Raw genomic sequence first — 63,749 nt, 5'->3', positions numbered from 1 at the left:
GGCCACAAGGGCACATTGCTGGCTCATGGTCAACTTGTCATCCAGCAGCACTTCCAGGTCCTTCTCTGCAGAGCTGCTTTCCAGCAGGTCAGCCCCAGCCTGTACTGGTGCATGTTGTTATTCCTTCCTAAATCATGAGTCTACTTATGAATTCTTTCAACCCAAGTTATAATGCATTCAAATTCTGCATTCAAATTCTAATAATTGCCTTTCCTTATTAGTTTCACATCTCACAACTTGCCCGGATTTTTTTTTTACCTTTTACCTATTTCAGGGAGGGATCGAAGTGGAACCTGCATGAGAAAAACATGCAACACTAGCAGGTGCTACTAGTGAAGATATAATGAGAAAGACAGGCAGGCATACACCCTTGGGGCAAGTCTGCCTTAACCCTACTAACCTCTCATATTAACAATATAATTTCCTTGTAAGAAAATTATTATTCATGTGCTTCTATTTTCAAGAAAATTTTTTTCTCTTCTCTGCTCAAGAACAATACTTCTAACCTGGATTTTGTTGCAAAGTCAGAGTACTATTTTTTTCTTTATATATTATAGCAAATTTACAAAAACCTTACCTTCAGACAAGTTTGTTGCCTCTCATTCTGTCCAAATACAAAATCTCGCTCTGACTTTTAGGATCATTAGATTACATATCATCTTTCACCATGTTTTCAAAAAATATGATTTTTTTTCAGTTCTTCAACTTTTCCCATGATTTTTTTCTGAGCTGAATATATGAGACCTTATCAGGAGATAAAGGCTTCATATGCAAGGTGATTGTCTGTCTTCTCATGTTTTAAGGAAATAACAAATCCTTTTGCATTATGAATCTAGATCCTGTAGCTCAACTGATTTGCTCACAGTGCAAACATGTATAGGACAAACAGAGCGCAGCAGCTCTTCATAAGGCCAGTACCTTGGTCCCAAGCAATTGAACAGGCAAAGACCTTTTTGCTCCAATCTTCTTCCATCTCATCCCTAGAAATCACATCTGTTTCATATACCTGTGTGTAGTATAAGTTGCATTTCCACTTGATCTATAAGCTGCTGGTAGTAGATATTTTCTTCTGCGAGAAGAATTGCAAAGAGCTTCCCGGGAGCCTGCAGAGCAAACCACTGCCCTTGGGTCTGGGCAGCCTTCAGCATCCCTTGTCTGGAGCTTATTTCTCTTCCAAGGATCTACCTGTGCTGCCTGTAGACACATTAACCGCTCCTAGGGAATTCAGCACAAAACTATGCTCAAAAGTTTCTCCTAGCTATTTCAGTCCTAAAACATCCCATAGGCCATTGCTGACCATGGGAGGGGTAAAGGCTGTTTTTATCTCCTTCCTATTTGTGATGTAAAGGTTAAAGGACCTACAGTTCACTAGCAATCCCTAGTAAGAAACTTTTCTCTTTTTTTTTAATCAAACCAACAAAACCTCTTTGTATTCTTTATAAACCCTGCACTCCAATGCTACCTCAGCCTGACCCTGCCTCTGCTTAATGTGCTTGAGGTAAAAATCATCTCACAGTCCATTTGGTAAATTACTGTAAATTTTCTGCAGGCAGTATCTAACAGTGTACACAGAGCAATTAGTAACTCTCTCTTTCCAGAAGGGTTACATATAAAAAACTCAGACCATAACTGTTTGTGACACCCTCATAAATGTGTGTAGGACACTGATTCAATTAAGGCTGTAATTTAATCCTGGGAATGCTGCTGCCTTGGAAGCTGTTTCCTTGGTGTTTTACAATGCCATAGACCCTTCCCCTGGGTCCCAGGGACTCATTTGGGAATTATGCCATGCTGTAAAATATGAATGACATTTGTATTGCCTAATAATAATTATGATCTTATGATAATGCTGTTAAAAGGGTACATGGATTTACCTGGCATGTTCAGAATACAGAAAAGAGAGTTTTTAGGCTCTATGTCTTGTAGAGTCCCAACATTTTGGTATGAAGACTCTTCATTCTGAGTTTCTAGAATACATTCTGTTTGTACCTGCTGCATTTAGATAACCCAATTTCTTACCCAATAACTGCTGAAAATTGTCAGGAGTAGACTACACTTAAAGACTCTCTGAAGTCAGAGGACAAACCAGTTAAGCTCTGTTTCTTCAGCAGTGGTGTGTTACCGTGTGTTGGGTTTACAACTCCACAAAGAGCAACCTCATGCACTTGAAGTGTTTGATGTGTTTCAGATGATAGAACATAAAAAGGAACAGTAGAGCAGTCAATTCTCCACCAAAAAGGTGCCACCTTTGGTGACCTTCTTCACTGACTTTGCTTCAGAATACAGCAAAAGCCTCAAAGCCTCGTCAGCAGCATTTAAAGATGCTGTATGGAGAAAATAGTCAATAATGTTTGCCACTTCTTCTGAGAGATTAAGTGTCCTTGGGTCCCTGAGGGGGAAAGCAGGGCACTTATTGCATCAGGCCGTCAGGAGAGTGAAGCTAAACTGTAAGGCAGGGATTTCTAAAAGCACTTGATGCTGGCCCTATCTCATCCCACAGAGCACTGAGCCAAAGACATTTTTCTGAAGCAGGATTATACCTGTAACCCACACCCCTGCTGTTTGTCCTTGCTCACGTGGCACCTCAGGAACTCACATACATACAAATTATACAAACTCTTCATCTTTCCCGCTGTAGGAAAATACTGAACAGGGTCACCCAGCAGAACATCGCCGAAGTTGGTCCCTTGTCCCAGCTCTCATCTCACAGGCACAGCGGGGAATGTGATTCAGAGGAGCCGGAGGGAGGGTGATCACAACCAGTCCGGCAGCTTTATGGGTACTTTTCTCATAAACCGGGGAAGACCACCCAGAGAAAGGCTACAGCCCCACTACATGCCCCAGTACCAGCCCACCTTGCCATATCTCCTGCTTAGCATGAGGCAGCTTCCCGTCATGGGAATAGCTACAGAACAGTCTGCAGTCTATAACATATTCCTTTCTAAAGATGTCACATTTTTGTTTCCAGAGCAAGTGTCCTCATTGTTTTTCTTTATTTGTTCTTCTAATGCCACTCTTCACTCAGAATTTCTGCATGGATTTTGAGAGAATTTGTAAATTCAGTTGCAAATTTCCTATGCAGTGTGATTCCATTGGAAATAGCTGTTGAATGGGTGAACAGCTCTCCACAACAGCAAGCTAATTTTGTTATATATTTCAGAAAAACATGAATTATAAAGTTTTTGTAGTGAGTAATATTTTCATTTCACTTGTCTGAACATTTCATTTCAGGTTTTGTTTCAAAATTAATTTTACTTCATGTTATAATATCTTAAATGCAAACTTCTACTATTGAAACTATAGCTGAATATTTTCCATGTTTTGAAAATTATTATGGTCATTTTATTTCATAAGAGATTTAGAAAATATTTTTATTTTTTGTTGTTCAGAATAACTTCCCCCCAAATTTGTGAATTCCTCATGAAAGAGACTTCCAACTCTTCTACAATGTCTGAATTGATGTTGGCAGTCCTTGTTATTCATGAGGAAGGAAGAACAGAGTGAAAAAGTAACACATCTTTCAGCTGAAACAGGCAGCTAGCAAATCACAGAAAAGGAGGAAAACAAGCACAAGATATTTCTCTTACCATTATAAGTCCACAGACCTTTTTAATTTATTTTATTTTTAGGGGTAGGAAAAGAAAAAAGGCAACCTGGGAGATATAAAGTTCATACAAAGATCAAAACTGCTTTCAAAAATGATTTAGTTTTTTCTGTTAAGCCAATATGAATTACAAACAAGGACTGACGTATCTATCTGTCAAGACTCACTAACACGTTGTGAGAAACAATCTTCCTTCATCTGTTGAGTGAAAAAGAGGTTGTGATTGGAAATCAAATAGAAATGAAGAGCATGAAATGATGTGTGTTGAACTGTGGGTGCTAACCAAGGTCCCACCACTGCAGGCATTAGTGTGAGTGACAGCTGCTGAACATGGCAGCTGCAACCATGTGCTCTTGCAGCTGGGAGCTCTCACCAGCAGGGAAATTGTGGGAGAAGTTTGTACTTCCATTCTCATTAGGCTTCAAAATTTACCTGCTATCAGGTTATCTGAAAGTCAAAAGCAAATATTACTGTATCAGCTTACACTCTGCTCTGGTTTTGTAGGATTTCAGCAGGAACAATTATATCTATATGTATATCAAATAAAAGCTTAGCTTTTGGACTAATCATTCTAGAGAAAAATGAAAAGTTGTTCTTGGAGTTAAGCCTAAACATCCGAGTCCCATATCAGCCTTTAATAATGATTCACAAGAATAAAGATCAATGATCAGCTTTTTTTTTCTTATTTAAAATGTCAGATAAAAGTGAGGTTTCTATGTTTAGTTCTTCTTTTGTGATGTGACGATGAATTATAAATACTTTTGATTGTGATTTTGCTACTTGAAAGTAAATATACCAGAAATCACTCAGTACATATGTGATAGGAATGGGTGATTTTTCTATTTAATATACCTATACTACAAAGATAAGTTAGGAAAAGGAGTAAATCAACACATTACATGTGTCTTTTTAAGGGTGACACCTTAATTCTATCTGCCTGGGGACAAGTTATAATCTGTGGAGCTGTCATTTATACCTTTTCTTAAGGGTGAAGCTGAATAAAGCTTCCTCTGGCATCCAAACTTTCAGCTTAAGATGTTCTAGTAGTGGGTTGCACTTCCGTGCTGCTCCAATGTGATGAGACCTCAGATGAGGTACAAAAGTTGACTCGTACATTGCAAACTGCCAGCGTCAATTTTATTTTTTACATCCTACTTACACATATAGCAACCTACGGTTCAGTGTCACATCCCTGTAGTTAGAATTGGTTGGTGTTGCAAAAATTCTCCCACAGCAAAACATACTGGTGTCTGGGGAACTGACTGTATAGTTAGTTTTCTGGAGTATTGTGGATGAAGCTGTTTTTGTGGTGAAACTTTGCTGGTCTATGGGTGTTCCACATGTAGTAGTTTGTAGGTTGCCATTTTTGCACTGCCACAGAGAGAAGACATTAGGGTGTTTCACTGGCGGTCTTAAGAAAAGGTGGAAACGGGGAAAGTGCAGAAGTTCATGCTTTACATCCATCTATGTAAATAAGGTAGGATATAGTCCATTTAACATCCCTTCTTTGACATTGCTCATAAAGAGATGAAAGAACTGTAGACCAGCTCGGTGCCAAAAGCCATACCCAAGATAAGACCAATGTATTGCATTTGAAGGTGAATTCACTGAAGATATGTGTAAATGTTTTAGATCATTTTAGTGATGTGACTGATCTGCAAATCTTAATGTTGGTCTTAATAGATTAAAGCTGTCAAGGTGACTTCTGAGTCAGTCATTTCACGTTCTGATGTGATTATTGTTGTTATGACCATGCTGTATCTTTATTGGGTTAAATCTTTCTGCTCTACTTTAGAAGTAGTAGAGGTTAACTTACACAGTAGTGAAGTATATTTTAAGGCTATTTTATTGTAGCCCATTTGACAATCTGTTGTTGGATTTAATCTCTAGTGAATTAGTTTTAGTGAAGGTGATGCTGTCTTACTATTTTTTTTTCTTTTTTGCAGAGCTGTAAATTAGCTTTGGAATTATGCATGGTAGCTGCAGAGTTGTATGTGGTAACTCCTTTGGGAATGATGTGTTTCTCACATAACCTTAGGCAGTTGCTGTTGCTGCTGCTGTTCCTTTTTTTTTTCCTTTTTTTTTTTTATGTCACAGCATCTCCCAACATAAATGTAGCAGCTACCCTGCTGAAAATGGGAAGAACTTCCAAATCTTTTAAATCATTATTAATTTAAGTAACTTCAGCTGAAACTTGAAACTTATACTTTACAAGACACCATAAGGAAATCAAAGCTCTTTTATGTTTCAAATCCATCAGGACAAATTCTGAAAGGCGGAAATGGAAGAAATCAACAAAACAGACATTTTCTCATTTTCCTTATATATACAACTCTATATCTGTCTCCCATGTTTCTTACGAAAGCTCAGAATTTTTTCCTGAAACTTAAAACCCAGAACTTAATGGTTTTCCATAAATAGGGTGGGTTTTCCCATCATATGAAACTGAATTAAAAGTGAGTTCTCACTGTGCAGAGGAGAGGAATCAACATCTTGGTTTCAACTACAAACTATTTGGATTGCCTGAATTTGAACTGTAGGGTAGGAAATCTCTCCAAGTCAGTTTCTGTATTTGGATATTACTGCTGCAGATCCCAGATATAAATTGAAAAATAGAAATCCAGCATTTGGAGAGGGATGCTAAATTGCAGTTTATTAAAGTTTCAGAAAAGTTCTGGGAAAAGTTTTATTGCGTGCAGGGCATGGCCAGACTGTATAGTCCAGAGGTGTAGAGAGCTGTGGAGAGCCCCTGGGCTGTGTGAAGATATGGGACTGCTCTGTGCCTTGTTTATCATTGGAGAGAAGGTGTCTCCTGCGCCCTGGCAGTCAGGGCAGTGTCCATCCACGGAGGAGTTCTTACTCCAATCCCAGACCTGACGTGCTCTCCCTTGGGTCAGATACCAAACCTGCAAAGCAGCCTTTTGCTTAGAAGACCTGAAAAGTGGCTCAGATTCCTCCTCTGGACTGTAAGATGTTGGGCACCTAAATCCACATTGATGCCTTTGATTCCTGCTGTCTTGCTGAGCTGGCCATCCAAATTCCATAACTTCTGCTGCTTTTGACATTAAAGCTCCCCTAGCACCTCAAATCCCATCTCTCAAGAGTTGCTGCTTCTTAGCAGGACAAATAGTGTTGTAGGTGGCTTAGTATCCTCTCGCTTGCACCATAAACCTCCCTCGCCCTGCCTTGTCCAGGATCACTGTTTGGCAAGTGCTTCCAGTGTGGGCTGCACATAAAAGGAGCTGTGAAGGATCAGCACGCAGCTGCTGCTCTTCCTGGGAGAATTTAAAGCCAACACAGCAGGACAAACAGGCTCTGAGCCTATTTGGACATCAGGACTCAGATGGCTCCCGGGTAACTTCCGACACTTTGCAGAACGCACTGCTTCCCGTTGACGCTATTTTTTATCTGGCTAGAAAGGCAGCAGTGGAAATTTCGTCATAGTGAGAGCGTCATGGGTAGGAGGGAGCCTGATGCTGCCCACTGTCACTGCTCCTGGCGTACAGGTGAACCCACAGGAGTGATGGAAGTGTCTGAGCATGTATTGGCAGCAAAGGATGAACATCAGACCACAGACTGCTCTGCTTGCATTTCTTCCCACTTCTATCACACACCTCCCTCCTCTACAGCAGCTGCTGAGCAGTATGGGGATATTTTCAGTCTGGGATGTGTCCATTGGGCACGTTATCCAAGACAACTCTCTCCCTCCCCCACAGTCCTGCCTTGAACCCTGTGGAAAAGACACACTAGAAACCCTTCTCCTGGTACAACCCTACCTTCTGTGTGGTGCCCCTTGGACATGGTGATGGGGCAACAAGCCCCTTCTGGCCAAGTAGCTCTTCCATTCTCTTTCCTTTGCAAAATGCTAGGAAATGAGAACAGGAAGATAAAATCTGGAGGAAGAAAAAAGTCTTTTAACTCTACAGTTCTAAAAGCCTGTTTGCGTCAACCCTGCAGGGACTCTGCATGATATCTTGCAGAGGAATCTACACTGACAAACAATGAGTTGGCAATTTTATACAATTTTTTTTTTAAGGCAGGGAACTATTTTACCTAACAGCTTGTGTGGTTTAACTTTGGAGCTTGGAAGGAAACCTTTGTGGATGCCACGGGGTGGGAATGGACATGATGTGGCAAAGACGTGACTTTCTGAGTAGTAACAGCATGCCAAGGCAATGAGAAGAGAGTATGGTTTTCATATATTCATCCTGCATTTTTAGACATTCAGACTATTCTGTAAGGCAGACACAGGCCATGTTTCCTCAGATCCCTGAGAAATAAAGACATCTTGAAATAGGTGAAGGCGTAGCCTTTTGAATGCTGCAACAGTAGGATAAAGTGGGATAAATATTATGAAAAAAAGATACTACTGTGTACTCCTCTCACCAAAACTTCCATATTACAGCCTGGTGGAGGACACCACAGTCCAGTTTGGACTGCAAAAACCCAAGGGGAGTGAGGGGCTGCACAGACCCGAATGGAGAAGAAAGGTGATCCATGAGCACTGAGGTGAGATAGGCAGAGAAGAAGCAAGGGCAGCCCAGAGCTGATGGGGACCTGAGACAGATGAGGTCATGGTTGTACATTTGGGATAGGAAGAAAAGGCTGGAGCATGGGAACTGTTCACTTCAAGGCTGCAGAGAGAGCATCCTCCCATTTTCAGTGTTAGCTTTGGGGACCATCCAGCTATCCTTGGCTCTGAGTGTGTCATTGCCTAATAAGTGTCCTTAGGGAGCCCCTGAGCTGCCAAGTCTGCCTTTGGGGAGACTGAATGGTTTGACGCTCTAGCACCACATACAGAATTTTCATTTCAATTGCTTGGTGATGTGTTTAGGCTGCAGCAAATTTCTATCTGGGAAGTAAAAGAGTAAAAGAGTACTAGGAGACAGCTAATGGAGCTGGTTGGATAAACGATAGATACAACATAAATGTTTTATGAGGACATAATAGTCAGTTTTATAAAGCGATACATTGGCATAACAACACCACACAACGTGCCTTCTTGTGTGGTAGAAATCCCAAGAAGTATGAAGCAGAGCATCTGCCATACTGAAAGCTAAAATCACTTCTCTTTGGTAGGTAAGTGCAAATCACACTTTATAATCTTTTAAGCATGCACTTGATGCAAACTTGGAAAGATGTTTGCCTTTGGGTGAGAACAGTAGAACAGCTTTTCCCATTATAACCAGATAACTAAGGCAGTGCAATAATAATGAAAAGTAGAAAAGTAATTGTAAGAAACATAAGTAATGCTACTCTTCATGCAGAGAAATTACTTAGGCAAATAGTGGCTGTATGGTATATTCTTTCTGCTAAGCAACATCCCACTGAGCATCTGCTGCACATCGTAGGAGCACTGCATCTGGAAGAGGAGTAATTTGACCATATTAAAGTCCTGTAAAATGCAACATGAGGTACTATCCTTTCTACTTATATTGATTAATAACATTAAATTCTGTGGAAGAATAGAAGAGGATTTCTGGGATGCCAGCATATGGGAAGAAGAATAGGATGTCAATAAGGGAGCTTCATATCATGTCTTAAACTGAATACTTCTGCTTAAGTCATTTCCCACTGGATTTTTAAAGATTAACTCCACAGAAACATAGCATTTTTCTTAGACAGATGGCCTGAATGCTTAGACTTCAAGAAAATATTCTTCCAACAGCAAAGACTATGTGAAAGCAGTATTGGCTCTGGAAAGCTGTGGTCCTTTAATATAACCCCTCTCCTTATCTAGTCCATCAGCTTCCAGTATCTATCTTTTAAGAGTGATTTTTCATGTTATACTGCTATTGTTTGTGTCATTACAAGCAGTTATTTCAATTCCTCTGTCTTCAGTTTAGGAAGAAAGTAAAGGAGACATCTAGGAGGGGAAAGGGACAGAAAGGAGCAGAGGGAGACAAGGCTAGAATGGAAAAGTAGGGAGCAGAAGGGAAGAGAATTCAAAATGAGCAGAGGGAATATGAAAGTGGGGAAAATCAGAGACAAGCACTCAAATACAATGTCAGATAACAGAGTAAGGTGAATTTTTTGCATCTGGAATTTTTGCCACAAGCTGTCCCAATAACTACTCCCTTTCTGCCTCTTCAAAAATTCTTGCTCTCTGAGGAAAAAATACCACAGCACATGGTCTGTGGTATTTCAGATCGTACTTCAATGCTTCCTTTTCAAGGCTTGCACAGAGGAAGAAGTTACACATGCTCAAGATAATCAATAGACAGAAAGCAAAATATTTTCAAATTTCAGACTTGATATAGGTGAACATTATATGTTGATTCTTATTTTATTCTTGTTTATTGAACAGAACTTTAGTAAAAAGCAGAAGAGAAGAAAAATGAAAGATTTTACTGAAGTTTTGCAACTTTTTTTGAATCCAGCATGCTATGCGTAGCATTCTTGTTGAGCTCAAAAATCTGTTTTTCTGTAATGAAAGAAAGGCATGAGGAAAGAAAAGATGGGAGCACCGTGACTGGCATATGTGTGCCTGACATTTTTGTATGTGTGCAGCATTAAAATAAATGTTAAAGAAACCTCTACATAATGAAGATGCAATCACCCAGCACACACTGCTGGGGAAGCTAAGTTTTCATGAAGACTTCGAGGATAGCTCTGTAGGAAGACCATCTGGAGAAAGAAATATGTGGATAAATATAATGAACTCCACCTAGGAATGATAAAACTGCGCTCTCCTGGAAGAGATTTTTGGCTACTGAGGCTCCTTGAAACAGTGAGTGAGCCAGACAAACAGGTCGAGTACCTCCCTCATCAGTGGTGGGAAACTTGTCCCAGCACTTGGGCAACCTCCTCCACTGAGTCATGCTGCCCAGCTTTCCAGCTCCAGCCTCCCCATGTCACCTCCATCCTGCCGAGACTGAGCCTAGCCAGGCCTTTTTCACCCGTGTGCTCATCTCAGTGAGACATTTGTTTCTAATGTGTTTTTATCCTCTGGAACATGGTGATTTTCTATCAATGCCTGGCCACTGAAATGAACTTCCAGATCCAAAGCACTGATTGCAGAAATATCCTTCCAAAGAGAGAATCTGGTACATCACATTCCTCAGGAAATACAAATTGGGACTGTTTAATGAATAAGACCATCCACACTACACGGTAAAAGCATTTTTAATCATGCTCTGGGGAGTTTTGCACCTATTATGGATGCAGTGATCAAAGTAGGCCTAATTTCAACTTAAATACATAAATATTTGTTAATAACATTAATAATAATTCCGTTCCTGAGAAAAAAGATCATTTATAACCAGTTCCTGTGTTGTACCAAAAGCATATGAAAACACATCATGCACTTAATCAAAACTTCTTGCCTTATATTTATATTTTTTCTGTGTGTTTTTCTCCTAAAGGATGCCCCTTCCTTCCTGACCTTTAGATTTCCAGTCCTAAAAGGCTCCTGATGCCCAGGGGGGTGCCTGGCACAGTCAATACAGACCAGCAGCATGGACGAAGATGAATATCTGATTCAAGGACATTGTCATTTGCAAATCTCTTTGGCTTTACATTCCGTACAGGTTTAGTCATGGTAATTATATATGAATATTGACTAGTTACATTCATATGCAAACAGGACAGCCCAGTGTTGTAAAGGCAAGTGAACAGAAGTAAAAGAAAATTATGCTTAAACACAGTTTCAATGTTAGGTTCAGAGGCCTCTGTCACTGTCTGTTGTTCAACTGTCAGGATACTCATCTACTTTTCTAAACATAAGACTGGCATTACTATTGAATGATACCTTCATCATCAGGTGGTATTTCTTGAAATGAATACGATTTGGGGCATAAGCTGTTTTCAGTGTCAACCTGTTCCCTGAGATCCTCCTGAGGTTTCATTCAGCTTCAGATCTCCTCCTCCTTAAGCTGTGTAATTTAGGGTGAGACGAATCTCCCCAGGCTCTATTTACTGCATTGATTAGATTTCCAATTGTAATGGAAACCTAGAAGCCTACTATGCTGGCAAACACCTAAGTTTAGGTGTTTTAGTGTCCAGTTGAATCCTTCCCCTTCTGTCCTAAAGATAAATCAGTTAGTATCATGGTTGTGTTACGACTGAATATAGTGAAAATTACATTTTTGATCAGCCACTTTTTAACATTATGTCTCATATCTTTTTAGTGGTAACACATTACAACACTTTAGAGAGATAATGGCATTAAAGAGAAAAATCATTGCAAACAGAGTTTGAATCCACCTGCTGAATGAAAAGTACAGGTGAGAGTGTCGTACATTTGCTATGTCCTATTCTAATAGAAGACAAGTCAGATGTATGCAATAGGCAGACAATTATCTGGCTGAAATAATTCATGTATGCATCTTTCTAGGAACATATAACAAACAAACAAGTAAAATCGTCTTCAATTTTACTTATGCATTTCAATTTCCTACCTTGAGAAAAAAATATACCCATGGTTTCACCAAAAACATTTGCATCTGCAGGTTGGCTATTTATTAAACTCATGCCAACCTTAGATGGGTGTGCTGTTCTAGACAAAATAAGTTTCAACTGCAAAAAACTACAAAACAAAATCACAATCAAATTTCAGCTGCTACAGCATTTAAATCTGTCCTCAGTATTGGTATCATAACATTGTGGTAGCTTATCTGCTATGTTGGATGACAGCAAGGTGTGGAGCTTATCATAACCAACTGTGCTATCTGAAAGTGAAGTATTTAGACAAGGCTAATAGCCTTAGTTCCTTTGTAGTCAATGGAGAGAGAAAGATATCTCCACCGGGTCATTTGTTTCTTCCTGAAGCAGATTTGTAGGAAAATTGGGAGGTCGTGTTCTCTGGGTTTGCTTTTCTGTCTTTATTCACTATCGAGGGAGCCTAGATGATTAGTTTACACAAGATGTCCAACTTTCAGACAGCTGGACTGCATGAGTTGAGTGCCACTCAAAGTGCCCATGGCAAACCAGGTTATTACAGGAGGAGTTTGGGTCCTACAGCAGCTGTGTTCAAAGGGTTTAGCAATGTGGAGCTGCAATTTCACCAGCAGCACCTGAAGGTAGAACATCTTGTCATGGCCAGTGCTCAGCTTCCCTGGCTGGAGTGAGTGCAAGTCAGAATGAGCTGCCAAGCTCCTTGAAAGAATCATCTTCCAAGCCACGTGTTTGGCTTAACCGAAGGGTTAAACCAAATTTGACAGTCTGTAGCTCATTTAACATTAAGACTCTGTCCTCTTAATATTTACCTTGCAGGGATATCTGATTAAAGGCTAATCAGCAAAAAAAGACAAAGACGAGAAACAGGAAAAGCAACAAATTGAACATATAGATACACAGACCTGAAGAAACTGAGTAATAGACCATCAAGTGCAACCACCCATGTGAACTTTGGAAAGGTTCAGCCATAACTTTATAATGGCTTTAAGAAAAGTATTGGTAAGAAGAAGAAAAACAAGATTATCATGTGTCTCATGGGAAAGAGCAAATTTATTTTGAGATATTTCAGGGGGATTGTCGCACTATCTAAAGCTTATTACAGGAAGTTTAGACAGGACTGTGGGAATGTGTGAAGCTTATTATGCAGTGTTTAGGGGAAGAACCACGGGGAGAGATCAAGATGGACTGAGAAGGAATAAGCATGGGAATATAGAGGGATAAGGGGATAGAAAAGGCCAGTTACGTGTAAGCAGGTGCTAGTCAGTGTGCTTGCCTGTGCCCTGTGCCCTGCACTGTGGTCTGTCCTACTTTATTGCTAACTGTTTGCTGCACCAGTGCGCTCTCCATCCTCTGTGTTTGCCCACCAAAACAAATGGGTACTGCAGCCTTGGCTGCATGATACAGACAGGAACCTGCAGCTCCAGGATGCAGGATTTGCCCTCCTTTGAATGGTTCAGATTTCAGTTAGCATCGCCAGCCCTTTTCTCTGACAAGATAGCCGGCATCGTGTGTATTTCTCACTAGAGCAGAATGCTAGTAAGTCACTAGGTTTTCAGGCTCTCTCTGTTGCCAGTGTGAGTTTGCCTTTTTCACCATGAAGCTGGTAGATGCAGTGTTCCCAGTTCTGAGGAACAAGACTAATTGGCTGCAGCATGGACATTGCACTTCTGGGTGATGAAATTACACCTATTTCAGCCTCCTTCTCAGCCAGATATCTGGCTGCTTCCAGTAGATTCCCTTCCTACTCCAGGCTCCTCATTTCCATATAAACGTACCAATATCGCACTGGGGGAATTTCATCCTTTCGAGGAAATTATTGGACATGCATGCCATTGAAAATTGAGATACTTTGGAAAAGAACTAGAAGAAATGACTCCTAATGTACACTAGGTTTAAATCACTGGCAAAAAGATTAGTGGTCCCAGATGAGTCCCCTCTCATGCAATTCCAGTTTGTCCATGGAGCATTTGAAAGCAGTAACAACTGTTTACATGAAAGACTCGGAGGTGCGAAATTCAGGTTTTTAATTTCCATTTTGAAAGTTAGGCAACACTTCCACACAAAGGGAGATTTTTATTAATCAGAGCTTCAGATAAGCTGTTTTGATTCCCTCCATGGTCAAAAGGGTTCCATTCAAGTAGTATCAAAGAAATGTAATCTACGGCAATAATAAAACACCAAAAGAAATTATTATCAGTTTTTGAATATGCAAGGAATAAAGTCTTTGCTTAATTTTCCATTTGGTTCCATACAAATTGCCACAGATATTTGAAAGCTGCCAGAAAGATTTATCAGAGTCAAGTAAAGTTCATGTAGTCTTTCTTGGATTTATTCATTTTTTTCTTCCAGTATATTTCCCTCATTCACCATTCTGACTCTTGACTACAGTTAATATTAATAATTTCATCTTGTAATGGGTTCTGTAACTATTTTCTTCTGTATTCATTTGTTCCTCAGCCATAGCAGAGGTTCTGTCAGCCTTCCTATCTCCTCAGAAAAAAGGGCTTTTTCTTCTATATAAGCCATTTTTTGCTTGTGACTTCAAGCTATAGAGTGACAGCCCTGTAGTTGCTTTTCAAAACATCATTTACCAGGTGACTTTTCAGGCCTTCATCCATCCAGGAATCTCTAAATAATAATGGAATTTTTCCGTAAAATTACAGATCAAGCGCCTTGTTCCCGTTCCCATTTATCATCATCCAAAGTGTTTGTCTTCTAGTTTCAATAGCATCTTGAAGAAAGAGATGTGGAGGATAAAAATATCTAAGAGAGAACATAGAGTGAACTACTTTATCTTGTCATGTATTTTGTATAAATAATGGTTCTTGACTTGATAGTCTTATTGTGATAATAGGCAATTGAATTAAAAAAAAATGAAGTGTCATTTTAAATAACATCATGTAAATTCCCAGAGCTTGCATTTGTAAAAGGACAAAAAGAGAACACTAAAACACGTCTCCCAAAGAACAGAATTGCAACTACAGCTATTATTTTTTTAACTTGTCAATAATTTTCATATTATCTATATCTTTCATGACTAAACCGAGCAAATAAAACAATGATATTCCTCTCTTGTTTCTATTACATTTATTTTAAAAGATTTATTGGATTGGGGTCCATAAGCAATATTTGAGTTAGAATTATACAGTAGTACCATAGAATAATTCAGGTTGGAAGTGCCACTTGGGGTCATTTAGTGCCACTCCCTGCTCTGAGCAGAGCTGACTTCAAAGCTGTATGAGGCTGCTCAAAGCCTGAGATTTGAATCTCCAAAGATAGGGATCTCATAGTCCCCCAGGGCAGCCCCAGTCCTATGCTTCACCATCCCTACTGGGAGCATATTTTTTTTTAAATGTGTAATTGGAATTTCCCTTGCTACAACTTGAGACCATTACCTCTTGGCTTTCTGCTGTGCATCCTGAGAAGAGTCTGACTCTTTCCTTTGCAACCTCCCTGTTGGTAGTTGATGACAGCAATTAAATACTCTCCCTCCCCAAGCCAAACTTACTTCTCAAGGCTAAATAAACCAAGGTCCGTCAGTGACGAACTTGTTCAAGCGATCCCTGTGCTGCCTAGGGCGGGGTGTTATTGTAGGTAAAGAGTTAAAATGAGAAACACTTCTATTATAATAGTGCTGTTGATTTTATCATCCTAAATATAGTGTTTTGCTCTGTTAGCTATATAGCAGGCTGATGATTTGCAAATAGTTTCAAAAAATATAATACTGGATCCCAAAATGGTTTGAGAAATAAAAAGTTACTATCATAACCAAAACAGTGCAGTCTCTCTCTCTTTCATATATTATGAGTAATTCTTATTTGTTTTCTATTTTTAAGCTTTTAACTTGTATAAATTATACCCAGGAGAATGGATGCCATTTCTACAATGCCTCAGTGGCTGTAGTTTGAGGATTTTTTCCTTTCCAGTTGAAGAAGGACAGCCAGTTTCCAGGATAGCTCTTTCCAAATGTACCTCTCCTATAATATGCTTTGCTACTAATGAAGAACAATATCTCTCATCTATTTGCCATCATATAAAAACATTAGCAGCCATTCAAAAACGTGAATAGGTAGGGAACAATTAAAAAGCTTTATCCCCACATAAAACTCCTGCTGCAGAATTGTCATTTAATTTTGAATAGTAACCATGTAGAGATGAGCAAGACCATGTTTATGGTATCAATAATACATTTTATTAGATCAGCTAGTACATTTTCAATCTGCAATATTGTTTTTAAACCTAGCTTATGGAAGTTGGTATTTCACACGAACTAACTTGCAGTGTCCAGCAACACCGTGACTTTAAACAGGACAAATTGCTATGCATTCGAATCAAAATATATTGTTTTCCTAAGCTCATCACATAGTAGGGCAAAATGGTTCACCATATTTTTATACATTGTTAAGGTGGGAAGGCACTTTTGGAGATCACACGGTCCAACTTCCCTGCTGAAAACTAGAGCAGGTTGCCCAGGATTGTATCCAGTCAGGCCTTGAATATCTCCAAAGATGGAGACTCCACAGCCTCTCTGGGCAACCTGCTCCAAGGCTTGACCACCCTCATTGTAAAAAAGTGGGGGTTTTGACATTCACATGGAATGTCCTGTATTTCTGTTTCAGCCCATTGCCTCTTATTCTGTCACAGAGCACCACTGAGAAGACTCTGGCTCTGCCTTCTTTACACCCTCCCATCAAATATCTGTTCACATTGATCAGATCCTCTCTGAGCCTTCTCTTCTCGGGGCTGAACAGTCCCAATTCTCTTGGCCTCTCCTCCTATGAGAGATACTCCAGTCTCTTAAACATCTTTGTCGCCTTTCGCTGAATTCACTCTAGTATGTCCACATTCGTCTAATACTGGGAAGCCCAGAGCTGGACCCAGCACTCCAGACGTGGCTGCACCCGTGTTGAGGGGAAGGATGACTTCCTTTCACCTGCTGGCAATGCCTGCCTAATGCAGCCCAGGAGACCACTGGCTGCCTTTGCCACAAGGGCACATTGCTGACTCGTGGTCAACTGGTTGTCCACCCGCACCCACAGGGCATTTGCTGCCAAACTGCTCTGCATCCCGTTGACCCCCAGCCTGTCCTGGTGCCTGGGCTTATTCCTCCCCAGGGACAGGACCCTTCACTTCCCTTTGTTGACCTTCATGAGTTTCCACTCTGCCCATCTCTCCAGCCTGTCCAGGTCCCCCTGAATGGCAGCTCAGCCCTCTGGGGTATCAGCCTCACCTCACAGTTTTTTTTATTTCTACCTCTGTTCTTTCTGTTCAGCCTCCATCTCTCTCCACAAGCTCCTATTCCTGACTGATTACAGGCTTCTATAGTAAGCCAGAAATTTAACTGCTCAGGCTATTAAACACAAGGGGACTTGAAAATATCTCCTGAGATATTTTTAATCATCCTCTGCTCAATCGGTCCATGGCACCTCAGATGCTTTGTCCCTCTCACTAAGCTCTTACCTCTGCACCTCCCAGTAATGACAAGTGTATTTCATAGGCAGTTACATTTCTGCTTGCACTCAGAACCATTGGAGAGAAGTTCCTTTCCCTATTTAATGAACCAAGTGAGAGCTACCATGCACTCACAAATGAAATTACTCAATTTTTCAGTTTAAAGCAGTACTACAAAATTACACTCTCTGAGGTACTTGTAGCTACTAATTTTCAGGTCTAACTAATGAGGCGAGCTTGGATTTCATTGGGCAGAGAATAAGGTCACAGTGCCCACACTGTGCGTTTAAATAGTTTCAGCCAAAATTTCTTTCCCCAGTGTGTTTTCTGACTATTGAATTGCTTTTTCTGCTGCCTACCTTACTTTGTTAGATCTAGAGGAGAGCATATACCAAAGTGCAAATCATGAATGAGTACAAAGTAGAAAAAAAATCATGTTTAGTTTATAAATTAGTCCAGAAACATGTTTCTAGGAAAGTAATTTTTCTTCATTACTTGAGTTAGAGGCATTGAGGAGTCATTCATATTGTTTACTTAGTTGCTCTAATTAGTTCTGTGGGAGTATTTACCTCTCTCTACCAACCAAATGGGAACCTTAGACTCTTAAAATTTGATAACTTCAATCACATATTTAATCAGATACAAAAGGTATCTTTTTCTGATGGTGTTCTGATGGAATACACTTTATGCATTTAACCTCCTGACATTAATAGAAAGAAGACATTTACAACAGTCTGGCATTACTCACACTATTTACAGAGAAGAGGTAACAGCATAAAAATGTTGGATACAAACAAAAAAACCCACTTTGACTAAATATCTACTTAAGAACTGAGTTTTCCATAATTCCCACATAACCATAGTCTGTAGAAGCAAAGCTTCCTTTTCAGTATTCAGATGGTTATGAGTCTAGATGTGAAGTTTTAGTTATTAGCAGGTTACATTTACTTATTATCATTGAATTGATACCTATACATTCCTGAGCTGAAGGAATGGTAACATAGATCTCTTCTGGAGAGAAAAGAGAAAAACATATGTATAAAGATGGAAAGTTTTATGAAGTAAGAAACAGAACATTAATATTTTGGAAATAAAGAATGGAAGTTAGCTATCAGGCAGTATTTTCAAAATAGCCAGATACAAGTTGTTTTCTAAATGAACACGATCATGAAGTTGCAATAGTCCATGCAATTCTAGTTGCAGTTCTTCACCACATCTTTCCACATTCCCAATTCTTCTGAAGTTTTTAACAGCTGAACTTTCCTGGGTAATTCATCCTGAGTTTGTCTGTGTGCACACTACGTACAGCAAACTCTATGGTTGGGGGAAGCTCCTTGCCCCTCGTTATTAAATAAAAGCCCATATTTTTTTATTGATAAAGCAAAACCTTTTTGCTCTTCAGATGCAACCTTATCACACAGCTGGCAGTGCAAATGAATCTCACCTAAAGGTATTTTAACTACTTTCCAGTTCTGTTTGCCAGGTTATGCTATCCCTGTTATGCTGTGTGATGTAAGATAATGTTCCAAATTTCTCCAATTGCTCTGCACAGTAAATTGTATTTTTTTAGGCTATAAATTCTATGAACTATCTTCTCTCTACACGAGAAACTGCTGGAAATCAGCTTAGCTTAGTCAGGATGATAGAGGGATAAAATAGAATAGAAGGCCAGTGTGAACTGCAACTTCCTAAAGAGAATTTCCAGACACTAGAGCATGTTCTGTTTCACGTAGTGATAAAAAGAAAGGAATCCTAATTATTAATGTACCAGCCTATCTTGGAGACCCTTAGACATTCCTGGATTCAGAAAAGTCTTTAGCTGTTCCCCTAAATATCAGCCCCATCATAGCTATAGTGAGAAGACAATATGCAGGTATTTATAAGCAAAAAAACCTGCTAGAATTTATTTTCTGGTCATCTCTCCTTTCCAAAACAGACAAGTAAGAGTTGATCCCCCAGGACTTGTGAAGGAGAATTTATCTCCCTTTACACCTGCCCTAACAAATCCTCTCCCCACATAATAGGTCTCTCCTGGTGCTCTCACTCCCTTTCCCCAGTGAAAAAGCAGAGATGTGGAGCTTATGCGTATTTTGGATGGAGGGTGGAGGGATGAAGATGTAAAATTCAGCTTGCTGATTTTTCACTATTAAAAGTAGACTCACTCATGAACAGATTTTGCTAGAATCATTCCATGTCTACTGAATCTCTAGGGAGACCTAGCTCTTTCTTTCTTTCTAGAGAATAGTAATAAATAATCCTGAAAATATTGCTTCAGTCAGCATTCATATGTACTTTCACTCAACGTATTTCATCAAAAGACAGTAGCAGATCTAGCGTTTCCTATGCTGTCAAAGAGGCCCTTATTCCTGTGGCTGAGAGATAACTAGAAGGAGGAGAAGTTCTGCAAGAACACTTATCTGAATTTGTGTACACAATGATTATTTGGGAACTGTTAAGTTAAATTTGTCTTCTCAGAGAGGAGGAGGCCAAAAATGATATTAAAATGAAAACAACAAGCTAATCTGTGTGGGCTCTTCACTCGTGGTTAAACTATATCTGAGAAGAACTAAAGAGAGAAAAATAATACTTTGCATTGCAGTAATGTTTTCTATCTGAGCACCTAAATACAGTTTCACAAACTTGAAGCAATAGAAGTGCTCAATATTTCTGGTTTTGGGCAACCCAAAAGGAGTCAATTTTCTATATTCAGAACTAGTTTTTTGACTCTGTTGGAAGACTAACAATAGGTCACAGAGCAATTCTGGCTGTAAGGAGTTATAGCAATATGCGTGTAGCACAGAGTTTGTAGCACCACTCAGGAACCTTCCTCCTTTTCACCAGGGCCAGGACAGGTGTTTGGGATGCCCTTGGTCAAGGGAATGCTGGTGCCTACTGTTGTACTACCCGTGCTGCTAGGGAGGAGGTAGCAAAATACTACAGAATGACCACAGCCAGTTACAGGTAAATGAAGGGCAAATATGAAGCTGGATGGGATCCAGCAGTATTTTACGGGTGTGTGGTGGGACTGTCCTGTCAGATCTCAGGTTGTAGAGGTTGCCAGAGTTGCCACCCCACTGGGAATGGCTATTTGCATATAGCTTGAGACACATCTTTGTTGTCCCTGGAAATTTGGAATAGCTTCTCCCTTCCTTTTGCATGGGTCATTTCTCAGAGTATTTTTCTTGCTGGTGTCGCCATTTCAGGCTGTTTCATGTGGCTGAAGCACATGTCACGGTCCCCTAAGAAATCAACTGGAATACTATCTACTAGGAAACAACGGAAGAGAGAGAACAAATAAAGAAAACAAAACAATTCCCAGTAGGGCAAAGACACTTCCAGAATAGCAATGCCTCAGAGAAAGGAATTTTATAGGGAGTAGTAAAATACTGCCTGGAGAAGGAAATGTTTACAAATATTAATGATTAATAAGCATGCCAATTTTATACCTCCTAACTTTTATAAACTTCTCCAAAGCCAGGTTCCTCATGGTAGACAGTAAAGCTGAGTTTGTCTCACTGTGGCTGAAGTACTAGCAAGCTTCTGGTAGGTGCTCTTAGTAGTCGCTCATGCTTTTCTCACAAGAGAGACCAGACATCTTGTGTTCTGCAATTGCCATTTGGTTGCTATTTACCACCTGGGTGTTATACCTGAAAACGTAGCAGTTTTCTCATCAGAAAGAGGACTGGGAGGTTTACACAGGTGGTGTTTTGGACTGGAGAAAAAACTCTAGCGTGAGGCTAAGGTCTCTAAGTGTCTTTGGAAAGTGCCAGAGCTGCTGAGCTAACATTAGTAGACTAGCAGAAAAGTAAATTCTGGATAACGAAAGTGATGGGCAAGGAAAGGAAACCACACAGGAAGCAAGACACAACATGGCTCCTTCTCCTGCCTCTCTTCTGGTCTCCATCTCCAGAGGATGGTTGAAGTCAGTGCAGAGGAAAGAAGCACCCTGAACCCTGGACGAGATCTCTCCCTTTCCCGGCTTCAGAAGGTTTTTCTCTCTCTGCCAGCCCTAGCAGGAGCATCTTTCTGGGTTGTTTTACTCCTGTTTGTGACTCCAGCCATGCTTAGTCCAGAGAGAAAGGACTTTGCAACCTTATGTCCTTTCTGCAAGGTCCTTACAGCGCCACAGACACCTGCTAGGTGCCTTTTGATTGCCTGGGGGGTCCTCAATGCCCTTGGTTTTGTGAAGCATGTAGAAACCCAGCTTTCAGAAGGCGAGGAGCCTGCAGTCAGCTCTGGCGCACATCTGTCCATGCCTAGCCGCAAGCCAGTCAGTGCCCTGGGGCAATGCACAGCCAATCTTAAATAAACATAGATTAAATTAATCCTTGCTCTGCTCCTGGGGGGGAAATGCAGAAATGGCAGTGATCTTCAGAGAGGAACTATCTCACCCAGAATTTGCTAGCTCCTGTTGCAGCCAGGGGTTCTCCATGCTCTACTACTGAAAGACAAATAAATAGCAAAAATAGTAAGAAAAAACAGGCTAGTGAAGAGTTACTGACTCATGAGCCAAATCCAAACTTACCTTTCTCAATCAAAAACACTGATAAAGGAGACGGTTAAGGTGCTTTGGTGCCTACATTATGAAACCCTCTGAGGTTAAAGGGAGTTATGCATGTAAATACTTTAAAAAGCCTGGCTCTGAAGCAAAGGACTCAGGGATCCGGGACATTGGATTGGACTACTGAAAGAGATAATACTGTCTCCTGTTAGCCCAGGGTGAGAGGTGGCGATAAAGTCCAGCTTGATGCACTGTATGTGCTCTGGGTGGCTCAAGGCAGTTGAATCCCCAGATCTGTTTTTTATCTGTTTGGATTAGCCAGCAGGATACATCCTGCAGACCTGAAATCTTGAATTCCTTCCGTATTAGATTCTGCACATTATTTCAGTTTGTATACAGTATAAATGTGGTTGTACTCTCCTAGATTCATTTTGCCATCTGAAGATTGGACAGATAAATAGATACATACAGATCTTGGTATATTGTTAGCTGATGCACAACAAATATTAAACAACCATTGTTTATGATAAACTCCAGTTCTTTCCTGAGTAAAGAACACCTTGTTTTGTATTTCTCTTTATAAATAAAATGGCAAGATAATAGTTAACTAATCTGTAACCTGACTTCTTCTGGCAATATTACATACAATTTTTTCCAGTCAATTTAAACTGCTACAAATTTATTCATGCCTTCATTTTCACACAAATAGAAGTAGAAAATATGCGTTGGCATTATACATTAATAGAAAATAAATTTTACCTCAAACAATTGAATTTACCAATTTATACAAAAAAATACTTGTTTATTTTTTCTGAAAAATAAAGTTGCACTCATGTTTCATCTGAGTTCAAGTATATATAGTGTATTTCAATAAACATAAGGATGTTACTAGAGAAAGTTAAAATCATCTTTAGCTGTTCCAAAAATATTTTAGATAAATGCAGTTCATCAGTTTCTGCAATTGAATTAATGACTTGTAATAAAAAGACTGATTAATTCATTTGACATCTTGAAGAATATAACAGAATAATCAGATGCTTGGCCTGACCTTTCATATATCATCTTGGAGCTGCCTGTAACATTTTACGATATTATATGCTCCACCTGTTTCTTGACATGGTGCTTGCTGTAGAAGTATGAGAAGATAATTCAAGCAGAAGTTTGGTACACACATTTGCGTTACGGGGACAATAGCTTCAAACTGGCCTCCCACTTACTCATCCTGAAAGGACAAATCAGAGAATGAGCAAAGCTTGGGTGCTCACTTGGTGGGGTCTAGTATTAGCAGGCTGAAAGGGATAACACAAGGAGACCCAGTCCCAGTGGGGAAGCCTGTACCACTAAGGAAAATCCAATACTAAAAAGCTGGAGGAATTTGGGACAAATCAGACCTACCTATAGCTTTCGGTAGGGGACATATTCCTTCAAAGCTGTTACTGGGTTCCACCTTATCTCTTCTTGCATGCTTTGTTTCTGTTGTTCATGTGAAACAATACTTATTTCCTGACAGCTTGTACAGACCACACGAGGCAAGAACCCACTATAAGAAAGGAATAAAATCCAAACAGTATTTCTGTGATCTTCCTTGGTATAATAGGACCTATTGCCTGGAATTTTATAATAATTTTTTCTTAAATATAATATTGTTCCAGGACTCTATTATGACAGAAAACGCTACAACAATGAGACGACAAAAGCTTCAACAGCATTGCAAGGCACTGACGATAGTTGCTAAAGAACCAAAGGAACCAGCTCCAACTCAATAAAAAAATTCAAGACAAATAATAACAATACATTCTCTATTCACTTCATTCTTAGCAGCTTTAGTGGAGTATCTGCACTCCTGGGAATCACGGGTTGATACTGTGTCATGATGACATAGGAACAACTTCTCTGAAGTCAGAGACATACTGTTTGCTGCATTGTGACTTTGTCATCTGAATCTTTTAATCTAACCCACAAAAATGTTTAAGATGGAGTGCAATTTTTAACAAAGCAGAGGTTATGTCTATGTCCTTGGCTAAACAGCAAAAGACGTTTGCTGCTGTGCAATATGCTCTCTGCAGACTGACTGAGGGTCTCTGTTACAGGAGGAGATGTACTTCAGCAGCTTTGTTTACAGTAAACACAGTAGTTTGCCCAGAGGTTTAAGAAAATGTGTTGCATAAACATTTTACGAATCCTGTTCCTTCGATGTAGGGCTTTCTGCTTATTGATAATGATGTTGACTTATTGACAGGTATGGAGAGCAAAACACATCAGGGACTGACACTGCAGGCCTGTGAAGGACATTTGGACTTGAATTTAAACTCCATGACCTGCCCCTTCTATAAATAAAATAAAACTCTTCAGTGAGCACATTCCAGAGAATTTGAAAATGTATATTTTTGCTTCCTGTTTGTGTAAGTGAAGTAAGAAATGTCACTGGGAGTTTGAATATGGGAAAAAAAGGTACTTTTAGGTGTATATCATACTGAAAATGCTTTTTCAGATGACTCTGAGGTATGTACTTTGGTTACCCTGAATTACCTCCTTGTCCAGCCTCACTCCTCTTCTCCTATATCTGTCTTGGAAGATTTATTGCTCTGGCTTCAAGCTTTAGCCCTTTCAATTGCATCTCTCGATCACACATGGAGTAAGCCAAGAATACCAAAACTGCCACCTCCAGTTAGATGAAATGGCCAAAGGTTTATTCCAGTCTAAAACAGAAATCTAGGTCAGGCGAGAGGAGCTGTCTTCTGGACATTCCTCCATTGTGATAAGGTGATGATTGTCTCAGTGGTTGTCTGACACCGGGTGGTTGAAGTTAGGGGAGCTGAGTCCTATCTCCACTCAGCCGCCACTCTGAGATCACCCCCTCCCTGATGTTCAGTCCTTCCTGTCTCTCCAAACATCTCCACCCACTTGTCTTACTGACATCTCATCTGTTTCTTGGAAAAGGATGTAACTTCTTTCTTTCTGGAATTACCCAGGGCACAATGGGATTTGTGTCCCTGCCTGGTGCTGCTTCAACACAAATAATGCAAACTGAGCCTTTTTGCTCTATTGAAGATGACTAAGGGACTCAGAGGAGGAGAGTGATGAGCTGGAAGGTTATCAAGATCTTTACTAATATGGAGGGTGGGATGTGTTCCCCTGCATTTAGATACTGAATCAAAGAAAAAATTAAACTGGGCAGAAGCTAGATAGTCAAGATTTTGTAGCAACAAAACACTGAGCCTAACTGTGAGGCAGAATCACTTATCAGCTCTGTCAAGAAATTTGTTAAGTTTCAAAATGTTTCACTAGTAAAAAGAAATAGAAAAAACAAAGTCCACTTCTGACTCTTCCTACCCTCCAAATCACGCTGACCATTAAAATCTGTAAAAAGTCTAAGTCTGAAAATAAAAGCATAGGCTCACTGACATAGGTCACAGGCTCATCACTGAACCCTTTAGAGGAATTCCTGTGAGACTCTCAATAAATGATTCATTAGTCTCTTCTTTCAGATATTTGCAGACTTTCAATAAAAGCAAGTAGATACACCATATAATAGAGCTGCCTGTAAGAACATTAATCTTTCATTAATTTGATTTCTTTTTCTGTGGATATTATACTTTAACAACACATTACAGGGTGCCATGAGTAATTAGTCTTCACTTTAGATCTGCTAGGCTTTCAGGTGAAATTCTATACTAAGGATTTAAGTGAAAATAATTAAAAATTGAAAAACGGTTTGAAGAGATTACCCAAACCAAAATGACTGGGAAAGAAATTTGCCCCTTTAGGTTTGTGCTTGATGTTTGAGTGCAAGCACATCCACACATGCTTTTATAATAGTGAAATCTGTAGACAGATACAGTCTGTGCTTCTGCTCCAGATACTCAAGCTCTTTACCTGTGGCCTCACCTGGACAAAGCTACTGCAGAGCTGATCCAGCAGCTTTGCTCTAGCTCTCATCTGCACTTTCTTGTGAGAAAAATCCCTTACCTCTACCATGTGTGAGAGGTTTCCGCATGTCTCAGCGAAAGCATGGGCCCACAGAAAGGTTGTGTACCACAAGAGCGCATTTTACAGCTTTACTGCTTTTTGGCAGGTAAGGATCCATGAGATTCAGGTTTCCTTCTGGTGTGACCTTAACTGAATCACCAATCTCTTTGTGCCTAATGGCCTAGCTGAAAAACCGGCGTAATAAGCCCACATGCTTTCAAGGGACTGTTTCCCACCTCACAAGCAGCACTGGGTACAAAGTGGCCCTGATCTCAGCAAGGGAGACCACATGCCCTCCCCTGATTTCTAGACGTTACGTAGCTGGTGCAGCTGGCAGGCAGCAGGTGAAACAGCTAACAGTGGCGCAAAGCTCTTGCAACAAGCAGATTTCTATACAAGTGCCACTATTATTATTGATATTGTCACGCACATTGTTGATCTATTAGTAATATCTTTGTATCCAAAAATTGCACCGTTTGAATTCCTTTAAAAGCATCGAGAAGACAAATGAAACAGGGAAAACAATATTCTATAACATGTGGTGTACTTCTTATTCAAGCAAATGGCACGCTACTCCTGGAAACCTCCCACATGATGGCACGTCACTGCTGAGAAACCAGCTTCCAGCTCGCTTTTCACAGAGTGGAATGCCACCAAGCACTTTGATGTGGTGCAAGCACAAGCCAAAATGCTCCAAAGTGGGCTATGGTTTAGAAAGCTGCTCCCAACCCACATAGCCATGAAAAACAGTACTGCTTGTCTTTCGGGGAGAAAGCTCCTTCTACGGTATTTTTCCTTTCCTTAGAGGCAAGGGAAATTCTTCTTTCCACTTTCGGTCACAATATTTTAGGAATTTGTAAGTCTAAAAAGTGTCAACTGAAGAATATCCAGCCTGTAATACTTGTGCTGAAACATTTCATACAGAGGGCAAAGTAGCCAGGTATGGTTTGGCTAGCATCCCCAGATATGAAATGTGAGAATTTTCCCCTCTGTTCCTAAAGCTGTTTTTCTCCATTTGCTTCAGCCTGTTGTTATGCTAAGGACTCTTTTTAATATAAGTTCTGACACAGACCTCCCCACAAGCACCTCTTAAAAAGACTGGAGCTGAGATAAGGGCAGAAGATTGGGATTACAAAGTGTTATGGATGGAGGCAGAGTTCTCCTGAGCCAGTAAACCTGGTGGTAGATGTCAATGAAGGGAATTTGGGTAGAGGAGTATAGAAATGGAGGTAGGAAGTAAAGTGGGAAGTGTTCAGCTTTGTTAAGGGAAATACTGAAACTGGATGAAGATGAATTGGGTTGAAAAAGACTGGGATCAGCTAGATAAGAAGACTAATTAGGAAGGAGAGCAGGGCAAGAAGGAAAGGAGCAGGATCTGAGCATAGAATGGAAAATGGAATTTTATACACCTAATATCTGTGAGGAGTGATAAATGCAGAGACTAAAAAAACTGATACACAATAAGTCAGAGAGGGAAGAAAAGCATGAAGAGCTGGAAGGCAAAATGGTAGTGCAAGGACACCAGGAATGGACAATAGAGCATCAGTCATGCAGTATATACATTTGTTCAGAATAAGTGTACTCACATAATGCAATTGCATTTTGAGAGCTCGGCAGTGATAATATTTACCAGGCATTGATTCTGTTTGTTTTTTCCAAATACTGGAATCAAACCATGATGAATTTTACCATCCCTAACGAAGACAAAATTTAGAGCTTTCTGAAGAGTTTCTATGAATTTGACCAGCTTTTCTTTGTGCTGCACAAACTGAGAATTTCTTTATTTTTTTTTCTTTTGGGATTTTATTGATCTTTTTATTTTGTTCACATGTTGTAGACATTCAGTGTTTGAAATATGAACTGCCTCTCCTGCCGGTAACTCACATGATAAATTTTGATACAGTTTCCTTCTGCTAATTTTGGTAAAGCCTAGCTTTGGTAGCTTTAGAAGGAAAGTTTTCAACTGTTCCTGTAGTTTGGTATCTCTCAAGGAAAGCTAGAAAATATTACTTTTTATTATTATTTAAAACTTTTTATTTTTGTGGATTTTATTTGTAGAGAACACACAATTCCTTTGAGGTATCATTCCAAGGGCAATAAGGTTCCATTTAGAGAAGTGGAAGCAAATGTGATTTTTGCAGATTGCTTTCACACCAGGTTTTGCCTGTGCTCTTCTCATACCTAAAGCTGCTTGTTACAGCCTTGCTGAGACCCTCTGAGAGCTCTTATCACCTGCTTTCAAAAAGGCCTGTACTGTGTTCACTGTGCTGAGCGTTGTCCTACTTTACACAAAATCCACCAAAGAACACTGAGGATATTCAGCTCCAGTTTATGTCAGAGCAGCAGACACCGACACAATTCAATTAAGCTTATAGACATCCTCCTGCAGAAGGTGTACACATCTTGTTTCATCTCAGACAGGATCCTCCGTTGAGGATTTTGGGAATTCAGCCCTTCTGCTGTCGAATACTATCCCATCTCACATCAAATGCACCACTGCTGGCAGGACAGCTTCTTTGCCTGAGCTTAAAATTAACTCTACAAATATTTTGATAAGTTAAATTTGACAGCACCAGTGCCCATGACAATGAACACTCCCAAAGCAGAGGTTCAAGGAGAGGAATTCATGAAATTCAGGGCTCTTTTTCCTTTGAAGAAATATTAAATACTTCTTACTCCATCCTTAAATATTAAGATGCTCCTTAAGACTTGCAACAAAATCTGAAGTTTGAGTCTCAGATTTCATGGATACCACCAGTCTTTGGTACCTTTGGATAGGCTGTGCCTCAAAGCGAGGGAAGTAGGACACTATTTCTCTTTGTCAGCTACTGCAAAGTCACAAGGCTGCTCTGAGATTTGCTTTTTACATGAACTTCCAAGTCTTCTGCTTCCATACGGACAGTGAGACCAGCTGGGCAAGTTGGTCCCAGCTTTTGGGACATAGGAAACTCAAGAGGCCCCACATAGTCAGCTTGCTTTGGCAAATATCATTAAGGGGAAGTCTTGGGGAGCTCTCCTGACAGGCCTCCTCATGTACCAATGCTTTTATTCCTACAAGTTCAGTCATGAAATACACCTGAATGGAGCTGGTGACATATTATTATAAGGAGGTGACAGAAGCCTTACAGTATGTGTGATGAGCTTCTTAAACTTGTTGCTTGAGGTGACATCTGCCTGTCTGTAGGCACCACCATGTCTGCAAAGCCAGTTTAAGACAAGCTTTTCATATCACAGAGAAATAAAGCGCTTTGGCTTAGCCATAGTATTGAAATGCTGCAGAGCATCATAGATTGCCCAGACCTTGTGAACATTCATTTTGGGGCTACTCTGCTTAAGCTCCATCATTTCGGAACAATTCATTTTTTTCATAAACTATTTCTCAGTTAGTCACTGCCCAGTGATATGTCATGTCCTTCCAGAACACTGAGCTCAGCAACACTCAAAATATTGGAAAATAATAAATACAGCACTACAATGCACAGCTACACTGCTTAACTCTGCTTTCTTCTTATCCCATTAAAGCTGGCTATAACCAGTGAGAATTATTTCAAAGCACTCCATGAGTCTTCCGATGGGAAATATAGTTATGGTGTCAAATAAATTGTACAACATGGAAGGGGTCAAGGGCTCAGTAGTTTAGTGGAGGCAGACATTTCTGAAGGGCTAAACTGTCAAATATAAGGCAAAAAGAAGCAGATTCTTTTTAACTCCATGCAATGCAAAGTATAAACAAATCTTCCACATGTATATTAGGACATGGCTGAAAAGACAAGTTGCTGGTTGTGTCCTCTAACTATGTTTCTGTTCAAGGTAGGGGTAGAGACTCCTTTCTAGTAGAGACTCTCCCCTCTGTTTCTGTTTCCCAGATGTCAAACATCAGAGCTGTTCTTAACAAAACACTGTAAAAAGGCATGTGCTATCACAACACAACCTTATCAGTGCATTAAAGTATTTAGTTGTTAAATGTCTCAGAAAATTTTTTTAATGCAGAAGAAATAATTTCCTGCTGGATTGAGTGGGCATATGCACAGATATTATAGTGTAAAGATTTAAGATGTTATTGTATCTGAGTAAATGGAAAAGATATCTATGGACTGTCCTCTCCTCTACATTTTGCTAGAGAGAGACAGAAAAAAACATACAGAAGGAAATATGGAAAACGGTATTAGTAAACACATTAAACTGTGATGTCATCCAGTCCTTAGAACATTCAAGGATGTATCTTTTTGCTGTTATTTTGCTGTTATTTACATCCTTAAAAAAAAGAAAAAAGAAGATCACAGACTGCAATATCCTCAAACTTTTTCAGGCTTCCCTGCTATTTCTAAGTCCAGCCTTTTCTTTCTATTGGGGAGTGGCCTGTAGGTGGTTGCAGGAAGCTCAGAGTTCATGCAGCCTCCAGGGCTAGTGAATAGCAAAGATGAAAGAAAACAAAGGCAGACACCCTCTCTTCCCAGTTATGTCATTCATAGTTCCCCCAGCCACCTGCTGCGTTACTGTAGTTTCCAATATTCTTAAAGAAACTTCGAATGTGCATAAATATTCATGTATTTGCATTAATTCAGGTGTTATGCAGGGGGATCACAGAATCACAGAACGGTTGAGGTTGGAAGGGACCTCTGGAGATCATCTAATCCAAATGCCCTGCTCAAGCAGGGTCACCTGGAGCACATTAGACAGGGTTGCACCCAGGCGGGCCTTGAATATCTCCGGAGGAGACTCCACAGCCTCTCTGGGCAACCTGTGCCAGCGCTCTGTCGCTCCCACAGAAAAGTTCTTCCTCATACTCGGATGGAACTTCCTGTGTTTCAGTTTGTGCCCGTTGCGTCTTGTCCCATCGCTGGACACCACTGGAAAGAGTCTGGTCCCATCCTCTTGACACCCTCCCTTAAGGTATTTATAGACATTGATAAGGTCCTCAGTCTTCTCTTCTCCAGGCTAAACAGGCCCAGCTCTTGCAGCCGTTCCTCATAGGGCAGATGCCCCAGCCCTCTGATCATCTACGTAACCCTACACTGGACTCTCTCTAGTAGTTACGTGTCTCTCTTGTACTGGGGAGCCCAGAACTGGACACACTACTCGAGATGAGGCCTCATCAGGTCTGAGTAGAGCACCAGGACCCTCGACCTGCTGGCAACACTCTTCCTGAAGCACCCCAGGATATCACTGGCCATCTTGGTTACAAGGGCACATTGCTGGTTTATGGTCAACTTGTCATCCACCAGCATTCCCAGGTCCTTCTCTGCAGAGCTGCTCTCCAGCAGGTCAGCCCCCAGCTTGTACTGGTGCCTAGGGTTATTTTTCTCTAGGTGCAGGACTCTGCACTTGCCCCTGTTGAACTCCGCCCAACTCTCCAGCCTGTCCAGATCTCTCTGAAGATCCTGTATTCTGAGCAGGCCTAAGGCATGGATGGATAATTGCACATAACTGAAGATGGCCAAGGCTTCAGACGCCATTGTACAATCCTGCTGTAGCTTTGCTCATCAATCAGCATTAATTTCTTTCTCAATTCCTAGATCAGTGGGAGCTGGTGAAGCTGGGAAGCCTAGAAAAGATCGTAGGGATAAAGATACAGCCATTGTTGATAGCCTAGGTGCAAGAAGAGCCTGAGGAAAAGACTGGAAAGGGACAGCAGTTGAAGGAAAGCAGGTTGGCAAGAGACCCCTAGAAACATTATTGTCTATCTTGAGGCAGGATCAGCTTCAACTTTGCCAACCTCCAGCACACATCTAGCTGACTTGTGCTTAAGACCTCTAGAGCAAGTCTTTCTGAAACGTCCCCAAGTAGCCAATCTCTCACAATCCTACTGGAATATTTTTCCTAATATCCCTCCTAAATTTTCTCTCTAAACAATAAATAGATTTCAGCTGTGCCATGAAGGAAAATACCTGATCGTATCTTTCCAGCAGCTTTTATCATCATTATATACTGTTTTTGCATTCATCTGTCTGCTCCAATTTCCAGAGTAATCTCTTCCTTCCTCTTTCCCACATAAATCACATTCTGTAAAACCCTTCTCATTCTTGGTAATCTCTTCTGGATTCATTCCCATTTCCCTATCGCCTTACCAGATGCCACCCACCAAATATCATATATTATGTGTGACTCCAAGGAAACACTGACCTCCACCTTGCATTTCTCCAGCTATGAATCTAATCTAATCTTACTAAAAAAATTTGTTAATATAGCATGAATAAAATGTCTTTTTTTATCATTTCATTTTATATGAATGCATGACTTCTTCCTGCAATGTTGACACTTAGCCAGGTATGTCACATTATACATAAAAGTCTTCCGCCTAAATTTAGCATTTTGCACTTGACTTTATTGAGTTTCATCTCGCTGCTTTCAAAGCCACTTTACATTCTGGTCCTTTCTTGCAGTTTCTCTTTCCTCAAGTTTGTGTCATTCTCAGATCTGATGACCATGCTCTCTGTTCCATCACCTAGGTTATTAAGTACAGTCTTGAAATTGCTAATGACTCTGACACCTGCAAGACCACACTTAAATGCCCTTGAAGTGTGACAGTGAATCCTTGATAAACCCTCTTGAAGAGAGCTTCATCAATCAGTTGTGCACCTACATTTAGTGATTGCACCTGTGGGATATTTCCCTACTTTTGTTTTAAGAACCTCAAATGAAATAGTACTGAGAGCTTCACTAAAATCAAAATAAATCATATCAACTCCCTTCAGCCACAAGGCCAGTTACCCTGTCAAAGGGACGAAGTAGGTTTATTTGATGGGATGTATTATTTACAAGTCCGTGCTGGCTGTTTTTATTCCCTGTCATCCTCTAGATCCATTCTTTCAGTGGATCGAAGTTGAGCTGACATGTATGTAATTTCCTGGGTTCATCTTTTTTCTTCTTTTAAAGGTAAGTCTGTTGTTCGTCCTCTTCCATCCCACTTTGTCAGAAAGCTTGAATATATGTCCCGTCAAAATACTTTAAACTATTTTTCTCTCTCTTCTTTCCTGTGCTTGCATTCCATTCTTAGATCAATGTTAGTAATTATGTGATTGCTATCAACCCTTTTTTCACAAACAGAAGCAAAGAAAGCATGTAACTTTTTTGCATGTTTGCATTAATTTGCTCTTTTTCTCTTTTTGATGATATATCTGCCCTTTCTTATGTCTTCCTCTTGCTTTTAATATAATTAACATATCTCTCTTTCCCTTTATTTCCCTGCAGACTGCACCTCACTTTGAACCTTACTCTCTTTTATTTCAGCCCTGCTCCTTGTGCCTATATTTGATTTCAGCCCTACTCCTGGTGCCTATATTTTGTGCTCTTTTTCATTGTTAGTCCTCAGCTGTATCCCTTTCCATAAAAGCCCTTTGCAGCTTTTTTTTTCCAGATTCTGTAAGATACCTTTTTGATTTTCAAGTCCTTGAAGAGCTCCTGAGATAACTATATTGGTTTGTTTTTAGTTCTCCTATTTTTCCTTTGCTATGGGATAGCTTGCCACTCTGCTTTAAACATAGTCTCTTTTAATAACTGTCAGTTCTTTGCACTTCTTTGTGTTTAAAGTTGCTGGTGTTTAACATTTTTTTCTTCCATTACAAGTTCTTCCTACTGCTTCCTACTAAAGTTTCTTAGTTTGCTTTTTGGAGTTCATAAATGTTATTCTGTTGCTTTCCTTGAACCCATTCCTTGGATTAATGAATTTTGTCATTTGTAATCACTTTCACACAAATTATTTTCCACTCTTAAAGATTCTCACCTAATTCTTACCTCCTAGAGCCAAACTGAACTAATCAACACAGTGTAATCCTCCCTTACCAGCAGATTCTGCCTGGTGGCCACTAGCTACTGGTCACCAAGAACAGCACCACCTTTGTGTGATTTGTTGATTTGTAATAGACACACATGGTAACGTGGTTCCCACTTTCCTGTTTTATCTTCATCTAGAGATGGTCAACAAGCCTGAAGCCATCCCCCGCAATGGTCACCAGGGCAGCTCTGGGTGATGCTGTCAGTGAGATGGACTTTCTCTCTTTCCACCCCTGAGCCTTCCCCCTAACCTGAGAGGAGCAATAAAATCAGTAACAGCCTCTGGGCTTTGCTTTTAGCCTCTGTCCCCAAGGAACTGGCCACTTTCGGCACGCTTGAACATACCACAAAAACCAGTCCTCCAAAGCAACTGCTATTTTATATCTCAAAGAAAATAGCTCTTCTTCTTTCAGTCCTAAGCCTGATTGCCGTGCATCTGCATATCCAACTGTGCATGAACATAAAATGCTATTTTTGTTCTTGTATTCCAAGCAAATTATAGTTGTTTCAAATTTGTATTTAGTTTGAAATATAATTTTCTCAGCAATGAATATTTACTGAGATAGAAAGTCTTAAGACCTTCCTGTTGGCTTTGAAGAGGACCTTAAATGACTGGACAAGTTGTTGTTTTTTAAAAGGAATGTATATGCAAAGGCAAGCTTTGGTATTTCTATGAACTTCAGCATATTAACAACATCCAGTGGAATAGCAATTAAATGCTCTCTATCTGATCAGTGGCAGGTGTCTGTATATGTATTTACGCTGGGGCAAATGTCAAGTGATTTAAATTTGCATAACTAGTTGCTTTTCATTAACATTATTGCACAGTAGCTCGCTCATCTCCCTGAGCCCACATAGTTGACTTGAGCCATTTCATGTAACATCCAAGCAAGTCAGAGTGTAAACAAGAGGATTCAATTCTGGCACCTGCCTTTCACAATCTGAAAGGCTAGATAGAGTGTTCATGGAGTTTTACTTCACTTTCTAAGGCAAATATAAGGAACACATTATTTAGGACTGGAAGGAGCACTCTGGGAGACTCCCAGACTGACAAGTTGTTTAATACTGTGCATAAACTGATCTATCCCCACTTCAAAACTAGTTTAATTAATAATTTGTTATAAGGCCTCATTGCTCATGTCCACATTGTATTAAATTCCTGTCTTTGCAAAATACTTAATATTTATTTTTGCCATTGAGAAGAGGGTATTCTAGATGGGATAATGACACAAATTGGTTGACTTTTATAATCACATATTCATTCTTTCAACTAATCTCATACAATTAAAAAGAGTCTATATGGCCTGATTGCAGCATAGCAATATTCCTTTTGATAGCTTTTTGTTAAAAACATATGTAAACACATAGATAGAAATTGTACTAACACCTGCAACTTCAATACCTTTGAAAAATAATCAAGTCATTAAATTTCTCTTTTGTTTAGAACAAAAATAGCTCATTGCTTTATAAAAACATTTTGGTTACTGCTTCTTAAGATAACTACAAACATTTTACCATTTCATCATCTATTAATGCTCTCATACCACTTGCTTTACTTCTAGCTTTTACTGAGATGCAATGGCCTCTGCTAAGCCCCTGTGCTGGCTATGAGTGAGTTGCTGGTTACACGCAGTGTCAAGCTCTCACACACCCTCCAACTACAGGAATTGATCCCAGAATTTCACTCCATCCATAGCTACTGGACCCACTCCTGATTCCCTAGTCTTTTCCATTGCAGGTCCAACTCCTCTGTTAGACTTGCTGCTTTTCTTATAGGTCAGCCTCCTTGTATCTCCTTTTCCAAAGAAATCACAGTTGGTAGTAGTCATACAACACATGGATCAGTGCTTCTCAGTCAGGACTTGAGTCTAGATCATCCAAGGCCTGTAGGTAACCTATTCCAATATAAACCAATCAATCCAGGCCAAATTTGGACCATGAGGCTGAAGTTTTTCAAACCTTTAGCAGGAGGGCTCTGCTTGACACCTCTGGGGAAGGGCATTCTTCTGATACATATTACAGAAATATCTTTCTTCTTTTTCTCCACTAAACCAAGGTCAGTCAAATGCAGTTATAGCAAGAATGAAATATTTTTTGAGGGTGAGAAGTCCTGAGTCTGCACTGGTGTTTACAACTAAAAGAAGACTTTACATCTGTTATCTTACACTGAGCTAAATTAAAAACCCCTAGAAGAAAAATTGTATAAAAGAAGGAGATGGATAATTCTGTCAGAACCTGGACAGTAACTCCCAAATAACTAACATCCTAGGGAGAATGTTTCATGCCTGCTAAAAGCTAGTTGCCCTTGCTCATCCTCCCCACCTGCCTCCCTATTTCACCTGCCCATTTCCTTGTCCAGTTCCAGTCATCTCCCATCTTGCTGCATCATCTCTCCTATCTCCTGACCCAAATTGCTAATCCTTAGACTCCCTCCTGGTCAATCTCAGTGTGTCCCCATTTCTCTCCTTTCTTTCCTCACCAGGCCACTCCTCTGTTGATCTCTTTTTCAGAGATATATTCCCATCCCAACTTTGCAGATGGTTTTTCACCCAAATACCCAGTTGCCAGGTCTCCCCTCCCAGTATTGCTCCTTCTTTGCAAAAAGACTCTTGTAACAGAGGTTGAGGGTCATTGTCCCCTTGAAGTATTCCTTATTTCTTTTGGGAATCTGTGAGGGAGCTGAAGCTATATGTAATTTTTGGAGCATTACCAAAATGTTCCAAAATGGTTAAAATGCAATTTTAACCATTTCTCATTCTTAATAACTTTGTAGTATTCTTAGGGACAATTATAAAGAGAGAGAAACAAATAACAGCCAGGAACATGTTAATTGTATCCACTACTCCATATCTGGTGAAGGAGCCAGTGTGAAAAATGCTAATAAAAATCTGAATTGATGTGTGCAGTTATCTTTTTCCAAAAGGAACTGGCAGAAAGTATATTCCTCCAAGACTCATGATAAAGGTCTTAGAGGTTCCCTATAATCCCTCATTCCCCAGGCCTCCTTTTTTGCTAAAGCTCTCCTCATCCTTCCTGGCATCAGGATCTCATGGAGGGAGTTGCTGTTGTTCCCATTCTGCAAGACATGAAGCGAGAACTGTTCTTAATGCACTCATGCATTAAGAAAAGGCAGAAAGAAACAAAGAACCTGCTCCTGCTCCACTGGCCCTGGTAAGTTTTCATTTCAAGAGAAAACTGAGCTGTTTTGCTTGGTTATGCTGAACACAAATAGTTGTGAGAGTTCTTTCGTGTCTTTTATAGAAATGAAATTCGTTGTCCTGAAGAAACAAACATACTTCAGAAAATCACGGCTAGGTTGCATTAATTCTGATAAAGCTTTGGCAACATGCAGGCACTGTTAAAATTGCAGGTTGATGTGAGGGGAGTATTTCTCAGACAAAAAACACTCTGACCTTGGGGGATTTACTGTAGTCACTTCCAATGTCCCCTCTGTGGCACAGGTGGCTCTACCACAAGCAAGCGCCCACAGCACCACTGCAGCCACCATTCCAGTCAACAGCAGAAGCATTTGCAGCCCAACACAACACCCTTTCCGAGGCTGGCCAGAGAGCCCCAGCTCCAGCAGTAGGATGGGGAAGTCACAGGGGAAACTACCTGGGAAATCATCTCTCCAGCAGGCTGGAGCAAACTATCAGTCTGCAAGGGGAATGGAGGACACCTGGAAGGGTGCTGGCAGCTGGAGGAAGGTGAGACAAGGTGTCCACTGGAGCTGAAGCTTGAGGAGGGTGACAAGTAGCAGAAGTTAAAACAAGTTCACAGAAGTCAGGGCTATACTTTTTCACAAGCAATTCATATTGCCTTTTCAAAAGGCAAAACTCCTCAAAAATGGGTAGGTGACACTGAAGAAAGAAGGTTGCACCCCAGTGTCATTGTCTGTTTTTAATTCTATTTTTAGGTCAGCTTCATGGTATTTCAGTTTATGATCTACAGGTTTGGAAGCTGTAAGTGCTGACGCCCTGCAGCTATTGCTGGGTAAACCAGAAACTGAGGTCCCAGGTGGACATAGCTGTACACACACTGGAAATGTGTGCAGGAATTCTGAAGTCTGAATTCAGAGGTACAACTGCTATGTGAACTAAAGAAAAACTCCACTGGCTACCACAGCTTTTTATTTTATATCCTTTGCATGTTTCTGCAGAAATATAATACTGATTAGGCTTCATAAATGGAGAATAGTTAGTCCACTAATTAAACTTTTCTACAAGTTAGAATTACCAGAGAAACTTAAATGGTTTTGGTGACCAGATAAAACATGAAAAGAAATTTTATTCTTTTCGTTGTCTTTGAAAAATTCAGCCAATAGGAAGATGTTGAAGATAGCCCAGCATCTTGCCATTAAAGACAGATGGTTTGAAGAACCTGTATCCTGTGAACAACGTCATCATCTTCTGTGTAAGACAGACAGTCCAAATGGAACAGTTGCCTCCAATTAAAGCGAGATAAAAAAGCATCATCTCAGAACTGGCAAATGTCTTGTGCAATGAGACTCAGATTAGGAGTTTATTACTGTGATGAAAATATATGTGTTTATGTTTAGCCATCTGAAAATGACCTACACCTTGTCAATGCACTATAAGTAAATCAGTGCAAAACATCTGAGGTTTAAGAAAAAAAATACATAAGAAGCCACATTGTTTAATTATAAGCAACCTGATTTGCCACATTAAATCTGTGGGTTTTATTTGGAAAGAAAATAGATGCTTGTGATAACAAGGTAAGAAATGGACCAAAGTTACCTTAGCAAATAATTAACCATTCATGTTATGAATACATTTATAAGGATCATCAGATTAAAAGATCTCTGCAATAAAAGTTAAAGCATATATTCTAAAGTATAATTGAGACACCTGCATATCATGTTAATGTCATTTTTTGCTTTCAGATAAATAATTTGTGCTAACTGTTGCATTATTATGTTGGTAGATCACAAAGTCATGCTCAAGCCTAAATGGACCTTGAGCAGAATTTCAACAGAAATAATATTATGATAGCATGATTGCTGCCCTTAAAATGCAATATTTTACAATTTTTGACAAATAAGCTGCCACTGTAAACAGATACACTGATTTAGCATAATAAATTTTGTTCTACTGGGAAAAATATTTAGATTTCTATCAACCTCAAAGAAGGAAGAAATGCTGGATTAACTTAATTCTTTCAAGTCTGCTAAACACACAGAGAACTTCAGTCTGTGAAATATGCATAACAACATTGTCAAGGCAGCTCTTGGACATGTGACTGGTAAGAAAGGAGTGGTATGGATTTCTCTACGAAGAAGTTGTGCTGACAGATTTATGCAGAAGCCTTCTTTTGAATGAATACATTGTTGCAGTAGTATTAATAAAGTTGTGTATAGGTGTTAGTTGGTTTACATGAATCCTAGGTCCTAATAATTATGTACAACTAAATCTTCTTAAAATGCTGCTTGCCTTCTTCCTCCTCCCCCTGAAAGGTGAGCAACTAAATACTAGACTTGATAAATTCCATTTCATCATTCGTGAGCAGTCAGAGGTATTATGTTAGGAAACTTTTATTAGTTAACTGTTGCACACAGTATGTAAGATAGTGGGCCCTGAGGAAAAGCAAGGGGAATATAATGAGTCACAAAATACCTAAAATAAGAGTAATATGTGTTGGTTCTAGCCAATACTTTCAGCTTTTGCCTCAGACAATATTATCTTGCTCCCTACACTAACATTAACCCACACATTTTTCTTTTATGTAAGTTCAAAATAGTTGGAAGCAGGTATGTTTTTAACAGGATAGCAAAGGGAATATCAGAATTTTTATACGCACTGGGCCAAATCCTTCTTCTTACACTCACATCCAAAATCCTACTAAGGTGAACAGATTTAACAGCATTAAATTTGAGATGGGGGTATGTTTCACATTCTCATCATTTTTTTTAATGCAAATCAGGAATATGACATCAGAAGTTATTGCATGCAACATATAACAGCTGTATTTAAAGAGGAGGGCTTATTTCTCAGCAATCTCACCCAAGTCATGCAGCACATCTCTCCTGGAGGATTTTGCAGTGTCTACTTGGGCACAGTGCTGGAGAGCAGGGTGACCAGAGCCAGCAGAACATGGTGCAGGATGGCCCTGGCTGAGCATCAACCCAAACCAGTGAGCCTCAGCAACGTGGGGCCGGTGGGCACACCTGTCTGGCCCAGAGGCAGTGTGGCAGTCCTCGCAGGGCTAGGATTAATCCCAATGCAGTTAATTCAGATCAGAGCTGGCTCAGCTCAAGGCTCTCAGGACTGCATTTCTCAGCAGTTGTGGTGCCCAAGTCAGCAGCTCAGTGCTCGTGGGACTTCCCAGCAACATTATAGTGGTCAAAGCTCAGAGGACCTCTAAGGACTGTCTGGCTGGTTTTGCCAGCTTAAGTAACACTGCTTTGGTCATGATGGGAAAATGTAGGAGCAGGAAAAATAGACAGTGAAGTAAGAAGATAAACCAGGTGATAAGCTAGGAAAAGGGGTGGCAAACTCCATACTATGCCATCTTCAGGGGCTGGTCCCTGTATAGACCATGCCTAAGCTTTGTCCTGGAGAGCATTAACTGAAGCAGTTCAATCAAAAGCAAGGAAGCAAGCTAACAAGGACCTGGAGCAGGATGATTAGGGTTGCAATCCTTGAGTGCAATTCCTGGTGCAGATATGGGATTATAAACTCTCTTTCTTCAAGGCTGAATGAGAATTTTAAGCTTCTGTGAGCTGGAGCCTGCTGAATGAGACCTACAGCTTTTCTCCTTGAAATCACCTTTCTCTTGCTCTCACTTCCCTGAGAGCTCTAACTAGCTGAAGCAGAAAATAATTTTGAGACACGCATTTGATTTCCATTCCTAGTCAGCTCATGTTTAACAGTAAAGATTGCTTTGAGGTCTGCCATCCTCCATCTGGACCTCTGAGCCTGCCTCTCCTTTCCCCATACCACTCAACAGAAAATAAATTTCAGGGTCTGTTGCCTGTTGTACACTGGACAATTATTGCTGAAGTGATGTAGTACCATTTATTGCAATATTTGGGTAGCTTGTGACCTATAAAGACCCACTGGCTGCTTATATCATTTACAGAAGCAATCATTTAGCAACCATTTATTTGATTGTCGAAAGACTTTTCCTCCAAACTCTTTAACTCATACTCTATGGACTCAGTGCAAAGGCAGCCATGTTACATAATGGTAACAGGATATAGTATAGAATAGTAATAGGCAATAGTAACAGATCACATTTTTCAACTGGATAATAGATCTCCTTACATTTTCAGCTCTGCTATTTGATTTAGTGAATTGATTTGGGAGAAAATAGCAGCATCTTAATTTGTTATTTGTCAAAGAATGTATCTTCTAGCCTCTGCTAGAATGACTGGTGCTAATGTCCTGGCTATGGGTCAGGCTGTCAGGGACACTGCCTGGAGCCATGGACATGCAGATCGAATATTGATGATGTTTTCTTGCCTCCTCCCTGACAGATGATCTTGAACAAGAGCTGTACAACTAGGCAAAATAGATTCCAAAGCTGTTTTCATGCAAAATCAGGTGATCCTCTTCCACACAAAAATATGTACCACTTGCAAATATCTTCTGCCACTTATTTATCAACCAAAACACATCTTCCTCTGCTGAGTTTAACTACAGCTTCCCCTAGATCACTTTCTGTGGTGAGAAAGAAAGACATGAGTCTGATGAGCTGGTTATGTCTTGCTGTGTGTCAGTCTTTTGTAGAAGAATAAATGGAAGTTTGCAGAAACCTACCTTTCTGATTTGGTGGAGAATAAAAAGATCACCACAGTAGGCAGCACTACCTGAGTGTGATCAGACAGGCTGCCAGGATGCCATCTGCCAAATCAGAGCTCCACAAACTGCAAGATTTAGTCACTCTGGACTTTGCAGGAAGCTTTGGGAGTTTTACAAGTACCAAAGAAAGAGGTGGTCACATTTTTCCGTATTCTTGAGGAGAAAGTGATCCCAAATGTGCTGACAGAGTTGACCAAAGGGGAAAGAAGGACTTGTTAAAGATCACATTTCCACATCCATTGCTCCATGAATGCTTCTGGCTGTGATCTGACTTGTCCCCCAGGTCTGTGGAGACAAGCATATTTCAAGTTAGGATTCATCCTACTGGGCTTAGTGGCGGTCATGCTGGATCACTCTCTTCTGCCATTTGCTGGGTAGAGGAAAGTCCTGTTTAGCACTGGGAAAGCGGAGGTAAGAACCATTTCTCACTGCAACTGAGGCAGCAGCAAAGTGGGACTGTTTTTATGAGGCTGGGGACACCTTCCTGGGGATCACCTCTGGCTGACAAGGGGACAGCTCAGTTTGACGGATCCTCAGCTGATATGTTTTAGTGTGGTGCATAAGCAGGCATTTTACGGCAGGAAGCTTTTCTCCCATCTGCTCCCCAGCACAATTACTTTGCCACCTGTGTGCCTGGAACTCAAAAGCTCCTGGCTATCAAATAGTTCAAAATTTTCTTTCCCCTCTAGTTTCTCACATGAAACTAGAGAGAAAGGGAAGCTGCCTTCCAAAGGCAGCTGCTGCTGACTCAGAAAGGAGTATGGTCTTTCCAAGGAAGCAGAAGGCATGTTAGGATCCTCAACCTCTCTCCGCTTGGCTTGCTGCAGGTGTATCCCAGGAGCCTGAGGATGTGGAGCCAATGCACCAGCCTGCTCTCAGGCAATACAAGCTCTCTGAACAGTAGACAGCCTTGCTCTCTGCCAGACTGGTGAGTGGGAGATATGAAGTGACTTCAGGAGACGCCTGGTGAGACTCTGTACCTAGATCTCCAAAGTCAACATCTTCTTCAGAGCTGCTGCTTGAAAGTCGCAGCATGTCTTCTGAAGAACAGCACCAAGGCAGAGGCAATATGACTTCAGAAACTCATCACAGACTTGCTTAGCAGAAGTCACCTAGGCAGCTGTCTTACACCACTGCTGTAAATTGGGACGAAATGGTCATCTAAAACTAGTTTCAAATTATATCATTCAAAGTGTTTAGATTTTCATTTCTACATTTGATCATCTCTATTTCTTTTGAATATGAACTACACACATTTTGAAAGCTAATTTGAACTACCAAAAAAAAGGAGATTATTAAAGCAAAACATGTTGAAAGTTTTCTTCCAAAATTTTCTAAAATGGGTATATTTATCCACGAAAGACCCTCTCCTATTCCACTTGCAGTACTATCAAACTGGGATTTTCAGTGGAGAACATTTAAAAAGAAAACCCCTGGTAAAAAAAAAAAAGAGACTTTTCAAGTGCAGTGAACACCTGACAGTACCAGGAGAAGATAAGTGACCCCATATGGAGGTCACTGTTGCAATTGATGCAGGCTTGATTGTGGTGGGTTGGAAGAACCAAGCAGATGCTAATACGGCTTTTGCACAAATTTTTGCAGGCAGCCTTTAGAAAAGAAATAAAAGCCCTGTGGGGTTTTGTTGATGAGGATGCTGCAGGCAATAGGGTGGAGTATTGAATATAGATTTTTTTTCCTTTTAACACCCTCACTGTATGCTTTCAAGATTATAATTGAAGGGAGCATGTCCCTTGACGAGCTGAACTGGCAATAAATGGCTTTGGTCTGTTCATTAGTATTTAGCTGCATTTGAATCCAAATATCTGAATGCTTTCCAAAGGAGACATATTATTTACCCTGAAGATAACCAGAATGTTGTTGCAACCTCAGATACTTTTGTCCACGAGAAAATGGGTTAAGATCATCAGTTTAAATACTGCTATATAACGTTTGTCTCTGAACAGATGTCGGAAGATAATTATCCACCTGAACCAGATGGCCACCTAAAAGAGAGAGTCCTATTTATTAGTTCCTTGATTTTTTTTTCCCTTAATGTTTAATGAGCACAGTAGGAGGAGAAGTGGTAAAATTAAAAGTTCCAGGAGAATCAAGGCTGTCTGATTATGGGAATTTCTCTGGCTTGATTCTGTAATGAGACTATTCTCTCCCAGAGATACACATTACAGTTACTTTTGTCGACCTAGGCTAATGAATAAGCAGATGTTTTTGTTTTGCATGCAGCTTTGAATTAATTTCATGTACAATGCAAAGAGCTGTTAGAGTTTCCACAGTTAAGAGCTACTTCCAGCATGGTTTAGGCAGATGCAAGCTTACACTATTAGAGCAAAAATATGTCTCTACAGTGCTTATTTACACCCTGCAATGTCCGTACCCATTTTGCTCCATATAATACAAATCCCAAAGGATTCAGAACATCAGTGTTGTTCTGACCAGCAACATCCTTTCCCAGTACAATTTGAAGTCATGGTTTCATTTGTCAGTTTTAAGAAATCACTATAAAATCTGTCTATGTGTCTCCCTATTCTCTGTTCAAAATGGCCACAATATTTGCTGGAAGTTTCTCTGTTTCTGGACCTCAGAAGTGCTATCAGTCAAAACTTTATGCAAGTGATGATACAATTCTGTTGTGGAGGGCCAACATTTCTTTCCAAGCAAGAGTAAATTGTTAACCACATATACCTAGGAAGGACGATATTTTGGAACTGAATGAAAGATTAGCTAAGATTAAGAGCCTCAAGGAAACAGTTGTGAATGCAAAAATAGATATAGAAATAGATAATTTTCTTTATACTTTTTTGTTTGTATAAAAGATAAAGCAGAATATCTGGGCTTGAATTACGGTAAGGTGAGGAGATGAAAAATAAGAAAATAGTAAACGTGTGCTGGAGCAAATGAAATGGAAGGCACAGAATTAATAGTAGTTAGTAGTTTACAGTAACTGGATAAGGGACTCATCAGATACTCTTATTCACACTGGGAGGAACTGCTACAAAATTATAATCAAAGTATCCAAGAGTGTAACAAAAACTGCTAAGGTATATCAGATGAATTTTCTTCCTTATACTATAAAGCAGAGGCAACCAGCTCAGTTATTGTCATTAGTGAAGGAGATCTCATGTCACAAAATTGAAATTCTCAAAAGTTTGGAAAACCTATTTGTAAAGGATGTGATTGCACAACATGAAGAGAGTTGTCATCCACATCCACATTGCCACCCTATGAGACAAGGGGCACAAGCAGAAGCAAGGGCATGGAAATGGTGCAGCAGTGCAGATGCTAGAGGCCAGGAGACCCCCCCCCCTTATCTGCTGGCCCACACCCCTGGGGCTGACCCACTGATGCATCACAATGTGCCGTGGTGGCATCGCAGTGACCTTGGCCACGACCACCGGCGTGTCCCCATTGCGGCACCGTGCCACCGCAGGGCAGTGTGGGCAGAGGCAGCTCTCAGCCCGGCGATACTGCTCAGCTAAGGCACACGCGTGCAGCCTCGCGCAGCTCTGTCCGGCCCCAGCGCCATGGGGCAGGGGATGTGCTGCGGTGCCTGGGGCGCTCCCGCTCCCGGCACGCAGGCAGGGCCCGGGACCCCCGCCCGTGGGGCTCCTGGCGCCCGCCTCGGGCTCTGGGGCACGGCGGCCTCCCGGTCCCCGGCGCCGCTCGGCGCCTTCGTGTCCTCCAGCAGCCCCGAGCTGCTCCTCCGCCAGCGCGTGCAGGTGACCCGGCACCAGCGCACGCGCCACCGGCACCTCCTGCTGTTCCCGCACGCCATCGCCATCGCCACCTTCAAGTAAGGAGACGCGGCCCAGCGCTCCCGCCTCCCGCCCCACGGCTCTGCCCCGGCAAGCGCAGCTCCCGGAGCGCGAGGACGGCTGCGCCCGCCCCCACCGCGCGCACCCACCGCCCCCTCCCTGCCCTTCCTGCCCGCAGATGCGGCTCCATCCTCCGGCTGAGGCACCGGGTGCTGCTCAGCCAGCTGTGGGTGCTGTGCCGCGACGAGGCGGTGGCGGCGGCCAGCCCAGAGCACGACGAGGAGGTCTTTGGCCTTAAGACCAGCCAGACCCTCATCCTCGTCTGGACCACCGGCCTCTGCGTGGTCACCTTTGGGTGAGTCGCGGGACAGCTCCCAGGGCCTCACGGCTGCCTGTCCTGCCCCACGGGGCCCGGCCCTCTCCCCGGCACTCTCCCCGCACGGGCGAGAGCTCCGTGGGGCCCGTGTGGGTCCAGAGCAGCAGCGGCAGCAGCAGCCTGGGCTGAGGCTGTTTCTGCTCTGTGCTGCAGGTCGCAGGAGGTGAAGCAGCTCTGGCTCGACGCCATCCTCAGGTCGGCCCTGCTGGGGGTTCAAGCTGCCGCTGGGGCCAAGGGGGAGGGCGCGGAGCGCTCCCGAAGGAGCTGCCCGCGGACGTGCCCAAGGAGCGGTGGGGGAAAGGTGCACCCACGGCCACGCGCAGCTCCTGGCGCAGCAGCGGGAGCTGCTCTGCCTCGTGCTTGCAGATGAGCATGAGGCGCCGGGAGCCGCCAGCACAGCTCCTGCCGTGCGGGCATGGGGACCCCGCGCCGCTGCCGCGTGTCCCCATGGCGGGGAGGCCCATGGGCAGCAGGAGCGAGGCCGTTGCAGGGCTCGTGCTGCCAGGCAGCGCTGCTGGAGGCTGCGCAGGCTGCGGGGCCCTTGTCCGCGCTGCTGGGGCTGCCGGGAGGGAGAGCAGCCAGGGCCGGGGCTGACGGAGCTCTTTGCGCGCCCTTCCCTGTGCACAGGCAGAGCCAAGGAGCCCCGGGAGCCAGGGTCACCCGCCTGCCCTCCCTGCGGCTCCTCACCAAGGTGGTCGGCTTCTACGGCCCCGTAAGTGTCCGCACGGCCTCCGCTCCGCCCCGAGAGCCGCTTGGCTTTCCCACCCAAACACGCAACGGGTTGCTCACAGAGGCACCTTGCTCTCTCGCCCAGGAGGCGTCGCTGACGGCCAGGACCGTGGAGGCGCTCATTTTGGCAGAGGTGAGCAGCGGCTGCCTTTGCCCGGCCCTCGATGGCTGCGGCCGGGCGGTATCTCAGCACGGTGCGGGCGCCTCTCCCGGGTGTGCAAAGGGAGCCAAGGCCCCGGGCTGGGGCAGAGCGCGGCAATGCCGCCCAGCTGGAGCAGCGCGCTCGCGGCCTTGCTGCTGCGGGGCGGCTCGGTCGGCTGAAGCCCTTTCTTGCAGGCTGCAGCCAAGCAGTGCCCCCGGGCGGACCCTTCAGCCGTCGAAGAGGCACTTTGCTGCTCGGCTGGTGAGTGGGAAAAACAAAGCGGGGCGCTGCCTTCTTCCATCCTGCTTGCAAAGCGGCGCTTCTGCCAGGCTGCCTGACCTGCCACCAGCGGTGACACGCCAGAGCTCACGAGCCCCGCGGGCAGCCGCAGCTGCTCTTGCTCTCTCTCGCCATGCAAAACCTCGGTGCCTGTAAACGTGCTGCAGCACGTGGCGCTGCGCACAGGCGAAAGGCGCCTCAGGCCCATTTGCTGAAGCCGTGTTTGCTTTCCTCTTGCTTGCAGCAGACGGAGCCAAGGGAGGGCGGAAGGTGGCGATCTCATGGCCCCTGGCTTGGAGAGGAACCTCTGCCACCGGGGACTGCCCAGGGCAGCTAGGCTCCGGCCCCCAGCTGTCTCTCTTTGGGCAGCCTCTGGCCCTCATCTGCGGGCCAGGTGATGCCCTACCCCAGCCAGTCCAGGTAAGCAAGCCTGGGGAGAGGGGTGTCCTGCAGGGATGCCTCCACTGCAGTGCCTGCAGTTCAGCATTCCCGCATGAGGCTGCACAGGAGACAGCGAGGGTACTGCCAGGGGACTCTGCGTGGAGCAAGAACGGCATGGTAAGCCGAGCCAAGCAGAGTGCAGCGACGAATCCAAGGCTGTCTGTTTGACAGGAGCTCCTGGACCTACTCTACGAGAGAGGCCCGGCCACCGAGGGCATTTTCCAGAAGGCGGCCAACGAGAAGGCACGCAGGGAGTTGAGGGAAGAGCTGGACAGAGGCACGCAGGTTGATCTGTCGAGCAAACCCGTGCACCTGCTGGCAGTGGTGCTGAAGGTGAGTTCTGCTGACTTGTAGCTGGGAGAGCCCAGGGCGACTCTGCGTGGGCCCATGCCAGGGCCTCGATCGACCTAGGAGGGACTCCGTGCTAAAACTTGCCCAAAGGCACCACACTCCGAGGCTCAGGCTAAGCACCCTTGGGCATTTTCCTGTGCCAGCTCCAGCAGCTGCACCTTTGAGAGCAGCTAGCTCAAAGCTAGCTGCCTCCCAGGGAGTCACCGAAGTCACGGGCGTGCTGCTTCTCTGCTCCCTGCCAGTGCCCAGAGCCTCACGTAGGTGCCTTGGCCTTGCAGGACTTCCTGAGGAACATCCCCTGCAAACTCCTCGTGGCCGACCTCTATGACAAGTGGCTGCTAGCGCTGGAGAAGCCCAGCCTGCAGGAGAAAATTGCAGGCCTGAGAGAGTAAGTTTTGCCACCCGTCCCACCGCTGGGGCTCAAAGCAAGAAGCAGCAGCCCCTGCCGCCTGCACTCCTCCTCCTGTTTGTTTGCGTTCCCGCAGGGTGGCTGGCCTGCTGCCTCCAGCAAACCGCCTCTTGCTCCGGCGCTTGCTCTCTGTGCTCCACCACATCAGTGAAAGTGCAGAGAGCAACCGGATGGATGCCAGCAACCTGGCGATCTGCGTGGGGCCAAACATGCTCAGCCCCGACATGGACACCACGCTCCCACTGGCCGTGCAGAAGGAGAGCAACGACAAGGTCTGTTGAATCCCGCACCCTGCTCCCCTCCCCTGAGCTGGGGCTGAGGCTGCCTTGCTCATAGCGGGCCGCACGAGGCTCTGAGCTCTGGCTGCGGCTACACAAGGTTGCTGCCGCCGCTGCAGAAACGTCCCTCAGGAGCACAAAAGGCTGCTCGTTTGCAGCGCCTCACACTGAACTCCGGGGCTTTCTGTGTGCAGGTGACGCTCCTGGTGGAGCTCCTCATCCACAACTGCGCAGCAGTATTTGGGGATGACGTTGCCTCGACCGAGGAGTCACGGGAGCACACAGGCAGCTCCACAGGTACGAGCACAGAGGGCTGCTTGTGCCATGCCAGGGCTGCTGCATCACTTTGTGTAACTGGATAGCAGCAGACATCTGTGGAACTGCCGAGAGGTACAGAGGGTTCAGGAGGGTCTGGCAGGGTTTCCCTAGTGGAAGGCTTTCCAGTACTCCCATGCACAGGAACAAAGGTTTTGCCTTTGCATCCCGTGCCAGGGGGGAGGGGACATGGTGCTGCAGGGAAAGTGCCCTCACATCTTCCCATGGCCTCTAAAAGGTGCCTAACAGCTCACTCTCCCCACAAAACACCCAGGTGCTGCTCAGCAGAACAGTGCTGCCTGCAACAGCCCCGAGCCTGCAGCTGAAGGCAGCCCTGTGAACTGCCACCAGGAGCAGCAGCCCAAAGCAGCAAGTGCTTTGGGGAGCAGCACCTATCCCACCTGCCTCTCTGCCCCTCCGCTGACTAGTCAGAAGAAGGAGGTCAGCAACATGCCCAGGAGCTTCTCAGAGGCAGACCTGTCCTGCCAGAGCAGCAGCCTGGAAGGCAGGAGATGGGATCCGGGGGCAGCCAAAAGAGAGGAGCCTTTTCCCATTCAAGAGACAAAGTGCAGCGTGGAGAAGGGGGCTCTGGAAACAACGCCTTGCCATCCTGCAGGCACGCTTATCAAATGGCACTCCCTCCCCACAATATCCTCTGGCTGCTCCCTGCAAAGCTCCTTTTCTCCTCTGATGGCTCGGTCTTCACCACCTCTTCACTAGTTTCACTCCCGAGCCCCCCCCCTCCCCCCAAAAAAAAATCTTTCCGAAGAACGCCCAGGCTTTTCCCATCAAGCCCAAGGAGGACAGCCGCACACCCGGCACACACATCAGGAAGCGCTGCAGGGCGTTCTCTTGTGCAAAACACAGCAAAGCGCTCAAAAAAGTCCCACATTCTGGAGACCTGGAAGACGGGTGGTTTCTGAGAGACTGCTCCTCAAGCAGAGGCAATCAGTTCTCCTGCAGAGCTGTCCAGGAGAAGAGGCCTGGTGAGAACAAGCCATTCCTGATGCTGTATCAGTAAAGGTCTTGTTCCAGCTCAGCAGAGGAAATGTTTAGAGAGGTGGGTGTAGCAGAGGAATCCGGGAAGACCACTCGCTTAGGAAGAGCCTCCTAAGACCTACCTGACCACTCAGGTTCCCTGCTACACTTCAAACCATGAAACCCACAGAGTCAAAGCAGGATGTTCTGCCAGGCTGCCCATGCACCACCCATGTGCAGGACTCAGCAGAGGCATCTCCAAGGCATCTGCTCAGGGACAGAGTTTCTTCCCTGAAGGCTTTGGGGGTGGAATGTGCAACCCGCAAGGTTCCCCTTGGAAGAAACTTCCCCGTGAGTTTCCCAGTGACCCCCTGTGGGAGCTTATTGACAGAGAGACTTGTCAGAGTCCTGCCAAGAGGCGACAATCTGCGGCACCCGTTGGAAAGGAGACCGGAAACGGGTGCCAGAATGTCTATGAGCAGAGGTCCCAAACATTCCTGCCCCTTCGGTTCCAAAGCAATTGTGAGCTTGGTGAGGAACCTCAGCGTTGTGGAGACCACCCTTCTGTGGAGTCAGTATTCTAGCCAGAGCTCTGCATGATTTCTGAAGACCAGCTTTGCATGCAACTGTGAACCAAACCCCCTGGCAGTATTAAATGCTTTCCAAGAGGAAAAGTTGCCTGCCTCATCTCTGGCACTCTCCCTCCCTCCCTCCCTCCCTCCACGCGCACGTTTACTCCAGATAGGCTGAGGTGACCAGGGATGTAAGTGGGGATTATGGCAACAAGATGTGCCCTGTGGGAAGGGTGAGCCTCTCTGCTTTGCCTCTACACCCCGGCAAGGCTCCCAAACGAGCGACCCTCCCTTGCAGAACGTGCTCTTAGCTGCATCCTTCGCAAGGGCTGCTAAGGACTGAGCCCGTAAGTCAGGAGAGCAAGTGCAGTTGTGTGTGCGGGTTCCTACTGGAAAGCTACTGAGACGTGGCCGGCCTCGGCCGCTGCGGGTAGCGCAAAAGACACCTCTGGCAAACGGGTCTTTCTCCCTCCAGTAGTGGTTAACGAGTGATGGGTCAAAGAAAGGAAACAACTCCTCAGAGAGGGCAGGGCAAACTGGGAGGGGACCTGTGGAGGGCTGCCATCCGGCCTCCCACGCGGTCCGTGAGGAGCTGCCCTGGGATGGCCAGACTAGAGCAGGGTTGCAGGTGCCACCTTGCAGGAGCGCCAAGCGAGCAGGGAAAGGAGGGAGAGGCAAAGCTGGTGCTGCAGCAGTAGCGACCAGAGAAGCCTGGGTGGAGTAAATGGAGGGCTCGTCCTGGCTGGCAGAGCTCAGAGCTGTGCAGATGGTGCTGGAGCAAGCGGCCTCTGGTGTGTGCGCACACTCAGGCGCTGCCTGGGCCGCTGCCAGCCGGGAGCTAGACAAGTGGGTGCAAAAGAACGGGCAAGGAAAAGGTAGAGACACCAGGGGGAAGCAACCCTGGGAAGAGTTAGCACCTGGCTGAACCAAACAACAGCTGCGATGTGCGTGCCTCCAACCAGCAGGAAAGGGCAAAGGGGAGTCTGATGGCTCATCATTTGGCTACAGCTGATGTGTGGCCCACCTGGGAGGCAGAAGGGCTAGGCAAGCGGTGGCACATATGGCTGGGGCACCACAGGAGTCAGGAGCTATTTCCAGAGGCTGCAAGGAGACGATGGCCTGAGGCAAAAGCGCTGCCCAGACAGGCTGTAGGCCCATGCCATTCTTGCCAAGCACTGGGACAGGAGCTGTCCAAAGGACAAGAGCCTGCCCATCTCAGCACAGGTAGGCTAGTGCAGGACACCTGGCAGCGAGATGATACTGGTGCCTTCAAGTGAACGCCTGGAGGCTGGAAACACCTCCTGGTGGGAGGAGAAATAGTTAGCAAGGTGGGGAACGTGCCCTGCAACAAGTCTAGCAAGTGCAGCCGCTCTCCACCGGTGGTCTGCTCCTTGCAGACCTCTGCTTTGCCTGCACAGAGAAAGACAATGTGAGCATGGACCCTCTTTGGAGAGGAAGGATGTGCAGACCGGGCATGCTTCCAAAGGAGTACGACGGGCTTTGCACTTACTGCCTCGCTCCCCAAGGAACGGCAGAGCCGGGAGAGGGGAGGGACTGCTAAAACTGCAACTCCACAAGGGTGACTCCCTTAATTCCCCTGAGGGGGGATCCCCACTTAGTGTGGGAAGTGGCAAGTGGACTGGAGAAGGGGCAGGCGCCAGGGGGAAATCCCCCAGCAAAGGGGTACTGCAGCAGTGCCCATCAATGGCCAGATCAGTGCCGCCGGACCGAAGGGAGGGAGCACTTGTTCCTGGCGCTCTACCTTGCACAGCCTCCCACCTCAGCGCTCCCTGCACAGCCTGCGGCTCTGCAATTGCAGCCCTCGGGACGCAGGGCACAGCCCTGGGCACTTCCTCCACGCCCCGAGGGAGACGCCTCTCTTTGCTCAGCTTTCCCCTCAGCCCTCCGCGGCTCCTTTCTCTGCCTCTCACTCTACTGCAGAAACCTGTGGCTTCACAGCTCACACGCAGCTGACCACCTGTGTCTGGGCTTTACACACCAGCTCTCTAGCACAGCTGCATCGGAGGTGAGCAAGGAACAGTGAGCAAGGTCATTCATGACCCCTGCAGAGCCCGGCACTCCAAGCAAGACAGGACGTTACGTGACACCGTGCTCGAACGCACAGAAACCCAGCAGTTCCAGGCACCAGACGTCATGGCGTTTGGGAAGTCTCTGGGGGTGTGAAAGAGAAGAGCAGTCCCTCTTCTCTCTAGGTGCCCATGCTGGATGGCCTTAGGGTAAAGCCTGGACACCTGTACAAAGGGCATGGCTTTCTCTCCAGGGTCTGCTACTGCTCTGCCTCCCCGCGGCCGCAGAAAGGGCAATTCCTTCCCAGGCTGCAAGGGAAGCGCAGCTGCACAAGCACTGCCCTGCGGGCAGGCAGCTGGGGCGCAAGGCAGAGCTCTGTGTGCCAAAAGCAGGCCAGCTGGTGACCCCCATCAAAGGCCACTATCACCTGTGTACAAGGAGCATGCCTCTAATTTCAGAAGCAGGCAGGCTCCTCTCCAAACTCCGGGACATCCGCTCGAACGGTAAAGTGCTCACCGATGTCCTTCCGCAAGAGATAAACATGGTCTTCATGGCCAACCCCTCCCAGAAAGCCTCCTTCCTTTCTCACTTGTGAAAGGCTGCAGAAAGTTTGCCTGGGGGGAGCTGAGCACAGCTGGTTTGCCCAGGCTGCCCCTGTGCAGTGCACTGTGGGGCAGGGACTCCCAAGCCTGCACCATCCAAGCTGGCCCCACCAAGGCAGCCCAGCTGAGCGAGGGCGGTGCCGGGCTCCCCGCCAGCCCACCTGCCTCTCCGCACCGTGTCCCGCACCAGCTCCGGGGCCTCGCTCCCGAGTCTCCCGGAACAGGCAAGGCAGAGCCGCTATTTCCACATCGCCGTACAAACTGCTGCCCAAACCCTGCCGGGAGAGCAGCTTGGCTCGCTGACAAAGGCCGCGTTAACGAGGAGGCAGGGAGCTCCTTGCAGCCCCCGACATGTGGGCACAGACAAGGCGCAGGCCAGGGGGACAGCGTGTTTGGTAAGTGAGCACACGTCACCCTCCCTGTTGTGCCACCCCTTGCGTTGTCCAGGCCCTCTTTTGTACGTCAAAGTGTCCTTCAGGAGGAAGACAACCCATGTCCGGGGCTGCAGGAAATGCCACATGCACATCTTTGGGGACCAAACGGTGATGCCGTCACACCTGCTTCACTCTGGAGAAGCTCGTCTTGTTAGAGAAATACTGTGAGGAAAACCTTGCAAATAGTTAACAAGACTCAAGGACAAGAGAGAGAGAAAAACAGTACTGCAAAGGATAACCAGCTCCCGCTAAATAACCTGGATGAAGCCACAGCGCTTTGAAGAAGGGGAGGGGTAGGTAAGACAGAAACAGCAGAATAACGCAGAAGTGACCTTAGGTTCATTAAGGCTTATTAACGTATTAAACTTCACACCCCTAAATGAATAATGAGATGGAAATGACATGATAATGATGTTACCGCCTCTTCTTCGCCTCCTAGGCTCATTAACAGGAATGTGAAAGCGCAAGCGCAGAGCGATTACCTGAGGTGATGAAGCTGTAACCAATAGGAAGATTTGTATAAAGTACTCCCTGAAAAGTGTGTACAAATCCAGAATGAGAGGGGGAGGAGGTGTGCTAGCTTTGTGGGTTTACCACCTCGCACCCATCTCTGCGCAGAAATGAAATAAACCAATATCTCGGCCCTGTGTGTCTATTGGGTGCTTGCACGCCGGGTAACAGAACCCACGTTTTGGGACAACAGTTTGGCGACCCAGATGGGACTTGCCAGAAAGCCTTGCCCGGATCATCTTGCCGTTCCCGACAGCGGACTGGATCGGATCGAGCTCCAGCGCGCACCGACCTCTTGATCGGGGAGTCCTCCGACCTCCCTCCCAAGTCGGGACGACCAGAGACTCAAAGGTGCAACGCCGCCCAGAGATATTTGTGCCAGGGTGAAAGGGGGTGAATCTTTGGATTGGTGAGTTTAGAATTTACTTACTTCCGCGGAAGATTATGTTGGATTATGTCACACGTAGACGCTCGGCAAGGGTTGCCTTAAATTGACCAGAGGGGTCAGAGCTGAGTGCACACAAAGGTACGGGAAAAAAGGTATTTCTAGGTAATAAGGTTGGTATTTCTAGGTAACTGACATGGGATCAAGCCAGTCCAGGATTCCTCCCTGTAGCCCTTTGGGTTGTATTTTGGAACACTGGGATATTTTTGGCGGAGATCGGATGACAAAAAAAAAAAGAATGAGAGGATATTGTAATCAGTGGTGGCCAATGTATAAGCTGGAATGTGATGAGCAATGGCCAAAAAATGGGACCTTGAACTATAACACTATGTTACAGTTACTGCTGTTTTGTTGCCGGAAGGGGAAGTGGGATGAAATACCCTATGTGGAGGCTTTTATGCCACTACACAGGGAACCAGGAATTCAAAGGGAATGTGGACTTATAAGTGAAGAGGAATCTGTAATGGCTGCAGTAGGAAAGAAGGAGGAGAGCGGGTATTGTGCTAACAGAAAGATTCTGAACGGAGAGGAGCAGGACGATGTACAACTACTGACAGTGCCCCCCTCTTGTGGAAACGATTCCGCCTCAGTTGAAGCATCGGCCCCCCCGCTAGAAAGCAAAGAGTCCAGCCCTATTTCTGGCCGAACTAGGAGACAGAAACAACCTGTTATACAGGCTCCTTTGAGGCAAGCAGTGGGACCAGAAGGGCTGCCAGTATTTGTACATGTTCCTTTTACAGCCTCGGATTTACTAAACTGGAAGCAGTCTATTGGATCATATAGGGAAAATCCTGAGAAGCTGCAGCAGCTTTTGGAGACTATTATGATAACTCATAATCCTAACTGGGGAGATGTGCAGGCGCTGTTGAGTACTTCCCTGACGGGAGAAGAAAAGAGGCTGGTAACTGATAAGGCAAAAGAAGAGGGTGAGAGAAGGGACAGAAAGGGGGATCCTGAGGTCTATTTACCCACCAGAAAGGATCCAGAGTGGGATCCAAATAGGAGCGGGGATAACAGCTATTGAGGCAGTATCAACAGCTAATTTTATACGGGGTTCGGTACGGGGTTCCGAAACCAAAGAGTGTATCAAAATTGTATGAAGTAATGCAAGGGCCTGAAGAAAATCCCTCGGCCTTTTGTGAAAGATTATGCGAAACAGCCAGAAAATGGACAGACCTGGATCCAAATGAGGAAACGAATCAAAGGCTGATTAATATGCTCTTCAGTGGCCAGTCAGCTCAGGATATTAGGAAGAAGCTACAGAAGGTAGATGGAGCTGGGGGGATGTATAGACATTCTCAGCTGATAGAAATAGCGTGTAAGGTATATAAGAATCGAGATGAAAAGAGAACAAGAGAAACACAAAATCGAATGAAACTACAGGCTTCTATCCTGGCAGCTGTGCAGAGGAATGAATTCCAAGGCAGGGGCAGGGGAAGCAGAAGAGGTAACAGAGGAGGAAGAGGTGGAAGGGGAGGGAGGCCAGGAGGAGGCCTCCCTAGACCCCCTTTGGGTCCAAATCAATGTGCAATTTGTAGACAGGAAGGGCACTGGAAAAAGGAATGTCCAAATCGAAGAAGGATAACAAAGCTACAGAGCCCAGCAAACACCGACCTAATTATGCTAGAGGAGTCAAATACGGAATGAAGGGGACCAGGGGAGAAAATGAGAATTTCCTCAGCTGATGCCCTGGTTCCACTAAAGCTGGGGAATGAAACTATAGATTTTTTATTAGATAGTGGAGCTACTCATTCAGTGATAACTAGTTGTAAAGGACCCTTAAGTAAGACTACTACCACTATTGTTGGGGCTACGGGAAGGAAAGCTTTGAGGCCATTTTTGCAACCAATGGAGTGTACGATTGGAGGTACTAAATTGACTCAGGAATTTCTCTATATGCCAGAGTGTCCCCTCCCTTTATTAGGACGGGATTCACTATGCAAACTGAATGCGCAGGTGACCTTTTCTGAGAGTTCCGTGCAGCTCCACAGCCCTCCAGAATCGGCACGGAGAGCACAAATCTGCCTTTTGGTGGGCTCAGCTCCAGACGATAACAGTGCAAGTATCCCTTCAAGTGTATTGGATGCGGTGATTCCCTTGGTTTGGGCCTCAACAAAGCCAGGGAAAGCAAAAACGCAACTCCGCTCAAAATAGAGCTCCAACGAGGAGCGAAGCCAGTTTGAGTGCATCAGTACCCTATCAAGTTAGAAGCACGTAGAGGATTGGAACCCCTAATTAATGCCTTCTTGCAATATGGCTTGCTTAGAGAGTGTCAGTCTGAATTCAACACACCCATCCTGCCGGTAAGGAAACCGCACTCCCAAGAATATCGACTGGTCCAGGACCTAAGGGCAGTGAACCAAATAACAGAAGATATCCATCCAACCGTGCCAAACCCATATACTCTTCTAGCCTCGGTGCCTGAGACTAGCAATTGTTTTACAGTGCTAGATTTAAAAGATGCTTTTTTCTGTATTCCTATAGAAGAACAAAGCCAGACAATTTTTGCCTTGGAATGGGAAAGTCCCACTACGAGGAGGAAGGAGCATTTATGCTGGACGGTTCTTCCTCAAGCATTCAAGAACAGTCCTACCCCGCTTGGTGAGATCTTGGCCAAACAACTAGCCCAATGGCAGGAAGGTAACAAAAATGTCACTCTTTTACAGTAGGTGCATGACATTTTGATTGGAGTGGATTCAGAGCAAATATGTTTAGAGGCGACAGTGAGTCTGTTAAATTTTGGGGGACTTGCCGGGTATCGTGTTTCAAAGAAAAAGGCTCAGACTGCGAAGAAGGAAGCCCAATATCTTGGTTTTAAAATATCGAAAGGACAACGTGCACTAGGAGCGGAAAGAAAAGAGCCTATATGCCGAATTGCAGTACCCCGCACGAAAAGACAGCTGAGGGGATTCTTGGGAATGGCAGGATTTTGCTGTATATGGATCCCTAATTTGGGGCTGATAACTAAACCTTTATATGCAGCCCTAAAGGGTCCAGGAGAACGGTTAGAGTGGACCCCGGCATGCCGTGCTAGTTTCGATGAAATGAAAAAGAAATTGATGGAAGCTCCAGCACTGGGACTCCCAGATATGGCTAAACCCTTTCAATTGTATGTGCACGAGCGGCAGCAGGTGGCCTCGGGAGTAATGGCCCAAATGCTTGGGAGCTGGAAAAGACAAATGGCATATTTTTCTAAACAATTAGATGAAGTAAGTAAAGGATGGCCGGCCTGCCTCTGGGCTATAGCAGCCACCTTCTTATTAACACAAGAGGCCCGCAAATTGACTCTGGGACAGCCCTTAACTGTTTTCATACCACATGCAGTATCAGCAATTTTAAATCAAAGGGGGCATCATTGGATTTCCCCGAGCTGACTGGTAAAATATCATGCTGTGTTATTGGAACAAGGAGATATTACCTTAAAGGTGGTTTCGACCTTAAACCCTACTACTCTGCTACCTGGTGAAGAGCAAAACGAGTTACAACGTGACTGTCTGGCCACTCTAGAGCAAGTATACTCTAGCCAGCCTGATTTAAAGGATGAACCTTTGCAGAATCCAGATGTGGAGCTATATACAGATGGGAGCGGCTTTGTACAGAATGGAGAGAGAAAGGCTGGATAGGCAGTAGTGACTCAGTGGAAAGAAGTAGAAGCTAAACCATTGCCACGAAACACCTCAGCACAAAAGGCTGAAATCATTGCCCTTATACGAGCCCTTGAAATCAGAACGGGCCAAAGAGTAAATATATATACTGACTCAAAGGATGCCTTTGGGGTAGTGCACGCTCATGGAGCGATTTGGAAAGAACGAGGGCTCTTAAATTCTCAAGGAAGTAATATAAAGTATGGACAAGAGATATTAAGATTGTTACAAGCAATAATGGAACCCAAAGAAGTAGCTATAATGCATTGCACAGCCCACCAGAAGGGAAATAGTGAAGTGGCACAAGGAAACAAGAGAGCAGATATGGCAGCCAAAAAGGCAGCACTAGCAGGACAGGTGATTGGGGCTTTATTACCCAGTAGGAAAATACAAATGAGACCTCCTGAATATTCAGACAAAGAAAATCAATTGGCAGAAAGGCTAAAATGTGCAAAAAATGCTGAAGGGTGGTGGGTCACCCCCAATGGACAAGTTTTAGCTACAGCCAAAATGATGGAAGTGCTCCTCAAAAGACTGCGTGAAGAAACTCACATGGGAGCAGATGCTATGATAAGCAGTGTGAAAAGATATGCTGTGGGATCAAAGATGCTATCAAATGCTGACCTTATTGTAAAAAGATGCCCCACTTGTTGTGCAAATAACCCCAAAATTCAGAAGAAACCACCCATGGGAGAACTAAGAAGAGGATTAACCCCAGGGGAACACTGGCAGATAGAGTTCTCTGAATTGCCTAAATGTGGTTGGTTTAAATATTTACTTGTTTTGGCAGATACTTTTTCTGGTTGGCCAGAAGCCTTCCCATGCTCCAACAATCGTGCAAAAGAAGTAATTAAAATTTTACTAAAAGAGATAATTCCTCGATTTGGGATTCCTGAAGGTATATCCTCAGGTAATGGACCTCATTTTATTTCAGAGGTGGTTCAAAGAACATTCAAATTTTTACAGATGAAATGGGAATTACACACTCCATGGAGACCCCAGTCTAGCGGTAAGGTAGAAAGAACGAACCAAACACTTAAAAGACATATTTCAAAACTGTGTCACAAAACCATTCTTAAATGGATAGATGTATTACCAATGGCCTTGATGAGAATAAGAATAACCCCAAGAATCAAAGAGGGAGTAAGCCCTTTGAAATACTTTATGGGAAACCTTACCCAATTAATGAAATAGGGGGACAAAGTGATGAAATGCATGTAAGAGGGAAAGAAATGTTGAGAGAGTATTTATTGTCTTTGTCCCGGGTACTAACATCTTTACGTAGCTACCTTAATCAACGTACCCCCCTTCCATTGCATTCCCCTGTGCATGACTTCAAGCCTGGGGATCCAGTTTATATTCGGACATGGAAAGAAGAACCACTAAGAGAAAAGTGGAAAGGACCTTACCTGGTGCTTCTGACAACTCATACTGCAGTAAAGGTGGAGGGAATAAGTTCCTGGACCCACGACTCCCGAATAAAGAGGGCACCTTTGAATGACTCGTGGACTGCCACCCCCACAGGGCCTCTCAAGATAAGAATACAGAAGTTACAAAAGTGATGAATTGCACGTGGAAAACTGAACTCTTTTACATGGAATTAGAGTGCTCTTAGTGTTACTAGGTGTTATTTTGCATTCTGATAGTAATGTTAATAATAGATAGAGCTGATTTATAAGAATATTGATTTGTTTAATCTAATTTGTTTGCTATAGAGTTAAGATGGAAAATGAGGACATCGTTAATTTTGTTATGCATGCTCATTGGTACAACTAACCTGATTCTGTAGCTTATACGGGCCTTCGGAAAAAGTGACTCAGATTACTGCTTGCTTCTCTATTCCCCAAATCTCCCGGATTACCCATGCCATGGGAAATACTTAGAATTAACTTAACATCCATGTAAGAATAATTGAAGTTGTTTAAATGAGACTTGCTAGATAAGTGATATTAACAAGTCTCAAAGGGGGGAATTGTTAGAGAAATACTGTGAGGAAAACCTTGCAAATAGTTAACAAGACTCAAGGACAAGGGAGAGAGAAAAACAGTACTGCAAAGGATAATCAGCTCCGGCTAAATAACCTGGATGAAGCCACAGCGCTTTGAAGAATGCGAGGGGTAGGTAAGACAAAAACAGCAGAGTAACCCAGAAGTGACCTTAGGTTCACTAAGGCTTATTAACATATTAAACTTCACACCCCTAAATGAATAATGAGATGGAAATGACATGATAATGATGTTACCGCCTCTTCTTCGCCTCCTAGGCTCATTAACAGGAATGTGAAAGCGCAAGCGCAGAGCGATTACCTGAGGTGATGAAGCTGTAACCAATAGGAAGATTTGTATAAAGTACTCCCTGAAAAGTGTGTACAAATCCAGAATGAGAGGGGGAGGAGGTGTGCTAGCTTTGTGGGTTTACCACCTAGCACCCATCTCTGCGCAGAAATGAAATAAACCAATATCTCGACCCTGTGTGTCTATTGGGTGCTTGCACGCCGGGTAACAGAACCCACATTTTGGGACAACAGTCTCACCACCTGGAAGCCCATGGCCAGGCTGCGTCCCAGAAAGCCAGGAGACTCTCACGACAGTGAAAAAGCAGGCTTTTCACCTTAATGGTACCTTAGGAGAGCCACGACAGCCCTGGAAGGAGACGGGTCCTTGTTCTGCGGATTTTAAACATGCAGGTTCAGGGATGAGACGGAAGTGGCTGGAGTGGCTGATACCCCAGAGGGTTGTGCTGTCATTCAGAGGGGCCTCAAGATGCTGGAGAGCTGGTCAGAGAGGAACCTCCTCAATCAAGTTCAACAACGGGAAGTGCCATGTCTTGCCCCTGGGGAACCATACCCCCAGGCACCAGGACAGGCTGGGGGTCGGCGAGCTGGGAAACAGCTTGGCAGAGAGGAGCCTGTGGGGGAACAACCAGCTGACCATGAGGCAGCAGTGTGCCTTCGTGGCGAAGGCGGCCAGTGGTCTCCTGGGCTGCATTCAGAAAGGTGTTGTCGGCAGGGGGAGGGAGGTGATCCCTCCCCTCTGCTCAGCCTTGTTGAAGACCCACGTGGAGTGCTGCCTCCAGCTCTGGGCTCCCCAGCCCAAGAGGGACATGCGTGGAGCTACTGGAGGGTGGGCAGGCAAGGGCTACCAGAATAGGGAGGGTTCTGAAGGCTCTGTCCTCTGAGGAAAGGCTGCGAGAGCTGGGACTGTTTTGTGGGGAGAAGAGAAGGAGCACGGGGCGGATCTTCTCAGTGCACATCCATATGTGAAGGGAGGGTGTAAAGAAGCCAGATCCAGCCTCTTTGGCCAGGTGCCCTGCGATAGCACAAGGGGCGCAAGCAGAAGCAAGGGAATGGAAGTGGATGACGAGGTGACCATGAGCCAGCAACGTGCCCTTGTGGCCAAGAAAGCCAATGGTATCCTGGGCCAATGGTATCTTCTGCACTGAATAGTACCTTGGGAAGAGTGTTGCCAGCAGGTTGAGGGAGGTGATCCTGCTGCTCTACTCAGCCCTGGGGAGGCTTCATCTCGAGTACTGTATCCAGTTCTGGGCTCAGGGGGGATCTTCTCAATGTATACAAGTACTTGAAGGGAGGGTGTCAAGGGGACGGGGACAAACTCTTTTCAGTTGTCTCGTGTGACAGGACAAGAGGCAATGGGCACAAACTGAGCAACAGGAAGTTCTGCCTGAGCGTGGGGGGGAATTTCTTCCCTGTGAGAGTGACGGAGCACTGGCACAGGTTGCCCAGAGAGCTTGTGAAGTCTCCTTCTCTAGAGATCTTCAAGGCCCGACTGGGTGCAACCCTGTCTAATGTGTTCTAGGTGACCCTGCTGAGCAGGGAGGTTGGACTAGATGACCTCCAGAGGTCCCTTCCAACCTTACTCATTCCATGATTCTATGAAATGGTGCAGCAGTGCAGATGCTAGAGGCCAGGAGACCCCCCCCCCGCCCTTGGCTGCCGGCCCACACCCCTGGGGCTGACCCACTGATGCATCACAATGTGCCGTGGTGGCATCGCAGTGACCTTGGCCACGACCACCGGCGCGTCCCCATTGCGGCACCGTGCCACCGCAGGGCAGTGTGGGCAGAGGCAGCTCTCAGCCCGGCGATACTGCTCAGCTAAGGCACACGCGTGCAGCCTCGCGCAGCTCTGTCCGGCCCCAGCGCCATGGGGCAGGGGATGTGCTGCGGTGCCTGGGGCGCTCCCGCTCCCGGCACGCAGGCAGGGCCCGGGACCCCCGCCCGTGGGGCTCCTGGCGCCCGCCTCGGGCTCTGGGGCACGGCGGCCTCCCGGTCCCCGGCGCCGCTCGGCGCCTTCGTGTCCTCCAGCAGCCCCGAGCTGCTCCTCCGCCAGCGCGTGCAGGTGACCCGGCACCAGCGCACGCGCCACCGGCACCTCCTGCTGTTCCCGCACGCCATCGCCATCGCCACCTTCAAGTAAGGAGCCGCGGCCCAGCGCTCCCGCCTCCCGCCCCACGGCTCTGCCCCGGCAAGCGCAGCTCCCGGAGCGCGAGGACGGCTGTGCCCGCCCCCACCGCGCGCACCCACCGCCCCCTCCCTGCCCTTCCTGCCCGCAGATGCGGCTCCATCCTCCGGCTGAGGCACCGGGTGCTGCTCAGCCAGCTGTGGGTGCTGTGCCGCGACGAGGCGGTGGCGGCGGCCAGCCCAGAGCACGACGAGGAGGTCTTTGGCCTTAAGACCAGCCAGACCCTCATCCTCGTCTGGACCACCGGCCTCTGCGTGGTCACCTTTGGGTGAGTCGCGGGACAGCTCCCAGGGCCTCACGGCTGCCTGTCCTGCCCCACGGGGCCCGGCCCTCTCCCCGGCACTCTCCCCGCACGGGCGAGAGCTCCGTGGGGCCCGTGTGGGTCCAGAGCAGCAGCGGCAGCAGCAGCCTGGGCTGAGGCTGTTTCTGCTCTGTGCTGCAGGTCGCAGGAGGTGAAGCAGCTCTGGCTCGACGCCATCCTCAGGTCGGCCCTGCTGGGGGTTCAAGCTGCCGGTGGGGCCAAGGGGGAGGGCGCGGAGCGCTCCCGAAGGAGCTGCCCGCGGACGTGCCCAAGGAGCGGTGGGGGAAAGGTGCACCCACGGCCACGCGCAGCTCCTGGCGCAGCAGCGGGAGCTGCTCTGCCTCGTGCTTGCAGATGAGCATGAGGCGCCGGGAGCCGCCAGCACAGCTCCTGCCGTGCGGGCATGGGGACCCCACGCCGCTGCCGCGTGTCCCCATGGCGGGGAGGCCCATGGGCAGCAGGAGCGAGGCCGTTGCAGGGCTCGTGCTGCCAGGCAGCGCTGCTGGAGGCTGCGCAGGCTGCGGGGCCCTTGTCCGCGCTGCTGGGGCTGCCGGGAGGGAGAGCAGCCAGGGCCGGGGCTGACGGAGCTCTTTGCGCGCCCTTCCCTGTGCACAGGCAGAGCCAAGGAGCCCCGGGAGCCAGGGTCACCCGCCTGCCCTCCCTGCGGCTCCTCACCAAGGTGGTCGGCTTCTACGGCCCCGTAAGTGTCCGCACGGCCTCCGCTCCGCCCCGAGAGCCGCTTGGCTTTCCCACCCGACCACGCAACGGGTTGCTCACGGAGGCACCTTGCTCTCTCGCCCAGGAGGCGTCGCTGACGGCCAGGACCGTGGAGGCGCTCATTTTGGCAGAGGTGAGCAGTGGCTGCCTTTGCCCGGCCCTCAATGGCTGCGGCCGGGCGGTATCTCAGCACGGTGCGGGCGCCTCTCCCGGGTGTGCAAAGGGAGCCAAGGCCCCGGGCTGGGGCAGAGCGCGGCAATGCCGCCCAGCTGGAGCAGCGCGCTCGCGGCCTCGCTGCTGCGGGGCGGCTCGGTCGGCTGAAGCCCTTTCTTGCAGGCTGCAGCCAAGCAGTGCCCCCGGGCGGACCCTTCAGCCGTCGAAGAGGCACTTTGCTGCTCGGCTGGTGAGTGGGAAAAACAAAGCGGGGCGCTGC

At 45.0% G+C, this 63,749-nt stretch overlaps 1 long non-coding RNA gene and 2 pseudogenes across 1 annotated transcript; 2 read left to right on the top strand and 1 right to left on the bottom strand.

The window, feature by feature from the left end:
* Positions 1-13,031: 13,031 nt before the first annotated feature.
* LOC134138731 (uncharacterized) lies at positions 13,032-21,725 on the bottom strand. Its single transcript, XR_009958009.1, has 2 exons — positions 20,899-21,725; positions 13,032-14,764 (listed from the first exon to the last, which is right to left on the bottom strand). It is a non-coding gene; the product is annotated as an uncharacterized LOC134138731 (long non-coding RNA).
* Positions 21,726-46,076: 24,351 nt separating this feature from the next.
* On the top strand, positions 46,077-50,167 carry LOC134138887 (T-cell activation Rho GTPase-activating protein-like; annotated as a pseudogene).
* A 12,792-nt stretch (positions 50,168-62,959) lies between these two features.
* The window catches only part of LOC134138886 (T-cell activation Rho GTPase-activating protein-like), a 4,037-nt pseudogene continuing 3,247 nt past the window's right edge, over positions 62,960-63,749 (top strand).

This window comes from Rhea pennata, chromosome 3 (assembly GCF_028389875.1).
Source record: "Rhea pennata isolate bPtePen1 chromosome 3, bPtePen1.pri, whole genome shotgun sequence".
NCBI classification, from domain to species: domain Eukaryota; kingdom Metazoa; phylum Chordata; class Aves; order Rheiformes; family Rheidae; genus Rhea; species Rhea pennata.
Note: the sequence above shows the minus strand (reverse complement) of the source record. Positions and strands in the feature narration are given on the sequence as shown.